The 60,948-nt window shown below is 32.1% G+C and overlaps 4 protein-coding genes across 4 annotated transcripts; 2 read left to right on the top strand and 2 right to left on the bottom strand.

Annotated features, from left to right (window-relative positions):
* Positions 1-14,807: 14,807 nt before the first annotated feature.
* On the top strand, positions 14,808-15,935 carry LOC103315376. The gene is made up of 4 exons (XM_031926009.1): positions 14,808-15,122; positions 15,208-15,450; positions 15,523-15,702; positions 15,822-15,935. The coding sequence occupies exons 1-4, from the start codon at positions 14,837-14,839 to the stop codon at positions 15,860-15,862; spliced, it is 750 nt and encodes a 249-aa protein (XP_031781869.1). The 5' UTR covers positions 14,808-14,836; the 3' UTR covers positions 15,863-15,935.
* On the top strand, positions 15,912-17,109 carry LOC116416737 (trihelix transcription factor GTL1-like). The gene is made up of 3 exons (XM_031926010.1): positions 15,912-16,076; positions 16,188-16,299; positions 16,377-17,109. The coding sequence occupies exons 1-3, from the start codon at positions 15,942-15,944 to the stop codon at positions 16,523-16,525; spliced, it is 396 nt and encodes a 131-aa protein (XP_031781870.1). The 5' UTR covers positions 15,912-15,941; the 3' UTR covers positions 16,526-17,109.
* Positions 17,110-38,021: 20,912 nt separating this feature from the next.
* On the bottom strand, positions 38,022-38,762 carry LOC100115224 (cytoplasmic tRNA 2-thiolation protein 1-like). The gene is given in 3 exon segments (XM_032601820.1): positions 38,022-38,170; positions 38,172-38,635; positions 38,712-38,762. Coding segments are annotated over 3 exon segments (591 nt in total). The 3' UTR covers positions 38,022-38,094.
* Positions 38,763-46,677: 7,915 nt separating this feature from the next.
* On the bottom strand, positions 46,678-52,986 carry LOC116416733. Its single transcript, XM_031925995.1, has 2 exons — positions 52,478-52,986; positions 46,678-47,185 (listed from the first exon to the last, which is right to left on the bottom strand). Exons 1-2 carry the CDS (start codon positions 52,813-52,815, stop codon positions 46,678-46,680), a joined length of 846 nt encoding a protein of 281 aa, XP_031781855.1. The 5' UTR covers positions 52,816-52,986.
* Positions 52,987-60,948: the final 7,962 nt, after the last annotated feature.

The raw sequence follows: 60,948 nt of genomic DNA, 5'->3' as shown, positions 1-60,948 counted from the left end.
CTTAACAATCACTAATAAATTAGTAATTGTAATATGAAGGACGGAAGCGGAGTTGCAAGAATATAAGCACAATTAGCCAAAAAGAGTTTATTACTAAATTCAATACAAGACAATTACTGACGGACGGAGCTTCACCGTCTAAGAGAATCGCGAGGTAAGAGCACACCTCGGTAGGCTCCAGGTCCTATTTAAGCAGTCTGCTTTTCGGTGTACGCCCTGAGCTAGTTATCTAGGGACAAGGGTTAAGCCAATGGGATTTTTATGGGATGGGTGTATTGTTACGAAGGAGGTTCTTTTCGGTGTTTTACGACCCACCATTAGAGTCGTTTTAGATGGCTATTGACATCTGTCTCTCCAGGTGTGTGGTTGGTGATTCGTCCCATAGCGGAGTTGTAGAGGAATTTGCTGGTTATTGGCACGACGATAATCCTGTTGTAGATAATGTAGGTATCTATATGACCGCCGATGTTAATTCTAGTTAAGGTTAACTGTTTGGTTAGAAATTACGTTTAGCGGATACGCTGGATTACACATTATACTTGCTTATACTTGCTCGAACCAACTTTTTTTCACTCAAACTCACTATATATATATATATATATATATATATATATATATATATATTAAATATATTATATATATATATATATATATATATATATATATATATATATATTAAATATACTATATTTTACACTACGCCTAGACTAAATTTTTGAAATAATAAACTTTTCCACACTTTTTGTATTAACTTTAAATCTGAACTTAGTAAACATTTACTCTTACGTGAACCAAACACTTAAACTCATAGTATATCTTAGTTTATATTTATTTTTATGAAGGCTTACTCTTCTATGTTTTTTCTCTTACTTCCTTTTATATTTTTTCTGATTAAACCTTCCCTTTTCTCTGTCTTCGTTAATCTTGTAATCCTTTTACTTTCTTATCACTCCTTTTTATTAAAAGCACTTGCATCATCACAATATATCATTGCAGAGCCCGTATCCTATAAGCCTGTGTACGGTTGAGGCTTATCTTTGTCGATCACTACTTTCTCGTGTCATACACAGAATTTGTGTTACGCTGCCTGTGGTTGACAGCAGTAAGTCACTTATATTGCTTTCATCACCATGTATATATACGTATATACATTTAATATTTACATAATACTTAAAATCCCAAATTGGTAAACTTTTTATTATACTCTTACGTCCACTAAACACTTATATATCTATAGATATGTATAACATACATATACAACTACCGCATAAAAACACAAAGTCTTATAAAATGATAAAACATTAATCTTGCTTGAGTTAAACGTAACACTATGCCTCATAATTATAAAAAATACAAATGTAAATCATTAACTATATGATATATGATTACTGCATCACAGAATCGACTTCTCAAACAAATATCGAACAAGGTGCTTTTACTAAATTATAATTTATGCATTGTATACATTGATTAAGAAGAATATTTTAATCATAATTACAGGGACCGTTCCACAACTAAACAAAACAAAATATTTTATTTAGTTTCGTTATGTTATCTAAAATAATAACTTAATTATTGGCAATTTTGTTTTGGTTTTCACAAACTAAAACGAAACTAAACTAATATTTCAAAAACGTTATTAAGAATCGTTATTTAATATGTTTAGTTTCATTTTTCCACTAAAAACGTAATTATGGTTTTGTTTTTGTTACGTTTTTTAAATCCCAAACTAATAAAGATTGCATTTAAATTTTGTTTTTAAAACATAAAGAATTTGATAATCGTTTTGATGTGACTCGAAAATTTGAAAACTTTTAGGAATGACGCACGTACTTTTATAGCTGCTTCAAGGGCCACACCTTCATTCTACATGACACCTATCCCTTTTATTTGACGGTACACGGAGAAAAAAAATTAGCAATGATTACTATGTGTCCTAGTAAGGTGTCCTATGATGTATAGTAATTACCATATAAGGTGAAATTTTTAATAATCTTTGTGTCTCAATTAGCCAATTATTTAATCTGACGTAAATTTTCATTAATTCTACTCCTGAAATAAAACACATAATCAGGTTTTATTAAGTGTATAAAAAATTATATATTATTTATTATGTATATCGAGGACTCGGGGTACGAGTTTAGTAGCTTGTGCATTGTATCAATATGTAGAAGAGAGTCGTCTACTACCGTACACCTGCATTTTAAATGGATAATTGGGTTAAAATAAACAACTAATATAAAAAATAATAAAAATTATGTGAAATTATATTAAAAATTAATTTTAAAAGATAATTAATATTATGGAGTTTCGCAGAGGGATGTACATTAATGCAACGGCACCGAACAATATACAGTTTAAATTAAAAATGCTGCGAGGTCCATATTGGCTTATATGAACCTAATCTTTGAGAAAAAAATAGTATAAACACATAATCTTATCGGGCGAAAAAGAAATGAGCTCTAGAAAGTTATTTAGGTAACTATAAAAATCACTAAAATCTCACATTCAGCTATAATTTTTGGAACAGTAAATAAAAATGAATGGCCTCGGATTATGCTTTTTATATCAATTTCATGCAACTAATCTGTGTGGTGTGGGGACGCTACCCAATGATGGAGGCGAAAAAAGCCGGGTGTGCGGTACTGGATGCCGTACGGTACTAGACGACTCTTCCCTATTCGCTCTGTGACTTGACGTATTATACGCGTATTATACATATGAAGTGGTATAGCCACCCTCCGAACTAAACGATTGCAAGAAGTATTTTTATTAATGAGAAACGTTTTTCATAAATTAAAAAATATTTATTAAAAGAGGTTTAAACAAACTCTTTAATGTGACTACTATTATGTAATAAAATATTATTTAAATTATTATTATTTTTAAATTCTAACAGCGCTTACTCGCTTACAATAAGAAATGTAATGCCGATATTTTCAATACTGTATGTTTTTAAGATAATTATTTGCAATAGAAAATAGTAAATTGAACGACATTGAAAATTTGTATAATTCTCTTTGACCAAAAGTTTTTTTGTGATCTTCACAAAAAGTTCGATTGCCCTCTGTCCTTTTATTTCTCCAACATGCATGCCAACAGTTGCATAATTTTGTACTTCTTCTTTAATTGCAGAAATCATTTGAACTTGAATTGTGAATAATTCACGCATTGTCAGCGGCACACAAGGCACATTTTCTAGAAAACTTGGCAGCATTTTTGAGAATGTTGCTTTAATAAACTAGTAGTTTGCTGCAAAACAGACCACATATATATATATATATATATATGAACAACCGCATCGCTGCTCCGCAACACTGTCGAAGGTGCGATGCCGCGAACGTCTTTGTATTCGACACCTTCGAGATAGAAAGACACTTTCGATGTTATCACCGCTACTGTCCCTTTTCGGGTTCCAGAAAATGTTGCTGAGGTATTATTGTTTGTTACTTTTCAGCGTACGTATCTGAGATTTATAATTAAGAGTTTCTGCTGCAGTATAACTTAATGAGCTACTTCAAATTTTTCGTGTGAGTTCTTTATATGAAATAATATTAAAAATAGTGGTCATATTCGTGAGTGTAAAAACTAAAATGGCGATGAACTGACAAGTGGCATTGCCAAGCCCACGCAAACAAATTACAAGAGTAGCTTTTTATGTAATCTTTACAAAATTTACGTTTCATTCAACTAAAAAAATTGATTGAATTAATTTTAATTTTCAATTAATTGATTGAAAAATGTTTACAATATACCGCTATTATTTTTTATAAATAATTGTGTCGAAGAATGAGCGCGTTTGATTTTAAAATTTTTTAAAGTGCTGTTTTTTTAGTCGATAACGTAAAAATAATTTATATTCAGTTAATACATATTCCCAAGAATGTGGAATAATGTTCGATAATACTTGAATTGCATTTATAAAATTGTAAATAAAATTGCATCTATTTAAAGAACCGTTTAAAATTCGAGAATGAAGAAAGAGTGACGAGACTATATGAATAGCATTTCAAACAAATTTTTGTCAACAAAGGTAGCTGGAGAGGGGGTTTGTTTGAAGCGCCTGCACCGCAGCTAAGCAATGACAATATCGCGATCGTCTTTGCATTCGACACTTACTAAATCGAGGAAGTTTCGGCGTTGGTGTCTCAGAAAGTGAGGGGGTGTCGTGGGACCACGTATTACGTAAATGTTCAGTGCTACTTATTTTTTTGATAATTGTATGTATATAGTTTTTGCGCAGTTGAAAATTATGAAATCACGAAAGAGTCATCACTTTGTAAGTTTCTGTTAGCTCTTGATTAAAATCGTTCACCTTGTCTTTTGGGCAGGTAATCGATTTCTCGAAATCGAAAGTATTAGTATATTTTGATTATCGGAAACTCATGATTTTGTTTCGGAATTTAGTTGATTTTAATGTAAATTACATAAGCCTACGTTTTAAAATGCGAATTTTTCGGTAAGTTTTTCGAATTGACATTGTCAAACATAATATTTTCTTTTCGCAAATGAATCTGGGATATTTTATTCATGATTCATAGCATTCTATGATTTTTTTTCATGAACGCCGAAGCCTCCTTAAAAACAACTAAATCTAAGGAAAAGTTTATTTCCCATATAATAATCAAGATCATAGTAGAGGTAGCTTATTAAAATAATAAAAAGTGTTGGAGGAATCCTAGTTGGATGGTTAGTGAGGAGAACTCGTAATAAAATTAGGCACTAATATTCTTGTTATAACTCTCTATTTATTTTCCTCTGATGTATAACTCGGGCGACGGAGCTGTTGCTGCGAGAGCGGTCGGCAGGAGAGAGAGTACTTTGCAGAGCACGCGTGAATACCTAGCGCTGCCCGCATGGTGGCGCTAGATTATCCCTGTAGTCTACTATAGACGGCAAGCGGCGCGAAGACTCGCCAACACTCCCTCCCTTCGGGGCGCTTGTCCTCCTGTACGTCTGCGTTTTTTATTCTCTGAACTTTACTCTGAATTAGTTTCTCCTTGGTTTCCTGTATCTGAAATATGTACAAAAATTCTTATTCGTCTGATATATATATATATATATATATATATATATATATATATATATATATATATATATATATATATATATATATATATATATATATATATATATATATATATATATATATAAATAAAACTCTGAAAATTATAATTAAGTGTGAATTTCTATGTTCAATATTTTATCTCTGAGGTATTTATGAGTATCATTAGGCAGCGGTTTAGTCATAATGTCTGCCACATTGTCGGTAGTAGATATCCATTTAACTCTGATTTGTCCCTTTAGGACACACTGTTTTATGTAGTCTCCATGTGTTTCTGCCATGTGACTTTTACTCCCTGACTTTTCTCTGATTTGTAGTTTTCTCTGAATTGTTTTCAGATCATCATCAAAGATTTTCAACTTGTGATTTCCTTCCATCTGAGTGCAGTCCCCTGCAGATTTGTTATCGCACCACAGGGTAACATGATACATAGTTTTCCCTGTTATATCTCTGATAGCTTTATCCAACGATACAATTTCTTGGCAAGCATTGCTCATTGCCAAGTACTCAGCTTGGCAGGTAGAGAGTGATACGTAAACTTGTTTATAGCTTCTCCACATAATTGAGTCGCCATACAATTTTATTACATATCCCCCAGTTGAAGATGAGTCTTTACAATCTCTGAAGCTAGCGTCTGTCATTGCTTCCATATACTCATTTTCTGCTCTGAAAATCAAACCTATTTCTTAGGTTCCTCTGAGGTATCTGAAAATCCTTTTTACTTCCTTCCAGTCACTTTCAGTGGGTGATAGCTGTTTTCTTGATAGAAAGTTTACTGCAAATGCAATATCAGGTCTGGTGGCACCTGCCAGATATAGTAAGCTTCCTATAGCTTCCCTATACGGTGCATGAGTTGCTATCTGAGCTTCTTCTGAATTTATGAGTTCTCTTTTTCGAACCTGTCTTGTAACCATAGGTGTTTTCTGTGGCTTACTATCTTTCATATTGAAACGTTCAAGACATTTCTCTATGTACTCTCATTGTGACAGTTTTAATATTTTCTGATCTCTGTCTCTGGTTATTTTCATGCCTAAAAATAATTTAGGTTCTCCTAAGTCTTTCATCTGAAAGGTAGAACATAATTTTTCTTTTATCTGTTTTAGTTTCGTCTGATTGTTGCCTGCTAGAATGATGTCGTCTACATATAGCAGTAATACTACCATCTGATTTTGTAATCTCCACGTGAACAGACATGGTTCATTTATGTCCTTTTCTAGTCCAAGTTCCAAAGCAACTTCTGAGAAGCGTTTGTTCCATCGCTTGGGACTTATTCTGAGGCCATACAAGGTTTTTTGGAGTTTACATACTTTATTTTTCTTAATGGATGGGTCTATTTTTATACCATCTGGTATTTCCATGAATATGTCATCTTCAAGCGTTCCATTCAGAAATGCTGTCTTGACGTCCATCTGATAAGCAGTTAAATTTAACTTATTAATGATTGCAAAAGTCGCTCTAACGATTGGCAATCTTGAGACTGGTACGTAAGTTTCTCTGAGTTCATATTCTTTTCTATCCTTGAATCCTCTGATAACTAATCTTCCTTTGTAAGTCGTCTGACCGTCTTCTGAGATTTTCCTTTTGAATACCCATTTGGAATCAATGATGTGTGCCTTTTTGCCATCTTTGTCTAGAGAGGGTTTGTCTACTATTGTCCACACATTGTTGTCTTCCATAGACTTTAACTCTTGTTTTATTGCTTCTGACCATTTATGTTTGTCGTCTGATTCAATAGCTTCTTTATAACTGACAGGATCTCTGTTCGTTCGTGCTATAAAAATATGTCCAAGTTCATCTTCTTCTGAGTGTGTATCTCTGGTTTCTCCAGTTGGAGTAGATACTTGTGGCAGATCGTGATTGGTATTTTCTACTTCGACTACTGCTTCTCTGAGATGTGTCCAAGTTCGTCTGTTCGTCTTGGCTTTTCTTTCTAGACAAGGTCGCTTTTCTGGTTCAGGTTTCTTAGCCTTTGAATCTTTTGAATTTTTGTCATCTGCTTTTCTCTTCTGATTTTTCTCTTTCTCTGATTTTGAATCTTTTGGTATATCTGGTTGTGTTTTGACAACATCTGTTGATATTTCTAGTGTCTCTGATTTTTCTCTTAGTTCAGTTTTATACACATCCCTATACACCAGTTTTTCATTAAATCTCACGTGTCTGGATGTAATGAATCTCTGAAATTCAGAGTGCCACAAAACATAACCAGTTTGAGAATATCCAACCATGATTGTACGGATTGCTCTGTCTGAAAACTTGTTCGTCGTATTCGGTATTTTGGCATAGGCCAAACATCCGAAACCTCTGATTTTGTCTAGATGCATGTTTCTATTTGGAACCATTTTCTTGATTGGTATCTCTGAATCGATTCCTTTGTATGGAGTTCTATTATAGATATGGACCGCCACTTCCAAAGCGAGTATCCACATGCTCTTGGGTAGACCAGAGTCTATCATGAGCGCTCTGATTTTCCACTGTATGGTTTTGTTAAACCTTTTAGCGGTTCCATTATGTTGTGGAGTGTAAGGAGGTGCGAACTCTCCTTCAATTTTCTCCTTTTCCATAACTTCTGAAAATTTACCTCCAGTAAATTCAGTGTCATTATCCGTTCGGATGAAACACACTTTTTCTTCTTTGCCCATTAAATTTCTTGTAGTTACCAAGAATTTTTCTAAGCAATCTCCAGCTTCACTTTTGTGTTTAGTAGAGTATGCTTTGGCAAATCTGGTGTGATCATCAATAAATCCTATTATGAATTTATTTTCCCCAGGATACGAGACTGGTTTAATTGGTCCCATTGTGTCTGTGCGTATATATATATATATATATATATATATATATATATATACATATATATAAATTTTAAATTATACAAAATTTAGATCACAATACAAACTTTCACTATTGTTATATTCTCCTGTATCCGTAGTTACCGTGTTATTTGTTGGCATTACAATATCAAGGGGCGCGACAGCGCCGCGCTGGCAAGAAAAATGGCATTTAAATCATTATTATTGCGCGTATACGCAATCTGTTGGTATCTACTTGAATATATTAACCTAATCTTTCTCGATTAAAAAGATTCATCCAAAAATATTAATTTATTAACTTAATATTGCAAGTTGAAGATTTGCTCGGTATATTTCTTTCCGTTCAGAGTTTCCATCCTCTCCCGATTTTGTTCGTCTCCTCCGGTCACGTGACTTCCGGTGAGTATTATATTAGGTATTATACACCAGTGGTTAAAGTGGTTCATCTACTTGACCGACATTCGTCTGCTACTCGTCGACACACACGATTATATGCATATAATAATGCTATACGATTATATACGCGATGCGATCAATGTCTAAAGCAATAGTAGCTTATTGTCTATCGAATAGATCAAGATTTGATGAAGTGCAATAGCAAGGAGGATATGCTTTGTAAAAGATGTGGAATCTCCCTAAAAATCTTTTTTCAAAAGTGAAAACCTTGGCAAGAAAAAGACTAATAAACGTAGTGAAATCTCTAAATATTAAAATGTCAAGTAAATTTTTTATTGCTATACGCATTAAGATATAAAATTAAAGTTAAAATTAGTTTTCCCAAAAAAATGATATCTTAATGCGTATAGCAAAAAACATTTACTTGACATTTTAATATTTAGAGATTTCACTACGTTTATTAGTCTTTTTCTTGCCAAGGTTTTCACTTTTGAAAAAAGATTTTTAGGGAGTTTATATTTACTGGCTTTTTTCTGCAACATCCTCTCCATCTTTGATATCGTCACTAATTTAATCTTTGTTAGTCGTATTCTGTATAATTCCTTTATCATAAATTTTGATATCTTCACCTTTTTTTATTTTATTACCTTCATTATCTAAAATCCACATTGTTGCAGAGTTATTCATAATTCCTTGATGTACTTTTTTTGTTTCCACAATTTCACTTTCAAGCCATTCCAAATATCTTGTAAGCATATGAATTTGTAGTTCTGCATTTGTCTATAATAAATAAAAATTCAATATTTATTTATTGTTATTAAACATGATGTTATTTATAAAAAAAAATATAAATCAACATTAAAGTGTTATTAATATGTTATTTATCAAAAATGTCAAATAAATTTTTAAACTAATGTTTACACGATAAATATATCAATATGGAATATAATTAAAATACTTACTATTGGCTTCACTGTAGGCTTTGAATGAAAGTATTCCATGTTGCAATAAAGTATATACACTAGAAATTATATGGACTCGATGACGGCTAGTTGTATTCTGATTTTCGCGGCACATGTATTTGGAATGCGTTTTCTGTTCGGGGTAACCACTTTGGAATACGGGAAGTCTCTTCTTCCTTATTTCACGCGCTATTGCTGAAGGACGGGACACAAGATAGGCGCCGCAATAAAAAACTCCGGTTATTACAACTAATGCTTCACAAACCCAGAATAGCGACCGGGGGCGCGCTCCCCGCTCGCCACGGCGTGGCGTCGGCCGGACGGCATTGTGGCGTTGACTTCGGCAGTGACTTCGCTAATCGAAGTCGGGTAAATATGCTGGAAAATTAGTATTATTACCACATATCGATTTAAGTCCATCGTTGGATTAAATACCATTTCATATGAGAAGGAGGCAATTTCCTATTAGACTTAGTTTTCCCATGACTATAAATAAATCTCCAGGACAATCATTTGACAACGTAGATTTATATTTATGTACTCCCGTATTTGGTCACGGCCAGCTGTATGTTGCTTTGTCTAGGACGAACTCAAAAGACAATTTAAAAATATTTATAAGTAATAAATCTATTTATCATAAAAATAATAATAATACAATAAAGAATGAACATAAAAAAATTAGACGATGACGGTAAAATTTACACAAAAAATATAGTTTTTTCTGAAATATTTCAAAATTAATTGGGTTTAATTATATAAAATATTACGGATAAAACTTGCCTGTGTAATTACTTAAATTATATTGTTACAAATAATATATGTCTATCGTAATATATACATAATTATTTCAAGCTTAATAATAATAAATGAATATAAATTGAGTTAATCATAATAATATTTATTAAGGATGAATATATAAAAATTGACTATAATAATCGCCATAATTACATGTTGGTGAAAACATTCATGTGAGATCCTATATCTCTACTGAAAATGCTCAAATGATAACAGGTTACCATTCGGATTATAACACCAGAACTCTGTATGTGAACTACAAATTTTAATTATTAAGATTTAAAAAAATTTAATTTTGGAGTTTACAACCAGAGTTTTGGTGATATCATCCGGATGGTAACACCTATTTAGGTAGACATTATGTGAAATTTATAAATTTTAATTATTAACCTCTTTTTAATAAAAATACTATGTTTCTTATCACCTGATAGGCAGATATCATTTTGGTACGTTTTTTACGTATTTATCACCTGTAAATCCCCTAATTATCTTGTTAATATTTTCAGTAGAGATGATTGCCCACGCAATACAACGTAGATATTCACATAAGTGACCCTATTGAAAATCTCACGTGAGATCTCAGGTAAGATCTCAGGTAAAATCTCATGACAAAATTTCATCTAACAAATTTTGTGTACTTTACGCATTTTAAACCATTCTTAGTCGATTTGTGACTTTTTTTGAAAATTTCCAACGTGTTTAATTATGCTATTGATCATACTAAAAATCATGCTATTATTTATTAAATATTTTATTAAAGGGGCAAGCCACTTTTAAAACGTGAAAAAGTAATGATATTTCAATAATCTTAATAAAAATATATATTTCTACAGTTTTTTAAGGTGAAAATAGGGTATACATTTTAAGATTTTTGCAAGTCCTTTTGGGCCTATGGTACCCCGATAAATAATAAAACACTGATAAAATTCCTTTAGCACTGTCCACGCGATTCCTGGACAAATCATGGATCGAATGTGCTGAACATTTTTTTACATATTCCTGATACTACTAGTTCTCATATGGACGTAGGAAATTTAATTTAAACGTAAAGAAATCATTCAAACAATTTAAATATTGTAAAATTAATAATTATTCAATAAATTTAACAACATTTAAATTGTTTGAATGATTTCCTTACGTTTAAATTGAATTTCCTACGTCCATATGAGTGGCTTGCCCCCTTAAGTGACGATTGAGCGTGATTTATTATAGATGAATCACTTATAGAATCCTGTATATAAATAAATGGTCAGGATTCAGTATTTTACTATAACAAGAATTGTAAAAGGAATTGTTTAATAAAAATCCAATCGCAATTAAACACTAAATAGTATATAAGTAAAAAATTGTCTTGGCTAGGTTTAATATAATTAGGGCTAATCGCATTTTTATCAATTTAAAGATTGAATATAAAATTAAAATTATTTTTAAAACACGGAGTAAAGGTTATCCATCATAATTTAAAATACAAATCAATTAACAATTCAAGGATGTAATCACAAGGCATAGTATCTCAGAGAGTAAAATAGCGTTTAAGAGTAAAGTTTAGAGAGTAAAGTATCATATTAAGGTCACGAGTTTTAATTTCGGCCAAAATAGGTTATTTTTGAGTCAGGGCATCAGTATACAAAAAATTACTTGATTAAATAAATGATTAATTAAATAATTATTTTAACCAGGGCATCAGTAAACACAACAGCAATACAAGAACTTAGACCCACCCTTTTGGGTGTCAAACGGCGAAAAAACCGCAGCCATTTATGTGCCTGGGCGCGGGTTGGCGAATACGGGTACGGGAGAAGACTACGTAAGGAGAAGGATGGGTCGCATAACATTCTTTAGCGTATATCTGTCACCGAACCTAACTGCCGCCGACTTTACAAGGAAACTAGGGGTATTGGAGGACGCTATTAGAGAGGTCCCCGGGGAAATCGCGATCGCGAGGGCCACAGAATGGGGCATGCCGACGACGAACCCAAGAGGCAGAGCCATCCTCGAGATGGCAGCCAGGCTGAACTTGATAGTTCCGAACGAGGGTAATACCACTACCTACTGTAGAACAGGCTTTGGGGAATCAATACCGGATGTAACCTTTGCAAGCGAAATGATGACCCGCAACATAAGGGACTGGCACATCACGGAAGAATATACAGCTAGCGATCACCAGTATATTCTATTCAATATCAACGAAGACCGTCAGACCAGTACAAGGAGAAGCGCGAACCTCCCATCCAACGGGATCCCGCACGAATTAGGCGGACGCGAAAGAGCAGAGACAATAGTAGAGAAAACTACTAATCTGATAACTGAGATCTGCGATGCGACCATGCCCAGGGTGTCTACCAGCCACCAGAGAAGACCGGTGTACTGGTGGACAGACGACATTGCGGAGCTTAGGAAAGAAAATTTCTACTCTAGAAGAAGGGCTCAAAGAGCCTGGAAGCAGAAAAGACCCGAAGCCGGAGACCTTCCCAAAAGACAGGACGAATCGCGAAAAATTCTCAGAGACGCGATAAAAGAGAGCAAGCACCGCTGCTGGACGAAGATCATTAACGACGTCGAGTAAGATCCATTCGGCGATGGATACGCGATTGTTACACGAAAGATGGGCGAAATGAAACGCACGGAACCCATGGAAGCTGAAACGATGGAAAAAGTAATCGATGGGCTGTTCCCCACACATCCCATCAGACCCCAGACAGAAGCGGCGGAAATACCGGCAGACGAGATACCTCTTTTTGCAGAAGGCGAACTCATCGCGGCTTAAGAGTGGCAGAGTACCGGGACTGGATGGCATTCATGCGGAAATGCTCAGGATCGTCGCATCGCAACGGCCTGAGCTGCTCCTGGAGATGTACAACCAGTGCCTGGTGCAGGGAGTTTTTAGCTCGCGGTGGAAAAGAGCGAAACTTGTACTGATTGAAAAACCGAAAAAAGAAGCGGATACGGATACTTCCTATAGGCCACTGAGTCTTTTAGACACAATGGGAAAGACTGGAGAAGCACTGGTTAAACCGCGAATACTAAGTGCTGTACGCAAAGCAGGAGACCTTTCCGATAAACAGTATGGCTTTAGAAAAGGACGATCCACCATAGGGGCCGTTAGAGAGGTAACAGACACGGTAAAGAAAGTAGAGGAAGTTAGACACGCGACTAGAGACATCGTGATTCTGGTAACGTTAGACGTAAAAAACGCGTTCAACTCGGCAAGATGGACCGACATACTTGCTGCCTTAGAATCATTCGGTATGCCGCGATACATTATGCGTCTTACGGAAGATTATCTGAGAAACCGGGTTATCGAGTATGACACGAAAGAAGGGCGCAGAAGAAGCCCTATAACTGCAGGAGTTGCGCAGAGTTCGATCTTGGGGCCAGACTTCTGGGGTATCTTGTACGATGGGCTTCTGAAACTCGAAATGCCGTGGGACGTGATGCTCGTTGGATACGCCGACGACGTGGCCGCGGTTATAACAGCACGGAATGTGGGCATCGCGCAAGCGAAGTTAAACGCGATCATGAGTAGAGTGCTATGGTGGATGGCGAACCACGGATTGACTTTAGCACTTGATAAGAACGAAATTGTCCTATTGACAGGAAAGCGGATACCGACCATCATACCCATGAAGGTAGGCAGCGAGACTATAACGCTGAAACCATCAGCCAAGTATCTAGGAATAACTCTAGACACGAAGTTGAACTACGGGGAGCACCTAGATCGCGTCTGTAAAAAAGCCACGACTAGAATAGCGCAACTTAACCGACTCATGGCTAACGTCCGTGAGCCTAGGCCAACAGTTAGGCGGCTACTCATGGCGACCACTAACTCTATCCTGTTACATGGAGCAGAGGTGTGGGCCGAAGCTATGACTATGAATAATTATCGGAAAAAAATTATGGCGGTACAGCGAAGGGGGGCCCTTAGAAAATAGCATGCTCCTACAGGACGGTCGCGGCCGAGGCATCGATGGTAATCGCGGGGGTAAGCGGATCTACGAGGCTCGTTTAGCGTCGAATAGCACCTCAGTTGCCGCGGAAGAAAGAGAAATATAATGCGCAATTAGCAGATTAGGTGGACCGATTGTCCAAAGGCTAGATGGACTAGGACCCTTATAAAAGATGTGGGCCCGTGGGTGGACAGGAAATGGGGGGAGGTCAACTTTTACCTTACCTAGTTTTTCTCCGGTCACGGATACGTTAGGAGCTACCTGTTCGCGATGAACAGGTTGGCAACACCGGGGTGTAAGTACTGCAGTGACGAACGGGACGACGTGAGACACACGTTTTTTGACTGCCCTCACTGGGCTGAAAAGCGTAGAGCACTGGACGATAGGGGCGTTCACGCCCGAGACTGTAGTTGAAATGATGCTTGACAGCAAGCAGAACTGGGACGAGATAACGGCGTACGTGGAGACGGTTCTTCGCGCGAAAAGCAATGACGGTTGTTTACAAGACTAGTTGACGGCTAGCATAGCTTAAGACAGGCGACCTCCCGAAGGAATGCGAAAGCGGGGTATATTCCGATACGGAAAAAGTAAATCGCCAGTAAATTGATTTGGCAACAGCGCATGTCCTAAAGCGGTCAGATACGGTTTTTGACTACTGGAGCTGTGTTCCGCGTCCCAAAACACAGTAAGCAGCTGATCAGAGTTGGTGGTTGATGAAGATTTGACTAGATTTGCTTTACTGTGTTTTAAGTATTTACCGATGAGCAAAGAGATTTGTGATAATGGATATTACAAATAAACAAGAAGTAGTTTTATTTGATCCCGATACAAAAGAAACCTTCAAGGTTTTTGTGAACGTTAAAGATGTCGAGAGAATCGAGAATGGTTAGTAGACAACTTAAACAACATTTAAACCGAACGTATTTTGCTTTTTTATATTGTATGTACATTGTGTTTTACCATTTTTTTTTAATACTAGATCCAAATTATAGACAGAAAATGCTTAATGATATAAAAAAGGTTAGGAATGAATCAAATTGCTTGAAGGCAGATAAAAGCAACAATTTAGTTGAATTACAGTTAATGGATGGATCACATCAAGTGCATTTGTTAAAGATTTCTGCTGCTAAACGTGATCGAGCTTTAAAAGGTAAAGTCTACTTTTTCAATATATTGTTGCTAAACAAGCACAAAAATAAGTACATTAATTAAGTTACGTATGCTCTTTACTGCAGATTTAGCATACGCAACTCAACTATTAGATGAGCATTTATCAGCTTTGGGCAGTTCATCGAATGTCAGTCAAGAAACTTTATTGAATACTCGTAACGATGAATGTGAAAGGGATAGTGCTGCCCTGAAAAAAAGAGTATCTGATGGAAAAAAGGGTGCATTTCAATTGACACTGATTGATTCTGCATCAATGGAAAGCTTTACTTTTTTTGTCGACCAAAAAGCTTATCATCTAGCACAGACAGGTACATTTTTTAATTTGTTTGAAACGTGTTATAAAGGTATACATGCATTATATGAAATATTTTTGCATACAGATATAGTTTTTGCAACACAGCTATTAGATAAACACAAGGAAACTATAGATCAACAAAAATTAAATAGTTTATCAACAAATATTGACACTAAAGAAACGGAAAATAACAATGATGAGTTGCAGAATCTTATTGAAACATATGAGAAGGATGATATTGAAGATGATGAGACCAGCAGTAAACGTGAGTATATATAGAAATTCTTACTGTAATATTGCCTAATATATACAAATTTTTACTGTACTATTTATTAAAAAACAATTATCACACAATAAATAAAAATATATTTTCTATTTTTAAAGAAACTGGTCGCTATGCTTGGAATAACGCAGAAACGCTTTAACTTGTACAAAGAAAACGATGCGGCCTATAGTGGAGGTAAATTAACGTATAAAAAATTTTGGAAATTAATTACCGATGGCATGGTATCCAAAGAGTACAATTTAAGTACTAACCAATGTATTTCAAACATGGATTACCTTAAAAGGGCTTACAAGAAAATTAAAGATCATAATGCTCAGAGCGGAAATGATAAAAAAACGTGTTCTTATTATGACGTAAGTATTTATATCATTTGGATGCAGTTTGAGTATTTATGTTTTGCAAAGATTCTAATATATTTTATTATAATAAATTATAAAATATCAATATCAATTTTTTTAATCTAGGAGCTTGATGAACTATTTCAAAAGAAGCCGTGGATTACGCCACTGTCTGTGGTTGGATCCAATATGCCATTAGGCAATTTAGATACTAACAATTCATCAGCAACAAACTTGAGTAAGTACATATTTCTATATAAGTAATTATATTGATTAAGCTATTTCATAAATACACGTATAATTTTCTTTTTATAGAGCGTCCAAAATCAGCGCTAGAAGCGCTGAAAGTACAGTATCTGGAGCAATCGTTGGAATTAAAGCGATTGAAACGAGATGACACAGAAAATTATAGAGACAAAAAATTAGCAGTTATGCAAGATTTAGTAAAAGTTCTTAAAAAATAAGATATATTATAATAGACATACTTCTTACTTCAGTATTGTTGGACAATAAGTTAGCTTTTGTGTATTGGAAGCGATCACTTGTTCAATAACAGGCTTTCGTACACATGCTTATTATCTACTTGCAATATCATTGATAACTGAAGATAACAGTTTGTGATATTATGAGATTAGTCACAATATTATTAGTTATATGTAATATTTAAGTGTCTCCAATGTTGTCATTTAAATATTTATTGAAAAATAAAGTATCGGAGATCAGTGTGATAACTATCGTAAAGGGATAAAACTGTTTACGTGGTACTAAATATTTAGTTATAATATTTCAATGTTATAATTAAATCTTAATAATGATATAGTAAATATAATAGAACAGACAGAATGTACAGTTTTACCCCTGCCCAAAGGTGTCCTATTCTCTCTATATTCAAAGGAACGATTAGCTTATTAGCTTTTGACTGATTAATTAGTTAAAGAGTACGTACTCATGTTTAGCATATAGAAGTATATAACTATACGTTAAAATTAAAAAACAATGTTATGTGAAACTGAAGTTAACGTAATGTTCAAACTTACTATATATTGTACAAGGATTAAAAACATGTAAAATTTACAAATATTGTAACAAAGGGTTTCAATAAACAAAAGATTATATTTAATAAGAATCTTTATTTGTTAATTAGGTGATCGTAGTCCCCTTTTTACACTTTTTGTGTGCTTTTCTTATGTATTCTCTTTTCTTGTCTTTCAATTTTGTTGTACACTTATTATTTATGATTAAAAAACTATATTACATTTCTATTTACAAAATGACAAATAGCATTTCTCTTCACTATTCTCTGCTCTTGAAGAACGTCATTTAAAAGTAGAGGTGCAGGATCCACATCAATATTATTTGGAATAAGAACAGGATGCTCAAAATTATCTTCTTGCTTTAAACAAATATTGTGTAGAATGCAACAACACAGTATATAATAGGGAATTAAGTCGGTTCTTCGCATTGGCAATTTTTCTATAAGATATCGCCACCGACATTTTAAAATACCAATAGAGCGTTCAACCATCATCCTTGTACTGGACAATACTTTGTTAAAGTAACGTTGCTCTACGGTTAAGTGTCCATCATCTCGATAAGGTACGATAACATGGTTTTGAATACTGTATGCTGAATCACCTAATAAGTGACTATTTTCTGGGAAATATTCTGCATTACATCGGTGTTGTACCCCAGACTATTTGAAAACTCTCATGTCATGTACCGATCCTGGAAGTCCTACATAGCAATGAATAAACTCCAGTCTATCATTACATATTACCTGAAAAATACATATTGGAATACTTTGCTATTAATTACTCTAATAATTCTAAGTCATTTTGCTATACACAAAATATCAACATTAATTTAACAATAAACATACCTGTAACTGGATCGAATGCACATTCTTACGGTTTATATAACTTTGGGCATCTCTTCTTGGAGCAGAAATTTGAATGTGCGTGCCATCTACAGCTTCTATTACTTTTGGAAATCCATACCTTGCTTCGATTCTATTGAATGTAGCAATTGCCTCATTTTGCGATGGCCATTGAATAAAATAATTTCTGTATTCACAGATAGCTGCCACAACACGATGCACTGCACGCCAAGCTGTAGCATTCCCCACATCAAACTTTGCAGTTACTGATCTACAAAACATTAAGAATGTCGAAACCAATATTTTAATAATATAAAAATATATATAATATAAGTATACCTGTAAGAATCCGGAGTTCCAAGCACGTATAGTGCAATAAATAATTGCTTTTCAGGAGGAATTGGCAGCTTTCCGAATCCAATTGCTTCACCCTGTATATATGGTCTTATTAGATGTAATAAATAGTAAAATATTGTACGCCTCAGTCTAAAATAATTATTAAATTATTAGGAATTATTTCATGTATTGAATATGGTTACATCGATTATTTCGTTATTAAATACTAAAAAAAACACATTATACTACTCAGTAAATGGTTATTTACCTATAATTTTCTTGAAACTCTGCTTCACTGTATCTATAAATTACATTTTCAATAAATAAATGTACTCGAGGTCTTCTGTTTTCATTTTGATTGCCACGCTCATGATCATTGAGTACTAAATCAAATTCATCTACCACATCATCATCACTATCACTAGAACTACTTGAAGAGTCAAACATAATAGCTTGTATTACTACAGCTTCCTCCAAATTCATTTTTATTATTTGCACTGTGATCAACTGCCAATTTTACGATCCGCGAATCAGCTGATTATTGTTTTGGGATGCGGAACACAGCGCCAGTAGTCAGAAACTGTATTTGATCGTTGTGGGACGTCAAAAATGGAATTCCGACATTGCGCTGTTGCCAAATGAGTTTACTGGCCATTTACTGCTCCCGTATCGGAATATACCCGCGGTTACCGGGGGGGGGGGGGGGTTTCGCGGCCCTACGAGAGGTGGAGTTTTAGTGACTATACCTGGCGTTGTCCCGCGCCAGGAGAGTCTCACACACGGGGAGCCGCGCACGGCTCCTGTTATGGTGCATTAAGCATTTCTCCAACTCTCCGGATAAACAAAAAAAAAAAAAAAACGAATTAATCTTATCTAAATTATCGTTTAAAATACATTGTATAAATAATATATATTTATCGTCATATATACGTAAATATTACATATTATAATACTATTAAATATAAATAGTACGAATATTGTTACAAATTACATTGTTAAATAATGTATATACGTATATATTGATTATTATATACATGCAATAATATTTCAAATCATTTTAATGATATATAAATATAATAAGTAGTATAAATAAAAAAATAAACAGTATAAAAAATCGCTGTGTAATTTCCGTGAATTGTGTTGTAAAAACTTTAAATACTTGTTATAAAAGTTGACTAGAAAATTGCTAAAATTTTCAATGACATTAAATTTGTATATTTGTCGTTATACTTCATCGATATTTAAATAATTATAATGATACTGAAATATATATCATATAAAGACTGACTGAGTAATCGCCACAAAGTAGATTGTTGAAAATTTATATATTCATCGTTATTTTTTTTTTTTTTTACATGGCATTTGGAACTCGAAAGTTCATCGCCTCATCTACGCAAGCCTTCCACGCTGCCCTATCTTGTGTCAACCCCACCCAAGATGCACCTCTCCGATCGACACCCACCCGTCCTATTTCTACTAGATCCGCTTTTACGTTGTCCTCCCATCTACGTCTAGGTCTACCTAGAGGTCGCGTTACCATCGGCCTGCCCTTCATGACACGCGCTGCCGTACGGTCGTCTCCCATTCTCGCTACGTGCCCTGCCCATCCCAATCTGCGCGATTTTATTATTCTGTTAATATTTGGCGACGCGTACAGATTGTGTAACTCATCATTGTGTAGTCTCCTCCATTCCCCGGTTTCCTCATCTTTCTGCGGCCCGTATATTTTTCGCAAGACTTTATTTTCAAATACCCTAAAACGGTTGTCCGCCTGCTTAGTGAGAGCCCACGTTTCGCACCCGTACAGAACCACCGGCAGTATTATTGTCCTGTATATTCTTGTTTTAACGTTTTTAGACAACAGCCTCGACTTAAGTAAATTACTCACGGCGTAGAAGCAAGCATTACCCGAATGGAGTCTCTTATTTATTTCGACATTAATCTCGTTTCTATCGTTTATAGTCGTACCCAGATACCTGAATTCGCTAACCTTTTCAAAAGTAAAATTCCCAACTCTGAGATCTTCCTCCCCTCTGCAGATGTCTAGCTTATCCACAATCATGTACTTTGTTTTTGATTCACTCACTTCTAACCCTGTATACTCCACCGCTTTTATGAGGATTTCCGCGTTTCTTGCTACCATTTCCCTACAATCCCCCAGTATATCCAAATCATCTGCGTAGCCTAGTATCTGCGTTGTTCCATTAAGCGTTACGCCCAGCTGGCTAACCTGCATTTTTCTAACGGCATACTCTAACGTTAAGTTGAACAGCACCGTAGAGAGCCCATCCCCTTGTTTTAAACCATCGCGTATCATGAAGGGTTCTGATACATTACCGCCTACTCGGACCTTTCCCGAGCTTCCGTTCAGACATATTTGAATTAATCTCACGAGTTTTTTCGGTACACCGAGAAGTACTAGAATTTGATACATTTTGCTTCGCTTAATAGAGTCGTACGCTTTTTTAAAATCTATAAATAGTTGGTGTATGGTTTCGCAAAATTCCCACTTTTTCTCTAACAACTGTCTTATGGTAAACATTTGATCGCTCGTCGATCTGTTGCGCCGAAATCCGCACTGATAATCTCCTACTATATCTTCCGCGAATGGAATGAGTCTAGCTTGTATTACGTTTGACAAAACTTTGTAGCACGTTGCTAAAAGTGAAATACCCCTATAGTTATTGCAGTCTGTCTTATCCCCCTTTTTAAAAATCGGTATAATATATTTATCGTTATATATACAAAAATATACAAATCTTAATAACATTAAATAAAAATTATGTAAAATTGATTGCATGATCACAAAAATTATATTGCTGTAAGATTTATATATTTATCGTTATACATACATCAATATTTTAAATCAGCATAATAATATTAAGATATATATTTATATGTATAGTATGAAGATTGGCTGAGTAATCGCCAAAATTAGATTGTTACCAAATTGACGTATTTATTGTTATACATGCATCAGTATTCCAAACCATATTATTATAATACTATTATATGAAAAATGTGAATATTGGCTGAGTTATCGCTAAAAATTAGCTTCTTACAAATTTTTCTATCTTTATATGAATATCTTATAGAAGAATCTTGAATTTCACATAAATACTTAATTTTCCATAAATAAAAGAAGTATAAGCTTTGTGGTTGAAATGTCGCCCTTTATTTTTTATTACAAATCTGTATCATAATAACTAATTATATATTATTATATAAATTAATTTTTTAATGTATGTGATTAATCTTCCTAAAAAAACCTTTAACAAGGTAAACATGTTGGCAAGTATAATTGTCTCTATATACCCCCACAGTAAATTTTCTATCAAATCCGAGTCTATATTTTATATGTTGATTTATTTTTATTCCAATAATTATACAATTTGACAATGGAATCTAATATATGCTTGTGATATTTTACAATTTAGTGTATCAAAATTAGTGAAATCTTATTTATACTTATACATTGTCAAGTATACTATAACTAATTTCTACTTAAACATTTTATCAAGTTACTATAATTAATTATGATGATAATTTCCAATTCCAGTTAAAGAAAGTTGTGAAATCTGTTGATACATTGTCAAGTATTGTTTTTGCTTGTGCTTAGAAAAATAAAAGTTAACTTAAACTGATAATTATATCTTCAAGGTAATTTCGATTTCATGGATAGTTATTTTTATAAACTAGTGACATTTTGCGCGCTCCGCACGAGCAAACTACTTTTATTTGTATGCCTTTTAAACACGTCTTAAGTTTTGAGGTTAGAATTCCCGAAGCAATTTCGAAAAATTGTTTCAATTAATATAAAAAAAACATTTATTAAATAATGTATTAATTGTTTCATTATTTATTCAATTTACTTTTATATCATAAATAACTTTGTGAAAATAAAATAGATTTAAATTCGTTAATACTTTCTAAATTTTGTAATTTCGTGACCTATCAAAAGCAACCAATCAAATCTCGTTTTAGTCGGCTTTACTTTTCTCGTAAGGTATACTTGACGGACCCGTCGTCTTGTAGTTCACGATGTATGTTTCTATGTTTATACGTAACTAGAAATTGGCTTCGCGCGTGCCGCGCGCGTTGATTTTGTTGTTGTCGAACTCTTTGAAGTTTCTCCCTATTTCCAGTTACCCACCAATGAAATTCTTTGATTCTTTGATAACGCTCTGAATTGGCTCTGTTTAGAGGTCTAATTCGATATATCGCTATCTCCCTTTTATAGATATACATTATATGTTTATATGTTAAAGACGAGCATTTTTTACAAACAGCAGTCTGTTCGTGGCATAATTATAAGTATGTAATCATTCTAATTTTTAACAATATTATAATGAGAACAGGGTTTACTTTGAGTGATTAAATACGTCGATAATTTGCTAAATGTAATTTTCATACTTTTATAATTTTATATAACAATTGTAGATAACAATTGTAAATAACAGATGTAAGTTTTCACGACCTAAAAAAATAGTTAAGTCATTGAGATTACACTCAATTTTTAATAACTTGACAATAAAAATTAGTTATAATTTCAATTTGTTAAAAAAAATATTATTAATATTATTGTATGCTATGTAAAAATTGATGATACATCGATTATTTCACCGATCAACTACAAGACGACGGGTCCGTCAAGTATACCTTACGAGAAAAGTAAAGCCGACTAAAACGAGATTTGATTGGTTGCTTTTGATAGGTCACGAAATTACAAAATTTAGAAAGTATTAACGAATTTAAATCTATTTTATTTTCACAAAGTTATTTATGATATAAAAGTAAATTGAATAAATAATGAAACAATTAATACATTATTTAATAAATGTTGTTTTTATATTAATTGAAACAATTTTTCGAAATTGCTTCGGGAATTCTAACCTCAAAACTTAAGACGTGTTTAAAAGGCATACAAATAAAAGTAGTTTGCTCGTGCGGAGCGCGCAAAATGTCACTAGTTTATAAAAATAACTATCCATGAAATCGAAATTACCTTGAAGATATAATTATCAGTTTAAGTTAACTTTTATTTTTCTAAGCACAAGCAAAAACAATACTTGACAATGTATCAACAGATTTCACAACTTTCTTTAACTGGAATTGGAAATTATCATCATAATTAATTATAGTAACTTGATAAAATGTTTAAGTAGAAATTAGTTATAGTATACTTGACAATGTATAAGTATAAATAAGATTTCACTAATTTTGATACACTAAATTGTAAAATATCACAAGCATATATTAGATTCCATTGTCAAATTGTATAATTATTGGAATAAAAATAAATCAACATATAAAATATAGACTCGGATTTGATAGAAAATTTACTGTGGGGGTATATAGAGACAATTATACTTGCCAACATGTTTACCTTGTTAAAGGTTTTTTTAGGAAGATTTCACAACTTTTGAAAAGTATTATAAACATATAAATAGCAAATGAATATGCACAAATTCTGTAGATATTACCTATAAATTATTTTTCTTGCAATTTATAACTATTACAATATCTATTGTTTAATAAAGGCAAAAATAATAAAAATCTAATTATTTTCATTCAAATATTTCTAAAATACAATGCTTTAAAGCCTTTTGAAACATATTCTTCATATTTTTGTAAAACTGAACCATTACTTTAACAAAATATTTGTTAAAAGAAATAAAATTAGATATTTATATAATCAATAATTCGTTAATTAAAAATTTAGTTTAAGATGACTTAACCATGATACAACGGTGAAACAGAAAAATTATACCTGATGCCAACATTTTATATTGTGAAAGTTTTTTTAAGAATGATTTTATAACTTTAATTTTTTAATGGCCAGTGATTTCTTCTAAAAATAATAAGTAGGTATCTTTAGCGCCACGAGGCCATGGTCTTTGTTTAATATACGTATCATTTATTTCAAACCAATGGTTATTCTGACGTACCACATTAGTGTAATGTCCTGTTTCGATAGATTTACCGTGATGAAAAATGCAATTAATTACTTTATAGTTTTTTTTATTTATTCTGAGTACGGTTTTTGGTATATCTTTCATTCTGAAATTAGTTATTTTTGTAGTCGTCTGATGATCAACGGAAAACAATAGTAGCTGTAAAATTATAATTGTATTTTTTACGTGAATGGTAGTTTTTTGTAATCGTTTGCATGCGCAATGATTACTGCACTCCCCTTCGACATTTTTCCAATTATCTATATTATAATCAAAAACTTCTTGTAATGTATGTATATGCATAGGGTTAGGTAGACAAAGTGACAAAATGTAATTTGAAGTTGTTATGGAATTCCTTTCATCGCAATTCGAACACCTTGTCACAACATTAATTTCGTGTTTGATAACACTCTGCAAAAACATGGAAGCATTACAAAGATGTAAAAGAAATTCAGCAACATCTTGCTGCTCACAAGCAGAATATTGTTCATTTGCATATTCTCTTAATGCTTTGATATTAACAGGAGTTTTTGCTATATATTGATTAAAAGAATGTTTTAGAAGGTCAAAACCTTTGGCCTCCAATAGAATCCTTCTAACAGATGGACAATGAAACAAACTCTGTATACAAGCGTTAGCATAACAAGATACATTATCCTCATTTGGAAAACCATGAATAACCCAATTATTGTCAGATATGATATTTAATTTACTATTATTAGCCTGTATGTCCAAAATGTGTTTTGATATTGTCCACCGTCTATCTAGAACTGCATTGGGTCTACTAAACATGCAATCTTTTTGAATAACTAACGCTTGAAGGTCAGGGCGATATTTTTGTCTTAATCTGTTATATTGCAGGATCGCGGATGAATCAGCTTTAACATTTGTTGGATCAAAATTGATAAGATGCAAGCCTTGCAATTTCGTTACTCGTGATAGAGCGACATAAGTTTGCCCAGAACAAAATATAGAATTACCAGCTTCAACAATAGCATTTTCTAAACTTAAGCCTTGACTTTTGTGAATAGTTATTCCGTAACTGTTACAGATAGGAAATTGTTGACGTATTATATAAACTTTATCCATGATGACAAATTTGTATTCTAGTTTAGGAATCGAATGTTCTGTACCATCTTTTAATTTTATACGGACACTGGTGATTTCATCTCCCTTATCTTTAGCGACAGAAATTATAGAACCTATAGTGCCATTCACTAATCCAATCGAGACATCAATATTTCTCCTAATCATAACTTTCGAATTTATTTTTATTTTGATTACACGCTCAATTCCACAAGCATTATCTTTGTCCTCATCTAACATTTTCAAAACTTTTTTCTGCAAATTTTTCGGACATTTGAAAGAATCATTAGCTATAAGATTTATATGTTCAGAATCAATTCTACTTAGCATAGCATCATTTAGAATATCGCACATATTCCTCGTTGGTAATAAACATACAGTATCAGTAGGTAATTTCTCATACACCGTACACAATTCTTGCATTATTTCAATACTATTTGTACTTGAAAATTTTATTTTTTGCTGTTGTAGAACATTGATATCAGTATCAGTAAGAAATCCTAACCTTAGTCTACTAAGTATTTCATTATATTGATTATCATTTTTTTGTCTCATGTTAATTGTCAGCTCATCGTACTCGAATAAAGTCCACAAATTAAATGAATTTATAGCGCCAATATATTTTTCAATTTCTTTTTTCGTTACTTCAACGAAAGCGAAATTTTCTCGAACAGGTGGAAGTTGGAGTAAATCACCAAATACAATAATATGTATTTTTCCAAACCAACCATCATCGCTTTCAGAAGTATTAAATATTTCAGTAAGACGTAAGTGAATATACATTAATGTAATATTAGATACCATGGATATTTCATCAATAATAATCAAGTCAACATTTTCTAAACTTTGCCGTACTTGTTTCAAAGCTGCAGACGATAGTTCTTTATATTTCGCTGTACACCCATGCTCCACTGGTAAATGCAAAAGCCTATGAATAGTTAAACCGGAAACATTGTAAGCTGCGATCCCAGTAGGTGCTGTAACAGCTGTCTCTTTCTGACGTATACTTATATTCCATGCAACAATAGTTTCGATTAAGAAACTTTTTCCAGTACCACCCGGTCCACTTATGAAAATTCTCAAAATTTTGTTATTAGACTGTAAAACAGAAGTAATTTTTTTGAAAATATTTGCTTGATCTACATTGAACCTTGAAATAGAATTTTCAATATCTGCTTCGTTCATTACGACTTTTTCGGCCATATCTTTAAAATCTCTCATCGCATTTTCTATCTCAATCGGAACACATCCTTCTGGCAAATTACCTGAATTAGATTTATTTTCTTGCGTTTCCAGCAATTGATTTTGAATAATTTCGTTCATCTTTTCCATAGCTTCTCGTATCGTTCCACATTTATCATGATACTTCATTGCATCCATTAATTCGTATTGTCTTGTTCGAAATGACATTGCAAAAGAATCTTCCCCATTTTTTAATTCATCGGTATCCCTCCAAGGTTGAAATAGTAGTAGTAGTGAATAATAATAATTTTCTGGTTGATTGATTGGATTATATTTCCAGTGATTGATAAGATAAGGCTTTTTCCGCTTTTTGCAAAAGAGACCTCCTGGCATCTCGTAATATTCAGCCTTATATACTGGTTTCTTTTTTATTATATCAAACCACTTTGCAAAGTCGTACAAACACAATGATTGTAATTCTTGAGGTCGGTTTGGATAATGGCTGTCAATTAATGAATCGTAAAATATATCTGTTGAGTCCGGTGGTAGTTTTTTTATTTCTTTAAATGGTTTAAGTTTTCTATTTCGTATCATTCTAACGTCTAACCATCTAATTACAGTATCAGTATCTGTAGCATGAAGAGGATGCCCTAACAATGCATCAGCTGCTTCGATTGCTCCGCACTCCCTGTGATTTAGGGCTCGCATAGAAAAAGACCAAAGCCGACTGCATAAAGATTTATTTGATTGAATATCGGAAAAATCTACAGTACTTTTTTCTCCTTTAGTTCCATAAGAGGATACGTATTTTGTTAACAGGTAAGAAGACTCGCAAATAAATTGCGCGTCATTATTACCCTCCCAAAGTACTAACAAAGCAGGTATATAATCATTAATACATTGTTCATCCGGTCCTCGTGGTAGATCATAGAATCTGCTCTTATTTCTTAATTTTCTTTTGTTCGCAATAGCTACAGAAACTTCTCTCAAAACTAATTTAGATGTTATTGGACGGGGAAATCCAAAACGACAAGCGCTCTTGAAACCTGTTTTAGTTTTTTTTTTACGCATACAATAGTTATTATGTGTATGACGTTGATAAGCCATAACACGTCTATGAAGTTCCGGTGAAATCTGTTTATTAGGAATTCGACATGTAATGTTTTCTAAAATAAATTTTTGGATTTCTTTATTAGGTGCTTTACCGTAAACAGGTGCATCATGAATCCAAAATAAACAATGATAATGTGGCAATCCTCTACCCTGGTATTCACAAGCATAATAATAATGAGCTACTTTTCCTATTGGATGAGCCGAAGAAAGTATATAAGCTAGCATCGCTTGGAATTTGTTCCGAATATACCTTGAAGCTGACACAGGATCAACAGCTATAAGTTCGCTAATAGATCTTTTATCGTTTTCCCAACAATTAGCTTCGCGTATGTATTCAGCTAATGCAGACCACATCCACTCACCAGGGCTTAAAGTAATGAAAAACGTAGCTGGTCCGTATTCATTCATCATGCATTCTAGATCATTTCTAACCTGTTTCCAATATGCTTCAGTACCTCGCAAACGAGAAAAAATACTTTCTAAATTGGATTCTAATTGATCTTGTTCTAATTGTTCTGTAAGGTCTTTTACTGTATATTTATAGTGTGGATTAACAACATTTAATTTATGGAAGATTCCAGCGCTGATTTGTCTTATATTATTATTAAATAACAAATAAAATAAGTACTGAATATTCAATCTAAACTGTGAGTGTTTAGATGTCAATCTAGATCTTATATAATCAAAATCCCTCAATCTTACAGATCTTTTTTGATGCTGGCCATACATTCCGTAAGGATACAAGTCTGGAAAGCATTTTAAATCTAAATCTTCAGCACGAACATCCAAAGCAGTAGCATATATTTGAAGCATCTGATATAATTTTGAGTCAGTTTCATTAATTTTTTTTGTATGTAATGGATAAATAGAATACTGTTCATAATATGGGTCTGACTGGTATTTCTGTGTTAGTAATGGAGCTATTTGTGGCTTTTCATGTGGGTTTGTTTCCGTAGCAATTTTGTCAACATTTTGATTAGATATATTTTCAGAATCGTGTTCGTATTCATTATTTTCTGTATCATCATTATCTTTAGCCAAATCTTCATACTGTAAATTTAAATTTCCAAGAATGTCTCTAACTTGTTCAGGGCAAGATGGTATCTGTATATTAAAATATAAAGGATTCCAACGTTTTAACCAATGCAAAGCATGCCATATTTTCTTAACATCAACATAATCTTCCCAAATAATTTTACCTTTTGTCGGGTTAGCTCGTATTAAAATAAACATTTCATGATTAATATTTAGAGGTTCGGTATCAGGACAAATTTTTTTTAAGGTTTCCTCTAAAGGTAATGGTAAATGAAAAGTTCTACCTGTAACTTTATCAATTTTGCAATAATTGGGTACATTTTTCTTCATCACTGTACTCATTTTAACAATTGTTTGGAAAGCTTTGGCTCGTTGTATCAACATTCTTTCATACGTATTTAAAGTTTTTATTTCATTAGGGACTTCTTTAACGTAAAGTTCATTTAAAACACATGTAGATGGTAATATATATTTTTTCAACTTACCACTGCAGCATTTACAAACAAATCCAGTATTAAAATTTGAAGAATCGTATAATTCTTTTAATCTTTTCCAGTAATTTTGTTCTTCAGGAATATGTATATCGAGTAATTGTTCCACCAAATTCGTTTGCTCAAAGTATTTATCAACAAATTCCATACTGCGCTCACAACAAAGTCTTTCGCAAGAAACGCAAGGAATTTTAGGTGGATCCATATCTATTTTAGTGTACTCTTTTATACCCTGGCTATATTTATTTTTTATTTGAGTTTCATTTAAGCAAATTTCATCGTTAGTGCTATTAACAAATATTGCTGCTTGTTCAGCATTTAATGCAACGTTATTCAATACCTCGATATCAATATTATTTAAAGCACTTTCGATTTTTTCAATTTGTTTATAAATATCAATTATTTTATATAAACATCGTTTGATGGTGCGGAGTTTTGGATAATGGACAGATAAAATGTTTAATTTTAAAAATTTCGATGTGCATAACAAAGGTTTGCTATAACAAATAATCGGATGACCTTGTTTCACTGAAGTATGAGATTGTGCTGAACAATTATCAATTTTTTTCAAAAAGTTGTAAGCATTTACATATGTAACATCAATTAAATCTTGAAAGAAATTGTTAAGTTCATTTAATACATCTGGATCAACTTTTTTACAATAATCATTACATTGCCAAGTCTTACTTTTAGTATTTGATTCTATCGTTGGTAGAATATTCATTGTTTGTCCTTGTTCGTTCAAAATAATATGTGTTTGTAGTTTATCGATTTGTCCATTTGTGAAATTGTATGTTGATTCGCCAAAATATCCTTCCGAAGAAGAAGTATGTTTAGGTAAACCACATAAAGCAGTAAGCGCATAAGAACAATTATCGTCATCTATAGATTCACCGCCTAATCTAGTTAAAGAAACTTCAATTTTGTCCTTACAATTTTGCAATTCTCTTTTTACTTTCGAAACATTATTATCTCGAACATAAAAAGCAGATGTGACTAATTTGTCAGCTTCTATCCTACGATCTAATTCAGATGGACAATCTAATTTTTGCATAACATTTTCTATATATTTTTCTTTTGTTTGTAATAAATTTTTTGTCGATTGTTTCATTGTGATAGATTTGTATTTCTTTGCAATTTTCTTAGCTAACCTACTTTTAGACTTAAGAACGCTTCGTTTTAAGCTCATTTCATGTGTCTTGTTTTTTCTTTGAACTAAAATTTTTTCCTTATTTGATTCGTAATAGTTTTTGACACTAACTAATCGTTTCTCTTTATGCAAGTGATACCGTAATCTTTGCTTTTTCAATATTGGTTCTCTGTTTTCTTGATAACGCTTACCATCAGACTTACGTTTTCTCGACTGACGAGTAAGTTTTGAAGCATGGTTGTTACCGGCGTCAGAGGTGCTGGCATTTGAAAGTTGTTGTTGTGGTAATATAATTATGTTGTTATTTTGTTTTTTTTTTAATTTGTAAGATGTAGATTTCTGTATTATTTTTTTTTTATTTGATTCATAGTAGGATTTATTTTTCTCACAAACTTTGCGTTTCCTGGAAAGCTTGTTATCTTTTGAAATGAGTTGCTGTAAAAGTGGCGATTCATAATTGTTACTTTTAATATTTTGTGAATTTACAAACAAAGAAACAGTAGATGATTGACATTTATTTTCATTACACTTATTTGAGTCAGGTGAGCAATTACTGTTTGGTTGATTGACAGGTAACGAATTTCTTAAACTTGAGTTAATTTTCTCTGTTACTGCAACCTTTTGTAAAGTAAAGTAATCATGGTGTACGATTTCATGTGTATTACAGATTTTGTCGTTATTTGTACGTAACTGATTTCTTTCTTTAATTTGTGAATTCTTAGTAGTAAAACTATTGGAATTGTGTAAGTTGTCGATGTTTTGCTCATATTGTTTTTTAGATTCAATAATTTGCACGACATTAATTGACGGTGCGTTAATTTTTTCTAAAAACAATAAATATGCATCTTTTGCATACAAAGGCCATAAGCTTTGCTTAAGTTCTGAATCACTTACTCTTAACCACTTATTTTTGTCACGTAGCATATTAGTGTAATGACCAGATTGAAGGCTGTCGCCATGATGGAATATGCCACTTATAACTTTAAAATAATTATTATTTATCAAAACTGTTTCTTCTGGTACATTTTTAATTCTCAAATTAGTATATTTTGAAGGCTCACCATACTCGTTAATTTTAAATATATTCAATTGCAAAATTAGAAGCTTATTATCTGTATTTAATTCCATCTTTTCAAGTTTTTTATTTTGACATCCATTGTTACAAATAATGTCTGTAACTTTCCAACTTCCTATATTATAATCAACAATGTCCTGTAAACTGAAAATTTCCTCATTCTGCGGAAATGCCAACGGTAAGATATAGTTCAGAGTAGGGTTTGAAGATCTAGTTTCATTACAATCAGAACATCTTAAAATAATATTTAATTTATGGTTCAGTAAGTCATGTAAAGTAATTGATTTATCACATAGATGCATTATGAATTCAGCAACATCCTGTTGCACTGTATCCTTGTACTGCTTATGAGTAATTACTCTTAGAGCACGTACATCAAAAATCTCTTTTTGGATATATTTTTTGAAAAAAACATCAATTCCTGCTAAATCTAAAGTTTTATTAAATTTCTGCCTTATAGGTTTACAGTGCAATAAGCTTTGTAAAGATGAGTTGGCATAACAAGATACGTTATCGTGATTAGGTAATCCAACAACATGAAAACAATTATTAGATATATTCGAAACAACTTGTGTCTTTACTGTACAATATTTGTTATTAAACATATCATTTTGTGATACAGTGCTCTGCACTTGATCATATTTCGTGTTATTAGAAGATTTTAATAAAGAAATTTTAATCCCTTGTCTTTTCAAAAAAGATTGTGAACTTATATGCTTATTATTGTCACGAATTATAGGAAAATGAGTAAGATGACTGTTCTCTAACATTTCATAAAGATGTTTCCGTAATTTTTGAGAATCATAAGTTATATTAGCGGGATTCTTTTGGAAAATCAACGACGTTGCAAATGCGATTGCATAAACACCGCAATCATCAGAATTTGTTTGATTCTGTACTGTAGGAAAATAAATAGGAATTTCATCAAAATATGGAAATAATTTTCTTAAAAACTTTTCATTGCACACATGCAAATACTTTTTATTTATAGAATCGTATATAAAAATAGATTTGATGTCATAGTAACAACAAATCCAATGACCATTTATACATTTGTTACATAAATCATTGCAGCTATGTAATAATTGTACATGAGGGACGTTACGTGGTATAGGTTTAATGCGATCTGAATTGGGATCGAGCATTATATTTCTAAGATACAACGTAGTACGTGGTTCAAAAATAGTATGATCAGATATCATGCTATGAAATTTATCAACATGTATGTCTGTTAAACGAGATCCATGAATAATTTTTGACATTTCATTATTGTTAATAACAAACTTATTTTTTTGTTTTTCCATCGTAGACAATTAAAATAAATAAAAATAGACAACAAATCTTGGATATTAAATAAAAATTTATTAAAATTTTAGATCATACAAAACTTTAAAATATGGACCTGTGTATAAATAATATAATATATATTTAGAGGCGCACGATGCAGCCAACTTGGGGGCGCACGAAGCAGCCAACTTAGGGGCGCACGAAGCAGCCAACTTGGGGGCGCACGAAGCAGCCAACTTGGGGGCGCACGGAGCAGCCAAATTAGGGGCGCACGAAGCAGCCAACTTGGAGGGCGCACGTAGTTACCAAAGTATGGTATCGACCTAATGGCGATCCAAAACCTGAAAAAATAAAGAATATATTAATTAATAATTGCGCTCTCTCGGGCGCTTACACACGCCGTGCCGTAAAGTACGACTTATTATCGCACTAGTATCGTAATATACTATATATATATATATATATATATATATATATACACAATGTTTTAATTATTTAAAAAGGAATAAACAAACATTTGTTACAAGCGGTTAACTAACACGGAAATACCACAGCAAGGATAAGAGTATCCAGCCGTTCCGTGTTCCTCGTTCCATGTTTCAAATTGATTTCCGCGTGACCATGCTTTTTGATCGCTGCTCACGTTGTGGTTTATTTTGAATTTTAATTTTTTAATTGATCATCAATCTTCCATGTGAAAGATAACTCAATCAGTACAAGTATTGAGTAACTACAGATTATAAAACACAATACCTAGTCTACGTCAACAGCTACCGTACATAACTAATTAATATTTACATATATATATATACCAAAAAATAAGGAACGACGTAACTGTAAGTACCCGACAACATAATAAGTAACCCTTAACACCACGACGCGATGTTCAAACATCAGTTACATGCAAAACTACGGAGCGCACTTCTCAAACCTCGTCATTGACCATCATAAACACCTAGGCACCGTCTTTGAACAATATTTATACCTAGACAACAAAAACTACGAAGCGCACCATCTTGACCTCGTCATCGGTCACCCTATGTACCTATATACTGCCCACCTCAGCTGTATTCATACCTAGACGCTAAAGACTACGAAGCGCACCTCCTGGACCTAGTCATCAGTCACCTTAAACACCTAGACGCCGTCCTCGAGTAGTAGTTACGTCTGGACACCAAAAGCTATAGAGCGCAATACCTGGACCTCGTCAACGATTCACCTGGTTTCCTAGTTACTATACCCTGAATCATAGATAATACACTTCAGAGGTCAAATTAAAAAAATATCTGTAGTAATATCAAAATAAGAATAAAATATTTCAATTCAGGTAAAAATGATGTAATATTGAAGAAGATAATTCCAGGAGACGACGTTGATACTGTCCACCCTGGGACCCAGGTACCTCGGAGACCGTTGCTGTCGCGATATTCGTGTTCTACGACCCCAAAAACCCCCGTGTAATGAGTTTCGACTATTTATATTACAAATTCCGATAAAACTGTAGGAGACGACGTTGATACTACTAGAATAGATTCGACAGGAGGAACACGGAACGGCTGGATTCCAAATATTAATAAGCGGAAAATGATTGATTACTAAATTCAAATTAAAAAAATATCTGTAGTAGTATCAATAAGAATAATATATTTCAATTCAGGTCAAAATGATGTAATATTCAAGAAGATAATTCCAGGAGACGACGTTGATACCGTCCACCCTGGGACCCAGGTACCTCGGAGACCGTTGCTGTCGCGATATTCGTGTTCTACGACCCCAAAAACCCCCGTGTAATGAGTTTCGACTATTTATATTACAAATTCCGATAAAACTGTAGGAGACGACGTTGATACTACTAGAATAGATTCGACAGGAGGAACACGGAACGGCTGGATTCCGAATATTAATAAGCGGAAAATGATTGATTACTAAATTCAAATTAAAAAATATCTGTAGTAGTATCAATAAGAATAATATATTTCAATTCAGGTCAAAATGATGTAATATTCAAGAAGATAATTCCAGGAGACGACGTTGATACTGTCCACCCTGGGACCCAGGTACCTCGGAGACCGTTGCTGTCGCGATATTCGTGTTCTACGACCCCAAAAACCCCCGTGTAATGAGTTTCGACTATTTATATTACAAATTCCGATAAAACTGTAGGAGACGACGTTGATACTACTAGAATAGATTCGACAGGAGGAACACGGAACGGCTGGATTCCGAATATTAATAAGCGGAAAATGATTGATTACTAAATTCAAATTAAAAAAATATCTGTAGTAGTATCAATAAGAATAATATATTTCAATTCAGGTCAAAATGATGTAATATTCAAGAAGATAATTCCAGGAGACGACGTTGATACTGTCCACCCTGGGACCCAGGTAGCTCGAAGACCTTTGCTGTCGCGATATTCGTGTTCTACGACCCCAAAAACCCCCGTGTAATGAGTTTCGACTGTTTATATTACAAATTCCGATAAAACTGTAGGAGACGACGTTGATACTACTAAAATAGATTCGACAGGAGGAACACGGAACGGCTGGATTCCGAATATTAATAAGCGAAAAATGATTGATTACTAAATAATTATGGCGAATTACCTAATTATCACGTTTATTAGGTAATTCAGAAATCGGAAAAGATTCGCGTTGATTTTATGCATTCTTCTCGGGATATCATTTAAAAAACCCATATTTACATAATTTTTTATGTGATAAACATATACATGTTTCTAAAAACAAAATTAGAGAAATTTAATTCATCGATCAGCGATCACATTACATTTTAAACTCATTTTACTTAATCTATTCTATAAAAATTTTGCCCATAAATAACAATAAAACAAAAATAATTATGTAATTATTTACCTTGGTACGAGAGCTATACAACTGCAAGGGTGTATAGGAATCCTTTCTCCCAATTTGTTTATGGACGGCTGAGGAAGTAGATCTTGAGTAGAACCCTACTTTATTACTATTTATTTGTTGATTGATATGTAATTGATATCCGTACTTAGCGATAGGCGAAGCGGCTGTCAGTTCAGAGCTTTGAGCTTTGACTAACCTAATGTATGTAGGTATATAAAGTACAAGTTCCAAATTCATCCACCAGCAGCACTGACCTAACCCAACACAATAGTTAAACCTCTATACCGACCGGTACCGACGAGCGATTGCGCGTTTCTGTGTTCTTTGTGTCACCGGCATTTGAATCGAAAACTTTCATAAGTTATTATTTATTGTCAAAGTGCACGAAGATATGGGCGAAAATAACGAAGGAAGCAACAACTTGGCTATGGCTAATTTGGCAATTACAAATGGTAAATAATTTATGTATCTATTTCTAAAAAGAATAAGTCAAAGCACATTTTAAATAAAATATATCGAAACGTATAATATACATTTTAACATTATCATGTTTTTAATAATAATAAATTTGATTTTTACAGAGCGTGATGATCTACAGTTCCAAGTTGAACAAATGGAGGGAATTTTGGAAGATTATCAGCAAGATGAAAGGGCAGGTGTCCAACCTTTATTTCCTGATTGTAAGTTCAACTTTTAAATATTAATATAACATTTTATATGAATATATATAGTTTTAATATGAACTTCTGATTTTTTTTAAGTAAACCAGCAACGCAATCAGGACCAAGTCAATGAAGCCGCTAGAGGAGGACAAGCTGGTATCAATGCTGGTGGACGAGCTCAGGGAGTTGGTGTTAATGCTGGTGGACGAGCTCAGGGAGCTGGAGTCAATGCTGGTGGACAAGCTCAGAGAAATCCGCCACCAGAAAATGGTAAATATTATTTATCACTATATTTAACTAATAATACCATCATTTTTATGAATTATGTCTGATTGGGTAAATTTGAATGATTGCAGTTCCAAATCATGGCAGAAGAGGTGTTCGAGCAGGCCAAAATCGAAGACGCTTCAAGCGTCACTTGAATCCCTATGAAAGGGATTTGAAGAATGCTGCAGACTTTTTTATTAACATGGTGCACTCTAGCACTGCCCGAACAAGGGAAAATTTAGAAAAGGAAAGAGAGTGGAGAGCAAGGCAGGAAGCTGAAGATTAAAAAAGTAAATATTAGTAAATGAAAAATAAAAATAAAGTTTTTATATGATAAAATAATAAAAGATTATTTTGTAAATAAGTTGTTTGTTTCATTTTTAATATCACAGATAAATTCTTTGTTTATCATATAGCTTTTAAGAAAATCAAGTATTGATATACGTAATTCAAAATTATATACTTGGTACTTTAATATATTAAAACAAACAAGACATTTTCTCCAAAGTATTTTTGTTATAAAACAAATTTAATAAGTAAAATACTAAAAAAAAAAGAAAATACGTACTAAGAGCTCTGTATGATTAAGATCAATTCAAAGTCTGTCTTCATCTTGTTCAATACGTCTTTTATTTTCTTCCAAATGCATCAAATCATATCGACTAGAAATCACTAAAGTATTACACATATATCACACACTATCCTCTTGTTATCACACACTACAGACTAGAAATCACTAATATTCCCTACATAATATATCCAAACTTGATCCGTTTCAAGATAAAAATTTCCATTATAGTAGACGCATTGATAAATAAATGAGCAATTCAATCAATTGAACAATGCTGGAATTACCAAAATCTCTTACATACCAACTTGTTAAACTTCCATTTCAGTAATCTGTTCAGTATCTCCTTTAATCATTGCTTCATAATTAGGCTTAATAGATACTAAATCTGACCTTACAAGTCCATACAGTTGTCCTTCCGCAGAATTTTCATCCATTATAAGCCGAGTTCCAAAATCTTTCATTAGAGCTTTGTGGATCTTGAATGCCACGATAGCGTTACATTACTGGGCATGGTTGTCATATTTTCCCAATAACATTCTATAAATAGAATAATATCCCGATATTTATTATCTTATTTGTACTCTATTATTTTTCTTACACTTAAACTTTCTTACACTTAAACTTTCTTCTTTTTTTACACGTAAATACATAGTTTGTCATGAAAGATACCAGCCTCACTGATATCCAACACACGATTCATGGAACCATCTCGAGCAACTAGCACACAATAATTCAGCAATATTTAAGTTTTTGTGTTTACCACTATATTTATATTTCTATAGTTTGTCGTAAAAGATACCAGCTTTTCTAACTGATATCCAACAGACGATTCAGGGAACCATCTCGAGCAACTAACACACAATCATTCATCACTGATTTATCACTATTCTATATTTTTATTTATTTAGACCACTGATTTATCACTATTCTATTTTTATTGTCATAAAAGATACCAGCTTTTCTAACTGATATCCAACACACGATTCAGGGAACCATCTCGACCAACTAGCACACAATCATTCACCACTGATTTATCACTATTCTATATTTTTATTTATTTAGACCACTAATTTATCTAGTGAGCATACATAACAATTTCCTTTTCATATGCATACTTTAGAGGCTTGCATCTGGGAATCGTGCCCTCTCCTTCCAACAATAACGAAATCATTTTCATTCATATCTGCATTTAACAATGCAGCACCTCTGTCTAAAGCTTGCCTTCGAAATATACCACAAAAGGTGCAATTATTCTTTTTACCAATCTGTTTAACAATTTCATCCATAGTCCAACCATACAAATCTTTATAAAATAATATTTTCAATGGCAACTGATAATCATCTCGATTCTGTTTGACTGTCTCAAGACTGTCATCTCTGTATCCGCTAATTCCTTCCTCAATGGACAATAAAAACAATTCCAATCCATAGTCATAACGCTCATTAAGAAGTTTCAAAATATAAGCGAGTACAGTAGAATCTTTTCCGCCTGATGCTCCAATGGCAACCTTATCTCCTCTTTTAAATAATTCCCCTTTCACTATTGTCACATGTATTTCTGTTTCAAAACAATCATAAAAGCACTCTTTGCACATAGGATCATTGGTTTTTGGCCTCTATGAATAAACAAAAAAATTAGAGTTTAGAATAAAAAATCAATGTGCTTTTTTATTTTAAAAAATGTGTACTTACTTTTAAAACAGCATTTTTGTCACATCCTACTCTATTACAAAGGACTGGCATTTTGCAGTTTTGATATAGCAGTCAATTCTATTTTTATTTATTTAGACCACTGATGATCAATTTCCTTTCTAATCTGAAAAAGAAAAAAGAAAAAAACACAAAGTAAATTTGTCTATATACTAAAAATACACCGATTATATTTGAAGAACATTAAATACTTATCTGATAATTAAATAATAATATTACTATTGTCCGCAATGTGATTGTTTGTAGTATAATGTAAAAAATAATTTAGGGTTAAGATACGGAAGAGCAGACGATCAGTCTCCTGCAGACTATCATCAAAAAATATATCCTGCAGACTATATATCTATATATAATAAGCGGAAGTCACGTGCCCGGAAGACTGAAACCAACATCGGGTGAAGGAAGACTACATCGGGCGAAGCGAAACATAAACTCGCTAATTTCATTTATTTATAATTTATAATAGAAATACTTTTCGAATATGAATATTCTTTTATGTGAAAGATACAATTAAAAACTTTCATATAAGCACGTCCAAGATACATATATAAGATTGAAAACTATGATAATAAATCGACGAGAGTTGCAGAACAGTAAAATCAAAGTATATAAGGTCCGCCATACAGCGCCCGAAAGCAACGTACGTACTGTTAGTACTTATACTTGCCATCGTGGCGCTGTCGCGCCCCTTGATTATAGTTAATTTGTAATGTGGGCGTTATTATTATAAATATGATATTGTGAAAACAATGACAGTCTCAACCCTGTTAAACGCAGAGAGCAAATATACTGTAATTTAATATTATATTATTATATAAAAAATTTAAAAAATGTTGGCAAATAATTGTTTTGTGTACAAATATTTATTCACAACTTCCCATAATCTTATGTATAAATTATTCATCTATCCTGAATATTCCCTCCATACTTTAAATTATAAATAATACCAAATAAGAATGTGCGATACATTTATTGACGACAGTTTTTACCCTATCAAATTAGTTATAATTCATTATGAATAATCATCTACAATAATATCAGTACCAGACTTGTATGCAGGAACAGGCTTGGACTCCTCCAAGACTAATAATGCATGCTTACAGACTTGAATTCTACGATATCGAAATCCTACCCTCACATACAAGTATTAAATGACGATACGAAGATACTTCCATGGAAAACATGAATATATATATATATATATATATATATATATATATATATATATATATATATATATATATATATAACATTTAGTTTAAACGACATTGCGACTGATACAAATGTCTACATTATGTACATTTCTGTATATATATGTACATTAATTTCGATACCTATTGTATGAAAAGTCTTGATGTTAATTTGCGATACACATATTATAATAAGAATGTATTTTAATTGGACTAAAACTACGCCGATAAACTTGTAACGTTCATATAAACAATGAAATCTACTATAATGTATATATTAATAAAATATGTGGAAATAAAAATTCTTTTTTAAGCGTATAGTTATTTACACCATTCCTTTCACCTGGACGAAATCTACAGATTGCATCTTATAATATGCGCAAACATACAGCATTCATCATTTCATAATCAGTAACCAAAAACTTTCCAAAAAAAATCATATTTGCAAAAATAATTAGTCGCAGCATCAATCTCATCTAGTAAAATCCGCGGATTACATCTTGCGACATACATAAATACGTATAGTATTCATCATTTCATAATCAGAAACTAAAATCTTTCAAAAAAATATTACATTTGCATAAATAATTAGTCGCAGTATTCATCTCGTCTGGACCAAATCTCAAGATCACCACAAATGATTATATGTATTTCTAAAACATACATATGTATCTATGTAACATACATACAGCAATTATCATTTCATGATCAGAAACCAAAATTTTATAAAAAAATATGATATTTGCAAAAATCATTGATCGCAGCATCCATCTCATCTGGACCAAATCTCAAGATCACCTGAAATGATTATATGTATTTCTAAAACATACAAATCTCAAAATATTTCAAAATAGTATCTAGCTGTCATATGACTCAAAATTCATGAAAATGCCATCAATCATATACGATAAAAATGCATTTTTATGAAAAAAAAAAATTTTTTTTCAAAAATTAATTTTTATTTTCTTATATAACGCGGCCAAATGATTAACACATATTTACCGAAGAAAAAATATCCTTCACTTATAATTCACTTATTTATAACGTTTTGAAAGCGGTCGCAGTGCTCACTTTCGCCCTTAGGGAAAAAATACTATTGCCTTAAGATATATGTGTATGTGTGTGTTTATGTATACATATACACAAAAACACTAAAAAGGCCTTAGGCCCAGGCTTGACAAACTCGACTTTCGCTCCACTTTTTCGTAGGCGAGAAGCGCGTGATCGATGCACGTGTTATGAAAAATTTATAAGTTAATTATACGATTAGAAAATAATAATCAACGGGACCTTTTTCGCAACAGCATTATTCTAGCTAAGGAAACAGACAAAACTATTCCTGATAAATGCTGCACTACGGGATAATACTTACCCTGCTGAAAAAACTCACATGAGTTCTCTCGTGAGTACTCACGTGATTACTCACGTGGTTACTAACGTGAGTACTCACGTGAGTATATCGATCAATTCATGACGTGATTACTCACGTGATTACAAGAAATATCAGTTACAAAATTATATCACAAAAATATAAACAAATTATCTGAAATTAAAATATATTTATCATTCATACTATCAACAATAATCGATTATGCTACAAATAACAAAAAAATAGTTGGCTGGTTAAAAAAATATTTATTTCATATTAAAAATACATATAAAATGCTTTCTTGTAACAATACTGTTTTTTATGTAGTAACGATTTTTTTTATTTTTATATAAGTATATACATTTATAACAAACAACTAATAGAATAACTGATTTGGTGTTGGAATTATGTACGTTACATCTCCTGTTTCAATGAATACACAAGTTTTATGAATATCACGTGTTTTTATACATATTTCATCAGACATTTCAGATGCTTCTCTTATAATATTCGCATATTTATTAGCTTTTGTTTTAATAACAAGGCATACTGTCCATTCAGCGTGTTCTTCAACGTTATTAATAAAATGTAATAATTCAACGAATTTCCCATTTGTTAGCTGCGCGTAATAATTGCAAGATCGTTTATTTTACTTCTGTGACGTCATAAATAAGGAACCTCCATAAACAATCTTGTGATAAACTTTGGAATTTTTTGGTATATTGTGTGCATTTATTAAATATTCAGAAACTACTTGTACTTTACTTATATACGTAATATTGGATACTATGTAAGCTTTTTTAACTAGCGAAGATATGAGATTCTCACAAGAAAACATTGATATTCCAGGATATTATGAATACATTTTTTTTCCAGAATTTGTATGGTTCGTTCAATGCTTTCATATCTCATTATTTGAGAAATCACTCCTTTAGCCCCATGAATTGATTTTAATAATTTATGATTAGCAGCTTCAAAGGCATAGGTTGAATGACAATACAGAGGGCCCCAGTTATATATGCTTTTAACTATATGCAGCAGTTGATGTGCGTTATATGTTAACGCAGTTAACGAATATATATCTTCTGCTTCAGCCACAAATTTAAAAAGCATTTCATTAGCGTAATTCGAATCTGCAAAGGTAATATCGACTTGCAAACAAATGTGCAAGGCGTTTACTAATAATGACCAGTGTTTTAACATTTTTTTGTTGTTTTTTAAAACCAAACTTAGCAAAGGAATACTATAGTATAATATCCAATTCTCGTATTCTCGAGCTTTCCATTTTCCGCAGGCTTTTAAAAATCTTGATAACCGTGATAATTGATTAGGAACCTTTAATTTTTGAAACATATTCTCAAGTATATCTTCCTCTGTCTTTTTTAAAATTTGTACGATGTACTCAGTAAATTGTTTACCAACACCAGCTACGTAACAGTGCATGTAGTCTGGTGTAAACCCATCAATAATATCAAACTTCTGTAAATTTAAAAGTGGCGAAGCAGTTTTAACACCGAATACACGTTTTTGAGTTTGCACAGCTTGAGTTGCATGTGAAAAAATATCCATTTGTGGTTTATTTGGACCAAACCACAAAGTAGTCGTAATAACGCTTTTTAACCTTTCTTGAATAGGAACTTCGTTAAGTATAAGGTAAATTGGCCATATTGAAAAAGTAGAAGATTTAAAAACTGGCGCGCCATCCGTATTGAACATTACCGTCGCACATGCATTGCGATCACATTCTTGGATTGTTTGAACAAACTTTCTGTACATCATACCGTCGTAGATATCTTTTAATTGATCAGGCTCATGCTGTCTTTCATTCATGACATAATCATAATAATTTTCATTACTTTCCAAGTAATCATGAATAGCATCAGATGGATTGATAATCGCAAAGAAACACGGGTTTGATGGATTTGATATATCAACACTTGTATTGCATTTTATACAATTGACTGATACCGTAAAATCGTCAAACGTACCAATGTATTGTGAACACGTAGGACAAGTAGCGTGTAATGTAATATTTTTATCATCATTACATAATTGATCTATTTTATATCAAGTTTCCGGTAAAACATCTTTACCACATATTATATTTATAAATTTCAATACATTTGATATACCTGAAACGGATAACGAATTCGATATAGAATATTTTAGAGCCATCAATAATAATTCAGCAGGACTTCTTTTAACGTGTAACGACATTAATTTAAAAACTTCGCTGTCATCTAGTAAATCCCGTACCGTATTGGCACTTTTCATTGTTTCCTTTAAAAGATATGACAATTCCTCGTCACTGCTGTATATATCTTCATATAAAGTGTCTGTAGCAATATTATCCTGTACAGAAATATAATAATTAGTCATACAGATTAAAGAAAACGAAGATAAAATTTAATTATATTCATGCTTTAACTATAATAGCCACATCTTTGACCTAAAAAGTGGGATGAAGTAGCTATTTATTCCCTTAAATAACTTTTTTCCCGCGATCGCTAAAATTCTCATTTCCCGCGAAAGCAAGAGTTCTTACACCCGCAAAAACAGAAAAAATTCTAAAAATTGTACAATTTTAAAAAAATTAAAAAAAAAATTAAAAATGTCATAAAGCAGTATACGATACTCGTGCGCGTAGGTGAGTTTGAGTGAAAAAAGTTCGTTCGAAAAAGTATGAAGTGTAATATAAGAATATTTTGAAAATTTAGTCTGGGCGTTATGCAGAATATCGTATATTCATTATGTATAGTGAGTTTGAGTGCAAAAAGTTCGTTCAAAAAAGCATAAAGTGTAATATAAGATTATCTTGAAAATTTAGTCTAGGTATTGTGTAGAATATCGTATATTCAGTATATATAGTGAGTTCGAGCCACTTGCAGCATGTGTAAATAAGTGCGGCTGATATGTAAGGAAAGAGCTGATCTGTGCGAGCATGCTAACATACGCGGCAAAGAGTGCGTGGTGGGGGGAAAAAGCTGCCGCTGCTTTCGTGACCATCAGTCTGTCGCGCCGCCGTGTCGGTCGCCGCTTGCCGATTCACTCCGGCTCCCGGAACTTGGCGGAAAATATTAGGATACAACAATTTAAAAAATGTGGGCAACCTGCGCATCGTCTGCAGAGTTTGCAAAACTATTTAGTTTACTCGCGCAATTTGTTATTTATCAGTAAAAATTAAATCAAATTTGATTACCCATTTTCGGATAAAAACTACTTGCGCTTGTCCTACAGAGATCTTATAGATACGTAATTAGGCTCAATCGTCTGCAAATTTTCTGCGCAATTTTATAACATTAATGGTTTTTATGGAAAATGTAAATTTTCTGAATAAATATGATTTTCCATATTCCAGCTATAGCTGCATAATTACCTCCGGCGTAGACGCCGTAGAGCAGACGACACAACAGTTGGCAACTCTAGAAATATTCATGCTCTAACCTCTGAGTGCGGAGCTCACCCCGCAACACACATACGCGGCCGGCCAGCAGATAATCAAAAAGGTGTCGACTACTCGAAAGAAAAAGAAAAGCCATCCGCGACGAGCGAGGTGAAAGCCGTGTGTGTATGTTCAAAGCTAGATCGTGTCGTCTGGTGCATCAGCTGGAGGTTGCACTGGTGAAGTGCGGCTCTGCAAATGGAATAGTGAGTGCCGGAGAGCGAGAAGGACTCTTCGATAAGATTAGAGAAATAAAGAGCAAGGAGGTCGATATAATCGGCTACTCGGAGCCGGTGGTACACAACAGGTGTGCGGAAGGTAGGCGACGAGGCCGATGGGCGATTGGGAAACGATGGCTTTGTCGAGCCTGCAGCTGACGACGCCCGAGCACAGGAACACAGGCGCAGTGTACTACGGCGATATATTCATCTATACTGCTGCGAGAACGCCGACACCGACCTCATGCCCACGGCCAAAGTTGGCAAGCTTCTCAGGTCTGCTAATCTGCCCTCCGAGGTTACCCTCCAGGTACAGAAACATCTATACCTTTTCTCTCACTCTTTCATTCTCTGTCTTGCTCTCCCTGTTCTGTTTACCTGCTGCTTGCTGAGTTCTGTTGCTCTTTTTTTACTATACGTGCTGTGGTGCTAAAAGTAACACACTTAACAGAAAACAGTTTTACGCTGCTTTAAACTGGTAGCAGCACATCAAGCTGCCCTCGAGGTCCACAAGGATTTAATCTGCGCTTATGTAGACAAACTTGCTCTGCCAAAATTCACATGGCCTTCTTCAATGGGAGATGAAGAGGAGGTAAATAAAAAGCGCTTCTCTAAAAAAAGTTCTAAGATCAGATCCGGCCATATGCCTGAAAGTAAAAGTGAAAGTACTGTATGGTCTAAGCATGCTCTTAGCTTTATAACCTCTCAACTTTTCAGAATGTTAATTTCTTCTCATGGGTAAATAAAGAATCATCATGACATCTCGCTTATACTTATTAGGAAGAACGCATCACATCTCTATGGACTACACAAAAGCTATTAGGTAATAATTATTGTCTCGTTCCTTATTTTAATTTATTTATTTTGCTGATGAGGTTATATTTTTTTACAGGATAAGAACATTTAGAGTTCAAGTCTACTTAGAACACGATGGGTGATTTTACTGACATTTTGCACAAGATATATGGAATTTACTTGAGGTATATTAAAATTATTAAATTATTAAAATTAGTAATACATTTGAAGTAATCTTATTACAAATATTCATAATCTTAGCAATTATTCAGACGTATATTTTTAGTTACTGGTGTAGTTTTTCTGGAACAAATGGCGAGGTGCTGATAGGTAACAGGAGTAAAACAAATTATAACAATAAATAAAGAAATAAAATATAAATTTGATTAACTCTTGGATTTTATTAGTACTTTTTACATTTTATTTGAACAAGTAAATAATCGAATTTGAGATCATCGATATTCTTCTCGAGATAAATAATAAATATAGAAGAAACTGAATCAAGCACTTAATCTAAACTATAAACAATAAAGCAATTTTTATTTGTGGATTATTCTGCACTAATTCAATATTATTAATCATATCATTGTATTTGAAAAATTTGTCGTTTGAATAACAATAAGCAACGTAATGCAGTAATGTTCCATTTAATGGTTCCACAAATTCAACAATCCCACGCAAGTGATACATTTGCTTTTTAATAATCATTCCCTTAGGTATATCATTTAAATATGTAGTAGTATTCGTAACATTTTTCTGGATAAAAGTGGATATCATGGAGGTATTTTGTTTTTCATAAAAATACTCTAAATCGATTATCAACATTTCTCTAAGTTCATAAGTTGAATGTGCACTTTTTTTGTTACATTGACTACAATATATTAATGTATCAAGAAGATCATCGTTAATTATTTGTTCTAATAGATGAATACCTTTAAAATATATCTCTAGTTGAAATTGAATGAGTAAATAATGATTTTTGTTCACTGTGACCGCAATAACAATTAGAATGTCTTATAGTATAAGTATTATATGATTCAAATAATGCTTTGAACAAGTTATTTACATTAACTCGACAGTTTACTACAGCAATTACTTCTTTAAAAAGTGGGAGTAATATTGTTGCCCTATCTTGATATAATTGATCTAAATCAAAATTTTTGATATAATTTAGTATGGCACTTGCAAAATTAATTGAAGACGTAGTATCTAGACGTGTAAACATAGTTCTAATACTTGAACTTTGCAAGTACATATTAACAGAAATTTCGAAAAGACTATCAAATGCACATGTATTGATGAATTTTAATTCTTTTTCTTCTTTATTAATGATGTATATTTTTGTAGGTATTAATATTCCATTAAGTACAACACTTCGTTCCTCAAATGGATTTCGCGTGGAGTTTACTAAGTCATCAAAGATAATCTCTAGTAAACTTGATCTCTAAAAAAAATTAACTTTTAAAAAAGTAAAAGGTTAGGCGAGTTTGATGTATTCCGCAACGAGAAATAACAGATAAAAAAGTACTGAGATCAATCAAACAAAGTCAAGTTATGTGTAATCATACGGAAGATGAAGCAAAAAATTGTTTTGTTCATCGAAGGGATTACTTCAGTTAAAGTTTAACTTATACAATGATCAATCAGAAACAACTCTTAAGATATTTACTACGTAACTTGCCATGCCCGTTTCATTTTACTTATGGTGTTATCTATTTGTAACTTATTTGTGTACATAAACTTTATAAAATACTCATTTCGATACAATGATATATTATCAATATAGATAACACGACACAGATTTGTAAACATAGTTTAAAAAATATATATAATATGATGTAACATTTTTTCCCTTTATGTTTAAACAAATTACAGAAATCACACATAAGTTATGAAAATTTTATTCATTTAGGAATAAAAAATATGTAGAAACAATGAATTTCTCAACGATTTATATCAACTTTTGCATACCTTTACAAGTACTAATATAATACATGTGCAAAGTTAAAATATTGATAAATTAATTAATATTACGTTCTAATAGATACAAAAAGAAAATTTAAGTTGTTTACCAATACAAAAAATGAAACGGGCATGGCAAGTTACGTAGTAAGTATCTTAAGAGTTGTTTCTGATTGATCATTGTATAAGTTAAACTTTAACTGAAGTAATCCCTTCGATGAACAAAACAATTTTTTGCTTCATCTTCCGTATGATTACACATAACAAACTTGACTTTGTTTGATTGATCTCAGTACTTTTTTATCTGTTATTTCTCGTTGCGGAATACATCAAACTCGCCTAACCTTTTACTTTTTTAAAAGTTAATTTTTTTTAGAGATTTCAGTCCTTTTTACTAAATTTTTTGTTCAGTATTTCAGATTTGTTCTAAAAATAAAATATAAGCATCTTTAGCACCTTTCGGCCATGGCCTTTTTGTAACATTAATATCACTAACATGAAACCACTGGTTGTTTTGTCGCAAGATATTAGTATAATGACCTTCAAGTATATTACCATGATGAAATATTCCACTAACAACTTTATACTTTTTACCATTGATATCAACTTTACATGTAGGTATTCCATTTATTTTCAAGTTAGTTATTTTTCTTATACCTTCATCAGTACGCTCGAATAACATTAATTGTAGAATGACGACGGTATTGCTGATTGTTAAATCAATTTTTTTAATCTTTTTGAAAGTACATCCATTGTCACAATTATTATTATTAATGTCTTGCCAATTTCCAATATTATAATCTATAATTTCTTGTAACTTACAAGTTCTAGTATTTTCTGGCAAGAAAATATTAAGAATATAATTACATGTGTGATTATGTTGTCGTTCATCGCATCCAGGGCATCTAATTGTTTCACTTACATGATTTTTAAGAGTATTTTGTAATATTAATGATTTATTACATAAACATAATAAAAATTCGCCCGCATCTTGTTGCATATGCGTTTTAAATTCTTCTCCAGCGAACTCTCTTAATAAGTGGATATCAACATTGGTTTTATTAATATATTGTTGAAATACTGATTTTAGAATGTCTGTATGGTGATGTTGTAACAAAATTCTTCTAATAGTTGTAGAGTGAAATAAACTTTGTGCAGAGGCGTTGGCGTAGCAAGAAACTCCATCATTATTTGGTAAACCACAAATATTCCAAGTACTATCAGACATATGATTTAAATGACTCTCAGAGTCTGTGAATAATGCATTTTTAGGAATACACCATCGTGTATCATACACTTTAAAATTTAGATTTTTTTTGCGATCTAGTGGAATATCAAAGTTATTTAGATCTGGTCGATATTCTGTTCGTAATCTATTGTACTCAAGAATAGCTGATATGTCTGCAGTACAACATGACGGATCAAAGTTAATAAGGTGTAGACGTTCTAAGGTAGTTACTCTTGATGCCGCAACGTACGTTTGACCATTACTAAAGACATTATTTCCTGCTTCAACGACAGCATTTTGTAGGCTTAACCCCTGACTTTTATGTATAGTTATTCCATAACTATTACAAATCGGAAATTGTTCTCTGGTAATTGAAATTTTATCCATAATAATAAATTTATATTCCAATCGAGGTATTTCATGTTCTATTCCAGATTGTAATACAATGCGAATACTTGTGATTTGTTTAGATTTATCTTTAGAAACATTAACTACAGAACCGATTGTTCCATTAACTAATCCAATGGAAACATCAATGTTTCTTCTTATCATGACTTGACAACCAATTTTAATTTTAATTACACGTTCAATACCACAGTAATTGTCTTCATCGTCATTTAACATTTTTAAGACTTTTTTCTCTAAATTTTTAGCACATTTGTATGAGTCATTAGCAACAAGAATAATTTCTTCATTCTCAATTGTAAGCATCATTGCATCATTAATAGCATTGCACATTTTTCTTGTAGGTAATAAACATACAGTATTGGCTGGTAATTGTTTTAAATATGTACACAATTCTTCAATATTTTTGGAATAATCATTACTTGTCAAATAAATTTTTCTTGTTTCAAGTATATTTATATCACACTCAGTCATAAAACCTAATCTAATACGTGAAAGAATTTCTGAGTATGCTTTATCATTTTTTTGTCTCATATTAATTGTTAATTCGTCGTATTCAAATAGCTCCCATAAATTAAAAGTAATCATCGATTTAATATACTTTTCAATTTGTTTTTTATTCATTCCAACGAATACAATATTTTCACGAACTGGGGGAAGTTGTAATAAATCACCAAATACAAGGACGTTGATTTTTCCAAACCATCCGTTTTCATCATCAGAAGTATTGAATATTTCAGTTAAACGCAAATGAATATACATGAAAGTAATATTCGATACCATTGATATTTCATCTATAATGATTAAGTCAACATTTTGCAATGTTTGTCTTATTTGTTTTAAAGCTGCTCCAGATAATTCTTTGTACTCAGCTGTACCACCGTGTTCTACTGGAAGTTGTAATAATCTGTGAATTGTAAATCCTTGTATGTTATATGCAGCAATCCCAGTAGGAGCTGTAACAGCTGTATCTTTACTACGATATATTTTATTCCACGAAACTAAATTTTCGATGACAAAACTTTTACCTGTTCCTCCAGGACCACTTACAAACATTCTTAATATTTTGTCATTTGATTGTAAAATTGAAGTGATTTTGTTAAAAACTCTAAGTTGATCAGTATTAAATTTTGCAATAGAGTTTTGTAGATCTTGCTGACTCACAATAGCTTTTTCTACTACAGCTTGAAAATCGTTCATAGCATTTTCTACTTCATATCATTCTTTTAACATGCATGACTTAGGAGTGTACCTTTGTAACGTAGTTTAAGTCATCATAAAAAACTTTGAAACAACCTCTGAAGAACTTTGTAAAAATACTATGAGAAAGTCTGAAAATGAAAACTATGGCTAACTATCGTAAAATCAAAAAATTTAAGATTTTTTTTGTTCCATGCGAGCACGCTTCACTGGTCTGTTTCCACGTCGAACTTCTTGTAGTGGCAATGATTTTTTTTTCAGCATTTAATTTAATATCATTCATACTATTACACATAATAGTAACAAGATCATCTATAAAAAAATTATCATTGATGAGTAAAGTATATATATTTAAAAAATGAAAATAAAAATATCTTATTAAATTTATGACCTTGGCCTGTGTCTGATCCTCTAATCGTAACGTAATCTCCAAGTTCAAGTTTGGATTCTAGAAATTGTTTTATTTGAACAGTAATTTTTCTTGTTTTATCTGTTATGGCACCTACGCCATAGGTCATATTGCCATTTCGATTGTGTGTAATGAAGAATTTAGATCTGATATAGCCTGAAATTTCTGAAACAAACAATTATTAATGACATAAAATATATTATAGACACATGAAAGAAGTTATGATTAAAATATACATACCAATCAATCCTTGAACTTTGTGTATGTCCTCAAAAGTCACTGGCTGGACCTCGTTTCCAACAGGACGTTTAAGCTTATAGTAGCCTAAAAAAGATATGTCCGTATATTCTTTAACAACAATTTCAAAAGGAACTAAATTTTGGATTTATCTTGCTTTGGATTGTGCTACAGCTCGGCAATAAGCACCATTTATTTCGACGACCTATATAAATATGGATAGCAAATGAAGGAGCGTATATTATTATTAGAAAGAGTAGTTAAAAATTGTTTACTTACTCGATTGGAAATAAAGCCATTCAAGTGTTTGTTGATTAATGCAAAGCCCCATATAAGAATCTCAATTCTTTTAGAATCGTTTGATAATGTAAATTTAAATAACAATTCATCATCTTTTCCTGCTTCGCATGGAGCTATTATAGCATCAATGTAGCCAGTGACATTCCTAAAAAGTAAAAGTGCACACAAAAAATATTTACACAATAAAAAATAACTTGAAAAATATAAAACATAACCTCAAAAATATAATGAAAAATAAGAGTAATTACGTTGTTGCATCTCGATCCTCCAATTCTTTGAATTCTTCATCAGTTGTGAAGTATGATTTAAGATCCATGATTTTTCACTTTTTATAATATCAAATTTTGAGTTTTATCAAAAATAAACGTATAAAAATTAAATTATTAGAAAAGCAGGATAGTCTATATTGCATCAGGCTCAGGCAGCGAGCCAGCTTAATCAAAGAAAATTGTGGGAAAGCAATATTCACACCTCATGTGCGGCCGCCTTCACGGTCTAAACACTGGTCAGATTGATCATACCGTGTATAAAAAATGAGAAATAACACGATTTAAGCTTTTTTTTGTCAATATTTTTGTCGGAAATCAAAGTTAAGCATAACGTAAATATGTAAATAAGTCGAAAAACCAGAATTAGATTATAAAAAATTATAAATAATGAATTAAAATATTTTCTGCGGCCAACTTCACGGTCCTACCACTGATCACACTGAACAAAATTGAGATACTGAAAAAAAAAATTTGAGCATTTGCAACCAGACACGATTATTTTATTAAAAAACGACTTATTGGCCAACAATATTTTTCTTGAAAATCAAAGTTTATCACAAGATATGTGTTGATACGTAACAATAACTTAAGTACAATAAGCATAAGTATATTTTTCTTTACAATGAAAAATTGCTACACCAACATAGAAGTAAATAGTGTCACGGGCGCCGCGGCTTCGTCTGCTTCTCAAACTCGCCTTCGTGGCGCTACCGAGCCACTTGATTGATTGTGATTAGTCTTGATTGGTAAGTTTAGTAAATCAAGTTCCTCAAAATGACTTGATTTATCCACTATAGAATCAATTTCATCAACTACTTCACTCCTAACTAAATGATCATGTTCTTCAGATTGACTTGATTTATCCAGTATAGAATTCTGTTCTTCAATCTGTTCAGACATTTCAATAGCTACTACATTTTCATATTCTTTGGATTGATTTAATGTATTTATAACATCTTGTCCTGTAATAATACTTTTTTCAAAAGTGACTAAATTTTCATGTTCTTTATTTTGATTAAACTCATTTAAATTTTGTTCTGCTATAGTCTTTTGTACATCCATTTTTTCATGTATATTAATATCAGTTAAATATTTTTCTTCTTTAATTTTAATTTCATTTTTCGATTCAATCAAAAAGCTTTTATTAAAAGAACGATGGTTATCATACACTTCACAGTTAGCTAAATTATCAATTTGCAATTTGTCTCATAAATCAAACAGGTCATCTTCTGATTTTTTGATCACCTGAGTTGCTGATAAATGATCACGTGTTCTGTATTTGCTAAACCCATACTTTATTAAAGAGTTAATTTTTTTTCCATCTTTTAGCATCAATTTTATTACTGTTAAAGGTTTTTGTACTTGTTCCTTTTTAATTTTGAAATATGTTTCTGATCCTGCAGATACACCAGATTTATTTGGAGACTTGAAGAATGGAATCATGGTGTTCGTCCAAGAAGGACATTTTTCGCAAAGACTTTGGAACATTAAATAAAATTTTTCACAATGATAAAAGTTGGGCTTATCCGTAACTTTTTCATGAGACACTTTCTTCATTGTTATAATATGTTATTGATGGTGAATTAATTAATTTTTCATGTGTTTCAGTTTCTGGTAGATTATACGTTCTCAAAGTTTGTGTTAGGAATCGTAAACTGTTATAACATGGGGAATTATCTATTGTTATAGGGGACATTGATACAACAAAAACTGCTAAAGCTACTTTTCTAAATTCAACAATCGAATCCAATTGACTCATAAATCCTATACATCTTTTGTAAAACTGAATAATATCATTATCAAATCCATTAAAACATTTCCACTGATTCAACGTTTGTAACAGATGAAAAATGTTAGAACGATAAAAGCACTTTGGCAAGTAACTCAATTCTTTTATCAAAATGTTATAACACTGTAAATTATATTCGACAAATGTTAAGTTACTAGTGGCCAAAGTAATAGCATTCTGAAGTGTAGGTGATCCATCAGTGCACATTTCTTTCGGGATAGTTGCGTTACTTTCTTCAATCCATCTTTTTAAACCGTCTTCGATAACAGCAACATGGTGGATTGAAGAAATCATTTGCCAAAGGGGAATAATTTTGCCTTCAAACCCTACGACAATTACATAGTAAAATGTTGTTTTGCTTTTCACAATTGATTTATATTTAACTCGTTTAACAACACTACCAGTTGAATCAAGAGATAAAGGTAAGTTCAAATATGATATTCTATTCCAAAATTCAACTTGCTTATCAGTCCAATAAAAAACATAAAAAGGGTTCCAACTAACTTTTCGTACACCACATTTTTCTCTGACAAACTTACACATTATAGTTAAAGAAGGTATGTACTGAATATCATCATTCCTTGCTTCTTGCCTAGCTTTTTCATAAACTCTTGAATCGTGTAAATTTGCTGGTTCATAAGAACAGTTTAGCATTAACTCATTTCGTATATCTTCTTTATAAGCAGTTGCATGTTTGTATAATACGATTTTTTTTGCTTTAATTCGATCATCCAATACAAGCTTTCTTTTTTTTGTGTGTAAAACTTTATGTGTTGCATACGTTTTTATTTCAAACGTATATAGTGTAGTTGACATATCTTTCTGATCATGCATTTTTCCATAAATGCTAGTTTTACAATCAGTGCAGTATCCGCTAAAAATTACACTTTGATCAATATCTACATAACAATTTTTAAAATTATAGGCGCATGGCAACTTTTCTTCTTCCCATATTTTGTTATGCACAATATTAGTCCAACCTTTTATTAATCTATATTTTTACCTCAGAATGTTTAATTTTTGACCACTCTTCTTCATTTAACTTGATTTGAAAATTTAGTGGTTTACAGTTCTTTGGATTGCAGTCTTTATGAACAATAAATTCTTCTGTTTGTGCTGATTTTTTTTCTTCTTTTTGAGTGGTTTCAAACCCTTGTATTTTAATATGTTTGTTTTACAGTTATTCCTATCATTGTACACATACAAATATAATGACTTAGGTTTCATTTTAATATTTAAACTATAACAAATAGTGCTCCAAACCGGATCTGATTGTTTTTTCAGCAAACTTTTTTCACGAAAAATCTCAGCATCCTTGAGACCATCAAAAATAACTTCTGGTGAAATTTCTGGTTGTGGAGGCATTTCTTTATATTGCTTAATTAAAATAATGTACATAAGAAAATATAGGTAAATTAGCAAATTAAAAGATCTGAGGATTTGCGAGATCGAATAGATTAAAGTACATACAAGATGAAACATGTCTCCAAACTATTGAACTGTATGAGAGTATTTTGTTTATATTCTTAGAATTTGAAATCGAAAAGCCTACGCAGCCGCCACCGCGGGCTTCGCGGCGCGGAGACAGCTGGGTAAAAATGGCGACGCTACAGTGGCGTTAAATACCTAACCTAAATATGCATGTACCTATAAACAAGGCGGACATAAATATCTGCGGCACTTCGCAATCATTTCATGGCACTGCGAAAAAATACGTCAATTCAAAACAAAAAGCAGTAAATACAATTACAATAATTATACTTAGCACATGTTTGATCATATTAAAAAACAAACTTTATTTACAGGTGAAACATCTGACTTATTTATAGCTTTGCAAAATATATGATGTAGAATGATAGAAGAAAATATATGATAGGTTAGCAAAAATAAATACATAATTGCAACGTACAAATGAATAATATAGTTTTTTATTATTGACTGGATTGTAAATACAATTATTAAAATGTCATGAGGTCCAAAACCAACAGTGACTATTGATGAACGTGTGGAAGAACTACAAAAACATGAAATATTTGATAAAGATGACAAAGTAAAAAAAGAATCAGATCCAATTTGGAAAATAATTTGTAAAAACCTTAAAAAACAATTAGGAAAAAATATAAAACCTCATAATTTGCAAAGTTTCGTATCTCAAGATAGACAAGACATTCAAAGTAAAATAATGAAAGCACAATCCATGGCACAATCCACACAAAGTGTTTGTAAACAATCTCCTGATAATAGTCTTTGTTTGCAATCCAAGGGAACAAATTCATCAGAAATAGCGAACCAAAAGGATTTACTACTTACTATTCAAGAAAATGTTTTGTACAAATCAATTATACGAGAAGTGTGTGGATATCCATTTATTATATTTCATTGGCCAATCCAAGCACTTGAAGTATGTAAAAGTCTATCATCTTCTGAAACTTTGATCTTTGGAATTGTTGGAAGTTTTGTACAAAAATTTGAAATACCTTATGAGTATATCAGTGAAGATATATTTTTATACAGCTTAGGTGTTGAATCGAATAAAAAATTCATTCCTATATGTCAAGTATCAACAGAAGATACTACTATTGCACTATTCAAAAGATTTTTCACCGAATGCTTGAGAAGTGGATTATTGTTGATACCAAATAAAATATTAATTGATCATTATTTAACTCATTGTCATGCTGTAACACAGGTATTCATTGTTAATTTAACGTATGAAAAATATCTTGTCAAATGCTTTTTATATTTAAAACATGAAAATAGTGAATTGCCTAGATGTCAAATCAGAGTAGATATTCGAGAAGTACTTCATAAGGTTGAACAATGGGATTGTTTGGTCAAAGTTTCTCCACAGTTAAAAAAATTTTATGCTAATTGTATTTTTGTATTAAGTATGGCTGAAAATCTATCTACGTTTGAAAATGTGCTGTTATGGATATTTGTATTGACATCAAGCAAATTTGAGAACGACTACACCAAAGATTATTATAAATTTCTTGTTACAAAAATGCAAGAACTAAAAATTGATGGATTTATCACAGAAAAAGAAAATAACAATCATCGATACTCAAAGAACATATTAATAGCAAAAGACAAAGCTGAAGTGCAATATAAAGATTACAAAGAGATCATTACGTTTCTAAAAAATATTTATTTTACAGCTTCTTCCAACTTAACATCTGAAAATAATTATGATCATTTTGACAGGAACCCGTATTATAATGATGCTATTGCAAAGAATATTATAATTCTCTGTGTAGAATTTATTACATGGTCTAGAATTATGAATAACCAATATAAAAAGTTCAATAATATACACGAATTAAAAGTGACATCTAGTTAGAAAAATATTGTGAAGATTTTTCACAGACTTTATCTTATACTCAAGAAAGTGTACCGTTGTTGCATGATAATTATTTATTAAAAAACATATCTTATATGAATGATAAATTAGAGAATGTTCAAGATGATCATAGCAAATTAAGCTCGGAGAATAAAGTTAAATCATGTAATAATGCAAACATCTCATATTTAAAACATGAAGAAAATTGGATGGGATTAGTACACGTTCAAGATGACATACTAGCTAGTCTATACGATAGTGAAAGTGACAGTGATAAAATATCTGAAATTTCAAATTCAAATAGTGAATTTGATAACAGTGTTAATATTCAAACTAATATTAGTATTGTAAGTAATGAAAATCAAGATAGCAAAAACTGTGATAGAAGTGAAACTGCTGATGAGACAAAGTCTGAGTTTAGTGATGTAGATACTAGTATTGATATCAATAGTGACAATTAAAGTAGTAAAAATGATTTTGAAAGTGAAAAAGAAGAATCAAGAGACTTTAAATCTACAATGAGCCAAGAATTAGATGTCGATAAAAAAAATATTGTTGAAACTAAGAAAAAAAGAGGAAAATTATTAGAACCTTGTCCTGAGTTGTGCCTTCGTCAACAACAACCAAAAAAAAGAAGTGGGAAACGTTCGGTTATCATAAATTCCAATCAAAATAAGTCGGTTAAAATCAATAAAAATATTATCAGATTAAAAACGACAAGTTCTTTTGATAGTTTGACAGAACTATTGGTGTCATCGTATTATCTAGTAAATAAGTTTCAAGACTATATCAGTGAAACATCCATGTACAAAGCGAGCGACTATTTACAAATAGTTTATGAATATGCATCAAAATTTAACTTACAATCACTTTATAAACAAAGAGCCAACTTATTAAACAAGATTGGATAGCATGATAAAAACAACGTATACTGGCAAAAAAGTATGGAAGAATTTTTCTCTACAGTAATGGGTACAAATATACATAAAAAGATTGTTTGTTCAAGTTGTGAATTTTCAGCAGATGAATATCTTGAGTGCATTAAACTTTCATATGAAATTATTTTATCAAAAGGAATACAAAATTTATTAGATTTTCTTAATAGCATTTTAATCGATGAATCTCAATGTTCTTTCTGTGAAAAAGAAACAAAATTTATAAATAATTTTAAAACTATCTCTGTATTGATATTGAACAGCAGCAGAGTCAAATAAGTGAACAAGAAAGCTTAATTAATTTAAATGATATACCTAAGTTGCTAATAATTGGTAATCAAAAGTTTATTCTATCAGGTGTAATAGCATTTCAAGATCCACTTTAAACTAATGATTTAAGACACTACGTCAGTTATTGTAGAAATTTGTCTGATTCATGGATAAAACGAGACGATACTTCAAAAGAGGTTGAGGTTTTTAATAAAAGAAAGCCATGCGTTAAAGTAGCTCTTTTAATGTACATTGAGTATGATGTTCCATTCAACGTATAAAATATTGAAAAATGTTTAACTATTTGAAGTTGTAAAATATATAATAAAAGACAATTATTAAATTGTAAATTCTCTATTCTCATTACTTTTCGTACCTATTTCCAACAAATTATTCCTAAAAAGTGTCATTAATCCTAAATTAAATTCATAAGCTTTTATTTTTTTAATCTAACTTATTTAGTTAGTACACATAACAAACTTGACTTAGTTAGTACACATAACAAACTTGACTTTGTTTGATTGATCTCAGTACTTTTTTATCTGTTATTTCTCGTTGCGGAATACATCAAACTCGCCTAACCTTTTACTTTTTTAAAAGTTAATTTTTTTTAGAGATCAAGTTTACTAGAGATTATCTTTGATGACTTAGTAAACTCCACGCGAAATCCATTTGAGGAACGAAGTGTTGTACTTAATGGAATATTAATACCTACAAAAATATACATCATTAATAAAGAAGAAAAAGAATTAAAATTCATCAATACATGTGCATTTGATAGTCTTTTCGAAATTTCTGTTAATATGTACTTGCAAAGTTCAAGTATTAGAACTATGTTTACACGTCTAGATACTACGTCTTCAATTAATTTTGCAAGTGCCATACTAAATTATATCAAAAATTTTGATTTAGATCAATTATATCAAGATAGGGCAACAATATTACTCCCACTTTTTAAAGAAGTAATTGCTGTAGTAAACTGTCGAGTTAATGTAAATAACTTGTTCAAAGCATTATTTGAATCATATAATACTTATACTATAAGACATTCTAATTGTTATTGCGGTCACAGTGAACAAAAATCATTATTTACTCATTCAATTTCAACTAGAGATATATTTTAAAGGTATTCATCTATTAGAACAAATAATTAACGATGATCTTCTTGATACATTAATATATTGTAGTCAATGTAACAAAAAAAGTGCACATTCAACTTATGAACTTAGAGAAATGTTGATAATCGATTTAGAGTATTTTTATGAAAAACAAAATACCTCCATGATATCCACTTTTATCCAGAAAAATGTTACGAATACTACTACATATTTAAATGATATACCTAAGGGAATGATTATTAAAAAGCAAATGTATCACTTGCGTGGGATTGTTGAATTTGTGGAACCATTAAATGGAACATTACTGCATTACGTTGCTTATTGTTATTCAAACGACAAATTTTTCAAATACAATGATATGATTAATAATATTGAATTAGTGCAGAATAACCCACAAATAAAAATTGCTTTATTGTTTATAGTTTAGATTAAGTGCTTGATTCAGTTTCTTCTATATTTATTATTTATCTCGAGAAGAATATCGATGATCTCAAATTCGATTATTTACTTGTTCAAATAAAATGTAAAAAGTACTAATAAAATCCAAGAGTTAATCAAATTTATATTTTATTTCTTTATTTATTGTTATAATTTGTTTTACTCCTGTTACCTATCAGCACCTCGCCATTTGTTCCAGAAAAACTACACCAGTAACTAAAAATATACGTCTGAATAATTGCTAAGATTATGAATATTTGTAATAAGATTACTTCAAATGTATTACTAATTTCAATAATTTAATAATTTTAATATACCTCAAGTAAATTCCATATATCTTGTGCAAAATGTCAGTAAAATCACCCATCGTGTTCTAAGTAGACTTGAACTCTAAATGTTCTTATCCTGTAAAAAAATATAACCTCATCAGCAAAATAAATAAATTAAAATAAGGAACGAGACAATAATTATTACCTAATAGCTTTTGTGTAGTCCATAGAGATGTGATGCGTTCTTCCTAATAAGTATAAGCGAGATGTCATGATGCTTCTTTATTTACCCATGAGAAGAAATTAACATTCTGAAAAGTTGAGAGGTTATAAAGCTAAGAGCATGCTTAGACCATACAGTACTTTCACTTTTACTTTCAGGTGTACTTTCAGGCATATATGGCCGGATCTGATCTTAGAACTTTTTTTAGAGAAGCGCTTTTTATTTACCTCCTCTTCATCTCCCATTGAAGAAGGCCATGTGAATTTTGGCAGAGCAAGTTTGTCTACATAAGCGCAAATTAAATCCTTGTGGACCTCGAGGCCAGCTTGATGTGCTGCTACCAGTTTAAAGCAGCGTAAAACTGTTTTCTGTTAAGTGTGTTACTTTTAGCACCACAGCATATATCTAGTATCTACAAAGAGTACAAATATAATTATACATTTTTGTAATAGTAGAATAAAACAACAACACAGCACGTATAGTAAAAAAAGAGCAACAGAACTCAGCAAGCAGCAGGTAAACAGAACAGGGAGAGCAAGACAGAGAATGAAAGAGTGAGAGAAAAGGTATAGATGTTTCTGTACCTGGAGGGTAACCTCGGAGGGCAGATTAGCAGACCTGAGAAGCTTGCCAACTTTGGCCGTGGGCATGAGGTCGGTGTCGGCGTTCTCGCAGCAGTATAGATGAATATATCGCCGTAGTACACTGCGCCTGTGTTCCTGTGCTCGGGCGTCGTCAGCTGCAGGCTCGACAAAGCCATCGTTTCCCAATCGCCCATCGGCCTCGTCGCCTACCTTCCGCACACCTGTTGTG

This window comes from Nasonia vitripennis, assembly GCF_009193385.2.
Source record: "Nasonia vitripennis strain AsymCx chromosome 3 unlocalized genomic scaffold, Nvit_psr_1.1 chr3_random0007, whole genome shotgun sequence".
Taxonomy (NCBI): Eukaryota; Metazoa; Arthropoda; class Insecta; order Hymenoptera; family Pteromalidae; genus Nasonia; species Nasonia vitripennis.
Note: the sequence above shows the minus strand (reverse complement) of the source record. Positions and strands in the feature narration are given on the sequence as shown.

Excerpts from the sequence above, each read along its gene's own strand:
- LOC116416737 (XM_031926010.1), top strand. The coding sequence starts at position 15,942 with ATGGTATCCAAAGAGTACAATTTAAGTACTAACCAATGTATTTCAAAC. Across the intron at positions 16,077-16,187 it reads AAACGTGTTCTTATTATGAC|GAGCTTGATGAACTATTTCA; the intron begins GTAAGTATTTAT and ends TTTTTAATCTAG. Across the intron at positions 16,300-16,376 it reads TTCATCAGCAACAAACTTGA|AGCGTCCAAAATCAGCGCTA; the intron begins GTAAGTACATAT and ends TTCTTTTTATAG.
- LOC116416733 (XM_031925995.1), bottom strand. The coding sequence starts at position 52,815 with ATGGATGTACAAAAGACTATAGCAGAACAAAATTTAAATGAGTTTAAT. Across the intron at positions 47,186-52,477 it reads ATCAAGACTAATCACAATCA|ATCAAGTTTACTAGAGATTA; the intron begins ATCAAGTGGCTC and ends TTTTTTTTAGAG.
- LOC103315376 (XM_031926009.1), top strand. The coding sequence starts at position 14,837 with ATGTCGAGAGAATCGAGAATGGTTAGTAGACAACTTAAACAACATTTA. Across the intron at positions 15,123-15,207 it reads ACGTGATCGAGCTTTAAAAG|ATTTAGCATACGCAACTCAA; the intron begins GTAAAGTCTACT and ends TCTTTACTGCAG. Across the intron at positions 15,703-15,821 it reads TGATGAGACCAGCAGTAAAC|AAACTGGTCGCTATGCTTGG; the intron begins GTGAGTATATAT and ends CTATTTTTAAAG.